At 34.0% G+C, this 72,089-nt stretch overlaps 4 protein-coding genes, 1 non-coding gene and 3 pseudogenes across 15 annotated transcripts; 5 read left to right on the forward strand and 3 right to left on the reverse strand.

Moving 5' to 3' along the window:
* The window catches only part of LOC128193733 (nudix hydrolase 15, mitochondrial-like), a 6,522-nt pseudogene extending 1,742 nt beyond the window's left edge, over nucleotides 1-4,780 (forward strand).
* A 3,970-nt stretch (nucleotides 4,781-8,750) lies between these two features.
* Nucleotides 8,751-8,824, forward strand: TRNAI-AAU (transfer RNA isoleucine (anticodon AAU)). Its single transcript has one exon. It is a non-coding gene; the product is annotated as a tRNA-Ile (tRNA).
* Nucleotides 8,825-19,273: 10,449 nt separating this feature from the next.
* On the reverse strand, nucleotides 19,274-21,812 carry LOC108345060 (DEAD-box ATP-dependent RNA helicase 39). Its single transcript, XM_017583623.2, has 5 exons — nucleotides 21,167-21,812; nucleotides 20,299-20,388; nucleotides 20,007-20,183; nucleotides 19,748-19,888; nucleotides 19,274-19,652 (listed from the first exon to the last, which is right to left on the reverse strand). The coding sequence occupies exons 1-5, from the start codon at nucleotides 21,707-21,709 to the stop codon at nucleotides 19,479-19,481; spliced, it is 1,125 nt and encodes a 374-aa protein (XP_017439112.1). The 5' UTR covers nucleotides 21,710-21,812; the 3' UTR covers nucleotides 19,274-19,478.
* Nucleotides 21,813-22,058: 246 nt separating this feature from the next.
* Nucleotides 22,059-25,793, reverse strand: LOC108344403 (E3 ubiquitin-protein ligase RDUF2-like; annotated as a pseudogene).
* Nucleotides 25,794-26,720: 927 nt separating this feature from the next.
* LOC108343886 (replication factor C subunit 3) lies at nucleotides 26,721-34,922 on the forward strand. Its single transcript, XM_017582317.2, has 11 exons — nucleotides 26,721-26,899; nucleotides 26,985-27,095; nucleotides 27,238-27,270; nucleotides 27,757-27,925; nucleotides 28,610-28,791; nucleotides 31,067-31,203; nucleotides 31,345-31,443; nucleotides 31,629-31,698; nucleotides 34,083-34,157; nucleotides 34,415-34,460; nucleotides 34,673-34,922. The coding sequence occupies exons 1-11, from the start codon at nucleotides 26,816-26,818 to the stop codon at nucleotides 34,729-34,731; spliced, it is 1,065 nt and encodes a 354-aa protein (XP_017437806.1). The 5' UTR covers nucleotides 26,721-26,815; the 3' UTR covers nucleotides 34,732-34,922.
* Nucleotides 32,820-34,034, forward strand: LOC128193636 (uncharacterized). Its single transcript, XM_052867601.1, has 2 exons — nucleotides 32,820-33,195; nucleotides 33,432-34,034. Exons 1-2 carry the CDS (start codon nucleotides 32,820-32,822, stop codon nucleotides 33,467-33,469), a joined length of 414 nt encoding a protein of 137 aa, XP_052723561.1. The 3' UTR covers nucleotides 33,470-34,034.
* Nucleotides 34,923-45,113: 10,191 nt separating the features above from the next.
* Nucleotides 45,114-54,194, reverse strand: LOC108343667 (uncharacterized). 11 transcript variants are annotated; one of them, XM_052867391.1, is made up of 6 exons: nucleotides 53,602-54,194; nucleotides 53,245-53,381; nucleotides 53,032-53,165; nucleotides 52,842-52,881; nucleotides 52,612-52,687; nucleotides 45,114-48,970 (listed from the first exon to the last, which is right to left on the reverse strand). In XM_052867391.1, the coding sequence occupies exon 6, from the start codon at nucleotides 48,367-48,369 to the stop codon at nucleotides 46,348-46,350; it is 2,022 nt and encodes a 673-aa protein (XP_052723351.1). In that variant the 5' UTR covers nucleotides 48,370-48,970; nucleotides 52,612-52,687; nucleotides 52,842-52,881; nucleotides 53,032-53,165; nucleotides 53,245-53,381; nucleotides 53,602-54,194; the 3' UTR covers nucleotides 45,114-46,347. The 11 variants fall into 11 exon arrangements, with proteins under 11 accessions (XP_052723351.1, XP_052723349.1, XP_052723353.1 ...); XM_052867389.1 differs by having other exon boundaries at nucleotides 45,114-50,972; XM_052867393.1 differs by lacking the exon at nucleotides 52,612-52,687.
* A 1,584-nt stretch (nucleotides 54,195-55,778) lies between these two features.
* Nucleotides 55,779-56,716, forward strand: LOC108345267 (ABC transporter I family member 17-like; annotated as a pseudogene).
* The last annotated feature ends 15,373 nt before the right edge of the window (nucleotides 56,717-72,089 follow it).

Genomic DNA, 72,089 nt, shown 5'->3' on the forward strand with positions numbered 1-72,089 from the left:
CTTCCAAAAGTTGCTGATGAAGACTCTATCTCGGTCAAACACAATGGATTTTGGAAATCCATATAATTTGACAATATGTTGAATGAAAGTTTCAGCTACAATTTTGCTATTGAATCCTGTCTTTAATGGAATAAAGTGCGCGAACTTTGAGAGTCTATCAATGACCACCATGATATTGGAATAACCCTGCGAAATTGGTAATCCAACAATGAAATCCATAGCAATGTCTTCCCAAATCAAGTTTGGAATTGGTAGGGGCTGCAGCAGACCAGTAGGTAAAGACTGAATGACTTTAGCTTGCTGGCAAATAGAGCATTCCTTCACAAACATCCTTATATCTTCTCGCATTTTAGGCCAGAAAAATTGAGCACTCAGTCTGGCCATAGTTCTTGTAGTTCTCGCATGACCACCAATTTTTGATCCATGGAATTCTCCTATGATTCGATTTATCAATTCTGCATGATTTGGCAGCATAATTCGTCCTTTCCACGTCAAAATATCTTGTTGTATTGCATAGTCCCCCTTCTTTCCTGAGTTGTTCTTGCATTCCAGAAAAATTTTCATCAATTCCTCATCTTTTCTAGTTGCTTATGCAACTGATTGTAGCCATGTATTACGTGGTTCTGACCAAGCCATTACAAAGCTCCTAGATAAAGCATCAACAGGGATATTCTCTTTCCCTGGGGAGTATTGTATTATGAAATCAAACCCTATAAATTTGGGTAGTCATTGTTGTTGCTCAGGGGTTTGGAGTGTCTGCTCCAATAATTCTTTCAAACTCTTCTGATCTGTTTTAATAATGAACCTGTGGCCAAGTAAATAATGTCTGAGTTTTGACAAAGATTCAGTGATAGGATAGAATTCTCTGGTATATGCCGATTGTTTCTGCATCCTTAACGATAGTTTCTTTGAAAAATAAGCAATAGGGTGCTTATTTTGACTTAATATCGCGCCAATGCTTAACCTAGAAGCATTTGTTTCCAAAAAAAAAAGTTCTTCAAAATTTGGAATTGCTAGAATAGGAGCAGTGGTGAGGGCTAGCTTCAATTCTTGAAAAGCCTTGTCTGTTGCTGCACTCCACTTAAATGAATCTTTCTTTAATAAATCAGTCAATGGTGCAGCTATTTGTGCATAACTTTTGACAAATCTTCTGTAATACCCCGTTAATCCTAAAAAACCTCGTAACTGTTTAAGTTTTGTAGGTTTCGGCCAATTTTTTACTGCCTCCAACTTTTCAGACTCCATAGCAATTCCATTTCCTGCCAATGTGTGACCGAGATACCCGATCTGCTACACTCCAAAGCTGCATTTAGAGAACTTAGCAAATAATTGATTTTGTTGGAGAATCCTCAGCACCACTTCTAGATGGTATAGGTGGTCTTTCCAGCTTGAACTGTAGACCAATATATCATCAAAGAAAACTAGGACAAATCTTCTCTATACACCCTTAAAGATTTGATTCATTAAACTTTGAAATATTGTTGGTGCATTGGACAATCTGAATGGCATAACCAACCATTCGTAGAGTCCTTGATGAGTCCTGAATGCAATTTTATGTCAGTCCTCCGGTTTTAGTAAAATTTGGTGGTATCCAGACCGTAAATCCAGCTTGGAAAAATAACGAGCTCCATACAACTCATCAATAAGTTCATCCACTGTTGGAATTGGGAAACTGTCCTTAATTGTCATAACATTCAAGGCTCTATAGTCTGTGCAAACCCTCCATGTGCCATCTTTCTTCTTGACTAAAATAATTGGAGATGAAAAAGGGTTGTTGTTGGGTTGTACAATGCCCTCTTTTAACATACCTTCCACCAATTTTTCAATTTCTTCCTTTTGACTGTGTGGATATCTATAGGGCTTCACCTTGACTGGATTTGATCCTTCTAACAAAGGAATAGAGTGATCATGACTCCTTGGTGGAGGTAGTCCACACGATTGGCTAAAGACAATGCTGTAATTGTGTAGTAATTTCACCAAGTCTGGCTCCATGTCCTCTGGAAGTTCAAGTAGAGGAAAATTTTGAGTGGCTTGATGGACCATCTGCATACTATATATCTCATCTAGGGCATTAGTGTCCATCATTCTCCTTATGTGATGTAGTTGAGTTGTTTCAGGTAACATGTCTCGGTCTGTAATGTTGTGAAGCGACCATCCTGCAAAAACTTGATTTGCAGCGAATCATAATCTGCTAAGTGGGGACCAATTGTCTTCAACCAATTTGCACCAAGGATGAGATCAGCACCAGAGAATGATAAAAGAAACACAGGTAATGTGAAAACATTGCCCTGTGCTATTAAAGTCAAATTTTGTATTAAGCCCTCAAATTCCATGTAATTCCCATTACCAACCATTACTTTGAATGAAGGAGTCATCACCACGGTAAGTTTCAAAAATTTTGCAACCCTTGGTTGTAAGAAATTATCAGAACTGCCTCCATCAATATATACTTTGACTGACATAGTTCCAATATGTCCTGTGAATCGAATTGTCCCTACTCCGAAACCACCTTTCAAGGCATTCAAAGATAGGTGATGATCTTCGTTTCCAGTTGCTTCCTTGTCTTGGGGTAACTCAGTCTCTAATTCCAGATTATTTGATTCGTCCTCCCCCAATTGCAGGACAAAACATTGCTTGTTTGGACACTTGTGATTAAAAGAGAATTTCTCATCACAGAAATAACATAGACCCTTCTCTCTTCTTAATTGCATTTCTGCTGGGCTTATTCTTTTGACATTGGGGTTTCTTAGTGGTGGTCCTGGTGGGTTAGGTAACAACGGAGGTAAGGAAGATTTGGAAGCTGGTAGGATGGTCCTTGTGGTGTTTTGAACCCCGGACTTAGTTACTTTCGGAGAAGTTGTGTATCGAATGGTGTAATTAGGAGTAGGCTTGGTTCCTGGCATATATTTCTCTTCATACAATTTAGCTAATGCTACTGCTCGTAATAGGTTTGTTGGAGTCAAGGCAATCACATCTCTTCTAATATCAACATTTAAATCACTCATAAAGTAATTTAAAATAGCTTCCTCGGTTAAACCCTCACAGCGATTTGCAAGCGACATAAATTTCATATAGTAATCTGATACCGAGCCTTGCTGTTGGAGCTTAAACAATTCTGCCATTGGACAATCAAAGGGAGAGGGCCTAAATTGAGATTCCAGAGCACGCTTCAACGCTGTCCAGGTTGTGACCACTTCAATCTTCTGCAACATTTGGAACCATGGCACCACGTCGTTCTCAAAATGCATAGAAGCTATTTCAACCCGCTCAGCATCAGGTGTGTTGTGGTAGTTGAAGAACTTATCTGCTTTAAAAATCCATTCTAAAACTGGGGTGGAGCCATCGAAGTGCAGAAAACCGAGAGAAATGTCTTTTACCGGGTTCGTAGAATGTAGCGGATGAACTCTGACTGTGGAATTTGAGTTCGAAGGACTTCCAAATGTCTGAGTGGAATTTTGCAATAGTTGCTGTAAGACGAGTTTGATTTCATCCATCGTCGAGTCTTGATTTCGATTTCTCTCATCTATCGTGCTCTGCAGCTTTTCCACCGTTGCTGTTAGACGACGCAGATCATCAGTCATTGTATTCTCAACCATGGAAGACAATGAAAGCACCAATGTAACAGTGCTGAATGAGGTATGTATAAAAATCGAGCAGAGCAATGGAATTTTATTGAGAAATAAAGTTGTCTCAATACAAGTAATACGTGGCTAACAATGAAAATGACAAATGCAGAAAATAAAATTGTATGAGTCACAGCTGAACCATGATGTGTTCCATTCCTGTAAAAGAATAAAGGAAAGGAACTTAGAGAATTATCCACACTGAAATCAGAGAAGAAGAATATGAAGAAAAAGTGATTGCAAAAAGAGGGACCATACCATCGACTGACTATCCCTGAATGAAATCCCTCCATTTAGTATTTCCGCTCCTCTCACGTTTCCCTCTGCGCACTCCCATGCCTTCATCTTTGTTTGACACGTGGCCACTAGGTGTAACCGTTTCTCCCCTTTAATAATGTCATGCTTTATGCGCATGACACAATGTGATTGTTTTGCTGTGATAACAAAGATCTCGATGTTAGTGTCTTTTAAATTTTTTATGGCATGTTAGAAATCTTTATCCCCTCCCTTCATATTTAGGCTCTGTGAATGAATCAGTAGGGAATGAAATGAGGGTTGTGTGTATTGCATGTTGTTTTGCAAGTGAAGTGGCCTTGCGTGGTGGGAAAACGGAGGAGAGGGACAAAGACGATAAGGACACGCCAAAAAGAGAGGCGATGGAGGAAATTGGGTTGGACCTTGAACTTCTTGATGTTGTTACTGTTCTTGAACCATTTTTCTTTAAGGTATGGACTCTTTTTCACACATCTACTTGTTGGAGTAACTGATATAATATTTGGGGGCTAGTGTCTGAGAAAATTTGAACACTCCAATATGTGTGCCTTTTCTCCAAGTGAAAGTTAACCTCTCTTTTTTTCCTTTTATAGTACCTCATAAGAGTGGTTTCTGTCATTGGCATTCTTCATGACAAAAAGGCCTTCAAAGCTGTTCTGAATCCTGCTGAAGTAGAAGCTGTATTTGATGCACCTTTAGAAATATTTCTCAAGGTTGAGTCTTAGTTTTATTTTTGTGTGATGTATGTTTTACTTTGTATTGATGTAGAAGTTAATGTGAATCAGGATGAAAATAGGAGTGAGGAGAAGATGGAATGGATGGGAAAGAATTATCTGATACATTTGTTTGACTATGAAATGGAGATTAAAAAATATTTGATATGAGAAATGCTATGGAAACAGTCTTACTTAATCGTTAATAGAGTTACTCAGGACTTATGTCTTTTGTTAACGTTTTAATATTGAGAAATGCTAACTACATACTTCTATAAAATTTATTGAAAATATAAAATTTTATACCTTTCACATCTTGTTTAATGATTCTAACCAATGACTTTGTAATTTTTTACGAATTTTAACCGATAATAGAGACCATGTAAGAAAGAGTTTATTAGAAAATGTGTTGCTAAAATTTTTCTTCAATATTTTCACAAATGTTTGCATCAAACACCTTGAACATCAAGTAACAGTTAAAATTCAACTTCCTGGAATGCAATAACTGAATGTCTTGTTTTAAATTTAATTTCTTTAATCTTGATGTATCCTTGTAGTAAATTTAGTTATGTAAATCCATTGTTTCTGGAAAATAAAATTAAATCTAGTTTTCAGGATTTTGTTTTATAGTGTTGTGTTTCCTACCGTTCATGTACTTTGTTGTTGATGTTTACTTTAAAGTGTTGTTGATAGAAAACAATTGAAAACTTTCTATATCTCCTGCTTCTATACCTACTCAAAAATCGGTATAAAAAAGTCTTTTTTAACAGGTATAAAAAATCTTTTTTTGTATAGTGGTAGGCTTATATGATAGTTAATTTGTGAAATTGAATTGTCTGATGAATTATGACCTATTGAATTGAGTTAGGAGTTTTGAATAATCTTTAGTGATCGTATGTTGAAATGTTGATATATTGTATGATTGAGATTACATTTGAGGAGATTTGAATCATTAAATTGTATATAATTTGATGGTTGGTTGATTTGACATCTATAGTTAATGTTAAACAGATTTTGCAGGGTTGGAATAATATAAATTTGCAAAATTATGTTTTGTAGAATTATGTAGATGTTTGCGAGTCTATGCAACCCAAACACAAGCAAGTATATTGAGTAGTTAAGACAATATCTTCTAGAGAATAGATTGTCTAAGGAATTTAAGTTTTAAAGTTTAATAATAAGCATTAAACAAAATATCCTTTCAGAAAGAAAATTGCCTACTTGACCTAAAGTGTTTAAGTGTTTGCTCAATCAAAATAAAAGACATAAGGTCTTGTATGAGAAGCTACACAGATCGTCCAAGTGATAATACAAAGTCTTTTCAAAATAAGAACATATAAAACAATGTTTTCCTGAATTCTATATTGTCTAAACATGTTATTTACAAGAAACGTCTCATCAATAAGAAAATCCTACATGAACCTTTTATGTCAATATGCTTAAGGATATCTATTCATGAAGTGTTGAAAAGAAAAATAGTTTACAAAGGTACAGTTTAAGGAATATGTGCAAAACAATAAAATGTTTCAATCTTTTGAAACATGTATTCTTAAGAATCATAAAAACACTGAAGCTTAATGTCTTACATATAAAAACAATGTTATAAGCTAAAGCATCTTATGAAGAATATTGTCTAATGAAAAGTGTGCCAAATTCTATATCTAAAACAACTTTTCATTCATAAGTGTATAACATTTTACATCATCTACTATAAATGTGTTATACATCGTCTAACATTTCTTGAACTTTATACTTGAATGACGCATTATATTTACTGACAAGATGTATGACAAGATGTTTTGAACAAGTAATATAAATTAACGTCTATAAGCGTTCAAAACATTTAATACCATTTAATGCATATACTGTAAAATGTTATTTTGCTTGTATATTTTGTCCTTGTTATTTGTGCAGCTCGAGGAATACACAAAGGATTGATCAGAACATCTACATAAATTGGATAAAGACATAAAGATAAGTAAAGAACATTTTGGAAATGTTTCGCTTGAAGAGTTCTGCTCTAACAAGTTGTACAAGTTGCTTTTCAATATAAATTTTGATAAAAACATTTTACCTCTGCAGAAAAGACTAAAGTCTGACTTCCCATTTAAAGGATACGTACTCCCCTAGAATCAACTCAATATCCAATGATTATCTCTCAAGAGGGCCTATATAAAAAGATAAACTAAAGAGAATGAGTTGTTGAAGAAGATATGAAAAAGAAGTGAGAAATGAGAAAGAAAAAGGGAGAATATGCTTAAGAAAGGTTATAAAACATCAGCTTTACCCATATATTGTGTAGTGATCTTCAACCCAAAGAAAAATTATGAAAGCAAGGTCAAGAAAATAAAAATATGAAGAAAAAGCTATCATTATATCTCGCTTTCCATCGTATCTCCAAGCCTACAACGTTGGAAGTCTTTAGAATGAATGAAAGATTCGAAGCAGAAAAGAAGATGAAGAAAAAGAAGAGAAGAAAAGAAGAGAAGAGAAAGAAGAAATTAGTGGAAGAAAAAAGAAAGAAGAAAAGAAAAGACAGAAAAAACTACATAAGCCTATATTATCATGCTCAAGTCGCATCATTAGTTTCATCTAATTTATCAATAGATAAATGCACATTGACATAGTTAGTATACATGGATGGGTCAGACGTACTGGTGGCAGCAAAGAGGACATAAGTCATGAATGAGTAAGAGAGAGTAAAAACCTAAAACTTAAAAAAGGCCCAATCAATACAACTAGGCTAGATCCACAGAGAGGAGGTCGCGACAAGTCCAACGAAGGTGGTCGACGTTGAAGACAATGACAGACGTGCAGCCCCGAGCAGCTAGAAAGTATGGTGGAAGCAAATTGTGATCGTGAAAGCATGTCTAGACTCCAATGGTAGCAATCTCGACGATGTTGTGGTCGCTTGGCCAAGACGAGCAAAACCATGGTTGCTAGTTGAAACTATTGTTATATAAAATTTAACGCAAAATTATATAAAATTAATTTATTTTATTATTTTTCTCGAGTTTTACATTCATTAATTTTAAACTATTTTTACTTTTAAAATGTCATTTTTTATATTTTTAGAAAAATAATAAAGTGTAATTCTTTTTTATGAAGATAAATTTATTTGAATGATAAATTTTTTTTATAAAGTTTTAAAGAGTTTAAAATCAGTTATTTCTATTTGAAATTTTAATTTGGATCAATTTAGATATTTAAATGAATGAATTGGTAATAGAAAAATTAAGAATAACATAAATTTGACTATTTTTAATTACGATTTACAGTAAATAAAAATTTAATAAATATTAGAAACGAGAAATACATACAACTTAATTGAATTGTTATAAATAAAGCTTACATAGTCTGAGTAATTTGCTAATTATCTTGACTTTACAAAAAATCAATAAATTAAGTGTTATACATATAACTTTTTATCCTTAAAACAATTACAAGAATCACTTGTTTACAGTGTACAGTTATTTTTGAACCACTAATTTCTCGTAATCGAAAATTATCTACTTACTTTTCGTGCAAACCTTAAAAACAATATTTATTCTTTTTTTAATGATATTTATAATTTTGTGGCTGTTTGACAAATATTTAGTTTATCGAATTCCTAAAAAAAATACAAATTTATTTAACAAATTTCTTCCACACATCAATCAAACTTTAAGTATGGATCTTAATTAGAATATTATATTTAAAATTAATCATCGTTCAAATCCTCCAAACTTGATCCATTGTACTCTTGAGCATAACATAATCCTCATTCAAATAAGAGAAACTTTAATATATATATATATATATATATATATATATATATATATATATATATATATATATATATATATATGATAATTTATCATTTATTGATATTTGTAATTTTTTTCGTTTTTTACCAAATTTTATTCATCAAATTAAAAAAAATAAATGAAATATTTTTTCACAAATTTCTTCACTACATCAATCAAACTTTAATTATTGATATGAATTAGGATATTATTTTAAAATTGAACTTCATTCAAACCTTTAATTGATTACATTCTTGAATATATTCAAATCAAAGAAAATTAATAGATTACTTTCTGATTTTTAGAGTTTGCATGTTTAGAATTTGAAACTTTCATCAAAAAGCTTAAACAAAAGTGGCCTATTAGTTCAGTTGGTTAGAGCGTCGTGCTAATAACGCGAAGGTCGCAGGTTCGAAACCTGCATGGGCCACGTTTTCACATTTTGGTTTTATCCTACCTTTTCAAACTATGTATATATTCACATTTTTGTAATTAAATCATCTCCTTCAAAACTACATTTTCCGGAAATTACAATAAGACAAGGATTTCATCCTTTGAAGAGCTTGTCTAAAAACATTTTATCTCCTTATAAAAAAGCAAACATTTGATACTAATCATGAAATCAAAAGTAAACTTTTTTTTTTATATTTTAGAAAATAAGACAAAAAGTTCATTCTTCTGTAATCTACCCAACCAATTCTATATATTTAATGTGCATCTTTAACATATTTTATTTTGCACTGATACATTATTGGTTTTATCTAATACCCTGTGAAAAAACTTTACAATTCTTGAGGAGTTCCATCCAATTAGTATTGGGTATTATATATTAAGCTATCTTATGTTTCCTAAAACCAGTTATTATATATTTTTCAATTACATAATTCATGGACAATTAATGATTTTCGAATTAATAATGTTAGAAATTATTGAACATTTTATAAAGGTTGTGAACTATAGATTGCACTGTTAACTCATTTTGATGTAAATCATTTAATTATTATATTCTATAATGTTAAAATATATATTATTTTCAATAAAGATTTATATCTTACGCTAAGTTTAACTAAAGTATGACGTGATAATTATTGATCATGTTTAATGTATCTTTGGTATGGTATATTTTGTAATATCCAAATTACATAGTATTAAAATATAAAACACTTATAGCATAATTAATAAAATAAAACCGTTGACAAAATAAGGAATAGAGTTTTCATTATAATTATACAAAACATAACCATAAATTAAACTTTATATATATAACCTAACTATATCAAAAATATATATACATAAATCTAGTCTAAAGAAGACTAAATATTTGTCGTCTCTCCTCCTATCACCTGCTCCACAAATACCTCGTCAACATCTGCTCACATTTACTAGATGGTCATAGTCAAAACATCTAGCACAAGAAAATATCAACAAAACACAAATAAAAAGGTAAGCTAGTATAAATAGAAATAACACATTATAGTTCAATTCTAACATATATCACACTTCAACCCAAGAACTTTACACATGCTAGAATCACACCACAAACATAGACCTGACTCATGTGGATATAATATGAATGTCGAGTTATGTAGTTCATTTGGTAAAACAGCTGACCTACCCCAAGCTGCCACACAAGGTTAGTCCATTAACCAACGCCTTAGGCCAAGGTAAAGCCCATGGACGAGGACCTCCTACTACTCTCATCACATGCCTCACCCCTCTCTACGTGAGAATTGATGATCATTAGAGTGTCAAGATGAACTCAAAGACTGAGCTCCCTGCATTCATACTTAGAATACTTTGATACAACCATTAAGAATCCTTCTTAGGACTCTTACACACCTCATTCCATTTAAACATTAAGTTCTAAACAATTCCATAGATCATACAACAACCAATATATCTTTTAAAAACTATACACATAATTAAAAGGATTCAAAAACACCCAAGAACACAAACCCACTCGCCTAGCTAACAACCTCTGCTTGCCCAGCGAGAGACAAAATAACAAGCCTCCCAAGCTAAAAGAGTTGGCTCGCTCCGTCTCTGCAACTCTCTGCCAAAAACCCCAAATACTCATCCAGCAAGTTCCTCCACTCACCTAGTGAGCTCCAAAACAGCAAGCTTCCCAAGCTAAGCGAGTTGGCTCGCCCAGCCTCTAGAACCCCACTGCTTGAACTCCCATAAACTCGCCCAATTATCTTTTTTTGCTCGCCCAGTCGGACTACATAATTCTGCTATACTAAACCTGCAAAATTAACACTCTTAAACCACTCATTACCTATTTAAATAATTTTTACCAACTTTTAACACTTCTTGATTGGATTATAATATATTTTAGACCTAAACAAAAGTGTATAACTTATCTTAAACTAATAATGAACTGTTTACAACAAGGTTGTCAGAGCGGCTGCAGCGGAATGGTTAGCGTGGAATAACAAACCAAGAGGGTTTTTAATTCAAACGTGTGCCTTTTAATTTCTACTCAATTAAACTTACTTAGCAATTAATATTGACAAATAAAGAGAGTAAGGTTGAGAGAAATTTGCACAGATGATTTTATCCTGGTTCGGATCTTACCAATCCTACGTCCAGTCGCTTATCTCAAAACAAGATAAACAGTTTCACTAACACAAAACAATTACAAACTACAATCACAAAGATACAATTTGTAAGAGTTTAGAAACCACCTCTCTTGATACCACAAGAGATGAAACTACACTTCCTTTGAGTCTTCACAAAGGATGAACACCTCCTCCGAATACTTCACGAAGGATGAACACCTCCTCCGAATACTTCACGAAGGATGATTCTCTTCCGAACACCTCCTTAGACACACCAAGGATGAACCGGCTATTTCCTCTGTCACCGTAGTAGCACTTCACCAGCTCCACAGACAAGAGCTTCACAAGCCGAACAAGAACACACAAGTCTCAAGAATTTCTGAGTATTTTGAGCACAAGGGAAGAGTTTCTGTGTCTCTGGTTGTTTTTCTTGAGAGGAAATGAGAGTCTATTTATAGACTCATCCAAAGGCTCTTCCATTCTTCGAAAATGAGCCATCTGACTGTTTTAATCGATTAAACCAAGTATTAATCGATTAAACTGAGTACAACGGCTAGATTTTCAAATCTGAAACCCCAACGGACTGTTTTAATCGATTAATTTCAGGATTAATCGATTATGTAATCGATTAAAACAAGCTTTAATCGATTATTACAGTGTAACGGCTAGTTTTCAACTCTGAAACCCCCAACGGACTGTTTTAATCGATTAATCTCAGGATTAATCGATTATGTAATCGATTAAAACAAGCTTTAATCGATTAATCCAGAGGCAATTTGGTTTTTCAAGTTGCTACAGTGTTTTGCTACAGTACATTGCTACAGTAATGTGCTACAGTATTTTACAAAACACTTTCTTTTTCTAATCTAAGTCCTATACATATTTCTAAGAGTATTACAAAAGTTTTCCATATCAATACAAGTCTTCATAACATCTTGATTCTTGATTGGTCTTGACTTGATTTGGACATCATCAAAACTTCATCTTCATCATTTTGCTAACAAAGGTATCAACTAAAAAACAACTAAATTCTCAACTTAGAGACCAAAATCGCATTCTACCTATTCTAGCTCACTTTTAAGTAGCTTAAGGACTCTAACAAGATAGAAATGACTTACCAATACTCTATAAACTGACCAATTTAACCCAGAACCTATACTTCAAAATATCACTACTCTCCAAACCCCCAAAAATCAACTTAAGACTAACCAAAACACTACCAACTCATTATTACTCCTTTCTAAATCAGATTCCAATACATTCGTCACTCTAACTAGTTATAAATCACCTCTAAAAAGACCCTAAAACTGAACTTCCTCTTTTTAACCCTTAACTCAAAACTAACTTATGCAAAACCTCTTATTTTGACCACAACCTCTATTACTCATGCTAATTCAATACACCTCCACTTTTAACTAAACTCAACACAACCAACAACATCTCAACAGCTCAAAACATTACAAATTGTAAATTTAGCACAGAGTCATACACATCCAAAATCATCATCTGACAAAACACAATTTCACAACTATAATTCACATTAAACCCCAATTCAAACTTAAGTATTCAACATCCACATATCACACACTCCAAATATTATCAATTCATACTTTATAATTTAACATGAGACAATAACTAGCTTCCCTTACCTCAAAGAACTACTACAACTCTAAGAACGTCCAACCATTATTTCAAACTCAAGAAACTCTATAAACGCCTACAAATCATCAAATTATGATCAGAGTGAGTCCTTAAGACCTAAGATTGACAAAAAACTAGGAAAAGATAAGACAAGACTCATGCGACAAAAGAATCAACATGTACGATTTCAACCTAAGAACAAAAGTAAAAATGAGTCGAAACTTACTTGCTCAATACTAAGAACTAATAGGATAGAAATGAAGATTACTCAACAGTAATCTCCTATAAACTTCCTAATTGTCAAACAGAGGATCGAGGAGTCAAATATCGTAAAGAGAAGTGAGAGAGAATTAAGGAGAAGATTTTTAGAGAGATGATTTGTGTTTTAAGTAATGAGACGGGTTTAAAAAATTTTATTTATATTATTGAATTATTTTAACTTTAAAACACTTGGTCTCATTATTTTAAAACACATATATACTAATACTTTATTTTACTAGTTATTACATATTTTATTTTACATCTTCATCTTCATCAATTAAACAGGAGAATGAAATTAGGTTGATGTTTTAACACATAGACTATGTTTTAACTTCAAGATAATTTGAAAATTTTTAATTAATTTTTTAACATTTTTTTACGATTAATTGAGTACTTAAAAATTTTATATTTTCCAATTCACTTTCTTGTCGTGAATTTTTTCTTTAAAACTATTATTAAAATGAAAACTAAAGAACAAAGACAAATATTCAAAACCCTAAAGCCAAACTCTAAATTTATATCCATGAAATAATAACATGTTAGACTAGGCTATATAAAAATGGGTGAGTGATGTAACATCTTCTAAGTGTTAGTTGAAGTTATAACTTGTTATACCACTTTGTAGTTTTTCCTTAAATATGGATTGAATCTACCAATTTAAAGAAGACTTTAATCTAAAATCAAGTTTTTATATCGTTAAAAAAATTATCAACCAAGTCAAAAGAAAAACATGAACAACATAAATTAAATATATATATATATATATATATATATATATATATATATATATATATATATATATATATATATATATATATATAAAAGGAAAAGAAGGACAACAACAAACTACTTAAAACAATATATAATATATTCGGTAGGGATTTTTAGGATCGAAAAACGTACCTTTTCAGATGTGACTTTCCTACTTTCTGATGCCTGAGTCCCCTGAATCGCTTGCTTGTTGACTACTCTGTTCGGTCGTCGCCTGCTCCGCTCGGTTGTCACCTTCTCCGATCGATTGTACTCTTGACTGGAGGGGGAGGTACCTGCAAAAGACATTCTGATGCTCAAGTTATGAGCCGTTTAATGAACTGTTTAACACAATTTAATATTTAAGTCCTGATCGGACGTAAGTAGAATGTAGTGGAGTTTCAATTGAATGTAAGTGGAACGTACCTGCCTTTCGGCCTTGACCTTATATTTATAAGTGTCTCATGGATCCTAAACCAACATAGATCCAATAAAATAAAAACAGACTTATCTTTAGATTCGGTTGGTTATTGATAAATAGCTTATCAATATCTTTAATCAGTTATCAATATCTTTAATCATTTTATCGTCTGCTGGACTATTAGCCCAATAATAACTTAAACGTTGGCCCAATTATGGGCCAACATTTGGTGTAGCAGTTGGACCGAACAACTTTTAGTGGATGGACCGAACGACCCATATTGCATACCATACATATGTCCCCCAAGTCCGAGTTAATCCGTTCAGCTTTAGCCAAGGTTAACTATAGGACTTATATGAGCCTGAGAGTGATCTTTTCCGTTGTGTTGGACCCTGAGTTTTTCGGATAACGTCTCTGGTTTTGTTTACGAGAGTGAAAGATCGTTGAGAACTTGTATCACTGCTCGGGTTGGACCAGGAGTTTTTCGGATAATGTCCCTGAGTTTTGTTTACGAGAGTGACAGTTCGTTGAGAACTTTTATCATCACTCAGTTTGGACCAGGAGTTTTTCGGATAAAGTCCCCGGGTTTTGTTTATGAGAGTGATAGTTCGTTGAGAACTTTTATCACCGCTCGGTTTAGACCAGGAGTTTTTCGGATAATGTCCCTGGGTTTTGTTTACGAGAGTGACAGTTCGTTGAGAACTTTTATCACCTCTCGGTTTAGACCAGGAGTTTTTCGGATAAAGTCCCTGGGTTTTGTTTACGAGAGTGACAGTTTGTTGAGAACTTTTATCACTGCTCGGTTTGGACTAGGAGTTTTTCAGATAATGTCCCTGGTTTTTGTTTACGAGACTGACAGTTTGTTGAGAACTTTTATCATCACTAGGTTTGGACCAGGAGTTTTTCGGATAACGTCCCTGGGTTTTGTGAGGTGGCCCGAACGGTAAGTTCCTGATTTGCCAAGTAATTCGTGGGCATGATCCTTTCATCTGTACTATTAGGCAGAATGGTCGAATGGTTGAATAGTCAAAGTATTGATACCATAATTGGCTAAAGTATTTGAGGCCTTGTAAGGCCGAGCAGTTGAGGCCGAAGGGCCGAATACCTGTGAGGCCAAATGGCTGAATTGTTGTGAGGTCGAATGACCTAATATTTGAATGGTTGAACACTTGATGCCAAATTTGGCTAAGTGGTGAGTGTGTCATTGGACCCTGAATAAGTCTTGAATAATATTATAATATCGGATTAAGATATTTAAATTAAATCATTCAGCAAGGAAGAATAATTATCAAAATATTTATCTGTAAAGCCGTAGAAGCTTGCTGCGTTGATGGTGAGAGTTTCTTCAATCGGGATCAATATGTAGGGGCCTAGTCGACATGATGATGTTGAGACTGCGTCCTTGTCTGGTTCCTTGTGGTTTCAGCGGGATGCCGCTCGGTCCCACGGTGGGCGCCAAAATGTTTCGGTAGGGATTTGTAGGAACGAGAAACGTACCTTTTCTAACATGACTTTCCTACTTTCTGATGCCTGAGTCGCCTGAACCGCTCGTCTGGATCGCTCGCTTGTTGACTACTCTGTTCGGCCGTCGCCTGCTCCGTTCGATTGTCACCTTCTCCGATCGATTGTACTCTTGACCGGAGGGAGAGGTACCTGCAAAAGGCACTCTGACGCTCAAGATAGGAGCGGTTTAATGAACTATTTAACACAATTTAGTATTTAAGTCCTGATCGGACGTAAGTAGAATGTAGTGGAGTCTCAGTTGAACGTAAGTTTAACGTACCTGGCTTTCGGCCTTGATCTTATATTTATAAGTGTCTCATGGATCTTAAACCAACATAGATCCAATAAAATAAAAACAAACTTACCTTTAGATTCAGTTGGTTACTGATAAACAGCTTATCAATATCTTTAATCAATTATCAATATCTTTAATCATTTTATCGTCTGCTAGACTATTAGCCCAATAATAACTTAAACGTTGGCCCAATTATGGACCAACATTTGTTGTAGCTGTTGGACCGAACGACTTTAAGTGGATGGACCGAACGGTCCATATTGCATACCATACAAGTATCAAATTCTCTGTTATTATTTTGAGTGTTTAATGATGTTTTTCAAATAAACACCATAAAAATTTTCACAATTACTAATAGAATTTTATTGATAGAAATAAATATATTGATAAATATTGTTTTCGGTTATGTAAACAATAAATTATAAACTTTTACATAACAATATAATATAGATTTTAAAGAAATTTTTTCGTCTATAAGATTTTTCTCCTTTTATCTGGCTGCTACTCACACTTTGGCATCTAACACAAGATATCAAGACTTCCTTTCTCAATGGTAATCTTACGAAAGAAATCTTTTCCACATCCACTGCTTTTAATTTGCAAGTTACACAAATCTATACATGGACATGGCCTCAAAAGAAAAAAACTTCACATAGGGATAAAACACCACTTTCATTACTATCCTTGTCTATGTAGATTGCATTATTATTGCTAGTCCAAGCCACAAAGTCATCAACTCTGTCAAATTCATGCTGCAAGACAACTTCAAGTTGAAAGATCTAGAAGACTTGAAGTTTTTCCTTGCTCAACTGTCAAAATCTAAAGCTAGAATTTTCATGTGTCAATGATATTACACTATGTCTATTCTCTAAGATTGCGGCATCCTTGCTTGCTAGCCTTCAACTATACCTTTAGAAAATAATTTGAAGCTGGAACTCCTCTTGTCAATCCCCGACACACACAGAAGACTCGTTTGGAGGCTCTTGTATATAACCATATACGTTGTTCACCAATTGAGCCAGTTTCTATCTAATCCAAATTCTGAACAAATGAATGCTACACATATTCTTCTAAGAGACTTAATAAAGCATATTGTTGGCCAAGGTATTCTATTCAAAGCAAACTCTAACACCAAACTTCATGTCTATGTTGATGCTATTGGTGCTCATATGCATTGATAGTAGAGGATCTACAATATGTTTTTGAATCTTCTTAGGCAATTCCTTAGTATCTTGGAAGGTTAAAAGACAAAAGAACATCAGCAAGTCATTAATTGAAGTTGAATACATATCCCTAGCTTCGGTATTTACAGAAGTTACTTGGATGAGAACCCTGTCAACTGATTTCAACATTAGAACACCCTATTCAGTTGTCTACTGTGACAACAAGACTGTTATTCACATTGCCACCAACCCTTCTCACCTTGAAAGAACCAAACATTTCGAAATTTATCTTCACTACATCAGGGAGCAAGTAGAAAGAGGAACAATCAAGTTGATTCATGTCAGAATGTCTTTACCTCTTAATGTTTTTCTTAGCATCTTTCCAAGCTAGGCATTGAAAACATCGTCTTCCTCCCTTCTTGAAGAAGGTATTGGCTTAGTTATGTTCTGCTGTTAGTAGCTATTAGTTCTCTTTTGTTGTTTGTTTTCCTTCTGTTATATAGCCCTCTCCTAGGTTGTGTTGTAAAACGATCTATGCAGTATCAATAATGTTGTTTTCTTCCTTCTTCCTTGCTAATCCATTCATCCTTGTACACAAATGTAGTCAAAATCTACCAACCAAGATAATCATTGCTCTAGTTTCATCTTTAAATCTCTTTTCCTGTCATTTTTTATCAATGTTTTCCCACTTTCCCCCTTAAGCTATTGACTTTGTGAGTCAAACCATACTCAACAACTTTTAACTGTTTATCTAGCTTCTCTTCATTAGCATTGTTGTGGCCTATGGTTTATTTTGTAGGGAAAACGGAAATCAAAATTCGAGACACAGAAATTAGAATTGTTGTGACATGTGGTTTATTTAGTAGGAGAAAAAAAAATCATAATTTGACACACATAGAAACAGAAACTACTCACTCTACTGTTATCATAATTCTACAGCACGTAGCCAGGTGTACAAAGTGTTTCCAACTTCCACTAATTTTTGAGTATGAGAAAATGAAAATGATAATGAAAATCCATGTCGGTTAACGAGAAAAGGATAAAAAGATGATGCATTCATTATTGCAAAAAAGGCTGTTAACGTATGTTATTTTCGATATTCAACATCTAGTTCATCCGAGGTCTTAATGGAAGAAGTTAATGTGATGTTGGATCTCTTTTCTCGGACGTCAATTTTGATATCGGACCCTACTTAAACCGATGTTCCTTTTGTTTTTTTTTAATAATAATTTGTTTTTGCATTATTACCACACCTGAAATACAGAAAATCATTTTAGCACATCATAAAATTGTATATACTATGAGTTTCAAGCAATGGAGATTGGGCCCTCAATGTCGCCGTTGAGATTCGTAAACTTGCGCACAAAACTGCATCATAAGCCAAAATTAATCGATGCAAACGAAATTTAATTAGTGCAAACTAAAGTTAATGGATGCAAAAAGAAATTAAATTGGAAGAAAATCAATCAAACATACCTTGTAGCATCAATGGCGAACGTGAATGAAGCCAAAACTCAAACAAAAACATGAAAGAAAGTGAGGCTCGAGTTATGAGTTTTTGGGATTTAAAAGGGCATTAGACGTCGGTCCCCCTTCACCATTGACGTCTAATTTCTAAAAGAATTCATTTTGGAGTTACTTTTGATATATTTTCAAAACTTATTGACATTCGGAGAAGGAGATCCGACCTCTAATGTGTATAAGACATCACCCCCCTTTCATATTAACGTCTAAAGGTAATAAAACAGTGACTTTTCAATTCTGTTTGCAAACCATTTGACTTCTGATCCTGAGAAAACCGACATTTATACCTTATTTGTCATTGGAGACCCCTATAACACCTTATTTGCTATAACACCTTATTTGACATTAGACACCCCTATAAGGTTACACATTTAATGTGTATCGAAAAAAAATTCAATCTAAAAAATGATTGCTAACAGTTTTGTAAATAAAACATTACGAAATCCATTTTCCAATTTTTGAAGACAGTTTGGTTTTTCTTCTTTTAGATTTGATGGGAATGGAAATGAACCAATATCGATCACTATTCATATCTTTTTCTTAAAATTCAACAAGTATAAATATAGTTTTTAATCATCAATTTTGAAATTACTGACTTGTTAGTTGATAATGAAATAGAAATATGTCTTGATTAGATGACGTCAATAAATTAATGTGATTATCTTGAAAGAAAATGATAAATTAACTTTTAAGAAAAGACTTCTTCACATAGAGGGTACGTTATAAAACTCGTACACAAAACTCACATCTTGCTTATCACTTTAGAAACATTTAAAACATGATGGTATATAAACATAAAAGGTTAAACTGAAGAATGTGGTATTTGGTGCTTCAGTGTTAGAAGAACATGATAATAACATACAAGGGCACAACCAATTTCATATTTAGTTTCTATAAGAAAGATCATAAAACCTATTTTGACTTTTCTTTTGTTCCGAGTCAGAAATTGTAGATCAAGATGTTAGTTATTCTTGTTGCAAAAGGGAATCCATGGCCTCTGTCACTTTTTTCTGAAGAGCATGAAGAGACGCTGTGAAATGAAAGACTTCTGTTTGTTCCATTTCTATAGACATTGCAGAAATATTTCCTTCATGATGGCACTCAAGATGCTTTACAATAGGAGATTGTTCACCCAAAACCTGACATATGGAAAAGATAAATCATAAAAATGACCAGTATTATGATGGAGGTCTAAGCACATTAAGCACTAAAACAACATAATTTGTCATCATACCTCAGCCATGGTTGAAATGGCCAGAATAGTTTGTAATTTTTTGACAGCAGATTTTGATTCATGATCTTGTAATGGTCTGAGAATTTTATGGATTTCACGACCAAGGCCACTACCAAGCATGCAATCTGCCTCATCCAACACCTGCTCAAGAAGCATGAAAAAGAGTAGTGTGATCAATGATAGGAGCTTCCAAGAACTGGTAACCTGCGAGCTCTACATAGATTATGACAAATATTTTTAAGTGATACTAATTACTAACCAAGTATCTTATTTCAGAAGGAACAATGCTGCCCTCTTCAATATATTGAAGAATCTCACAAGGTGTTCCTATCATTAGGCCAATTGAGGCTTGCGACTGCCCATTATCTGGTGAAGCACAATCCTTTGCAGACTTCAATTTTGTGTTATGGATGATATACTTTGCAGCATTGAAGCACTGAAATGCCAATAAATTTTGAAAGGAACATGATCAGTTCATAAATACCAGGAAGGTACTCTACAGAACTAAATAGACAAGACGGTGAGATAATACATAGTAGAAATTGAGTCACCTGTGCAGCTTTCTCCTCCGTGGCACAAAGCACGATGGCTTGTGGATGTTTTGAATTTGAACCAAGCAACTCTCCATCCCGTCTTAGCAACTGTACAAGTTGACATATTTAATTTACTCCATTTTTTCTGTAAGGAAAATAATAAACATGGCAGGAACAGCAAAAGTAGATAACAGTTATCATCGTTTGTGTTGATGTGATGAAAATGAAGCTAAAAAAACTGTCACTAACTTTATAAGTATTAAATTATTCAACCCGATTAGAGATCTTATATAATCTTGAAATATGATCAAATTATAATATATATATATATATATATATATATAAACATGGGTGCAAACTTGATAGTGCCACCCATTTGTAAAATTGACATAAGAAAACATTTGAAATGGAGATATTTTATAATTCAACTCAATACAATGATTCTAAGATAAATCACTAATTCGATCATAATAAGTTGACTTGGGAAATTTGTTTTCTCTTAGTGCAATTCTCAAGTTAAAAATCAATTTTATATAACAGAGTTCCAATAGATGAGACATACAAGAATCCTTCTATGCCATAACATGGTTGGTTATGAACCAATTTCACTTGGCATCACCTTCCAAGTAACAAAATTCCGGTATTTTCTACAAACTTGAAACCCATACCAATACAAATACCAAACAAATAACGCAACAACAATGGTCATATGAACTAGGTGAAATACCAGATAAATAAAAATAAACAAACTACAAAAATTTAAGCCAGCCTGCAAAGTGAATGCATTCCCAAATTTCAGTATCTAGTATCCACTCAACTCAAGGAATTTGATCCTAAGGCTCAAAAGTCAAAACCTTGGAAGGAAAATGAAGAGAATTAAAGTAACCTGAATAAGGGGCAACAAGAAGGCCAAAGTTCTGTCAGGTTCAGATGGTGAACTCAGCAACACACTCTTCCCTTCCAAGATAGCAGGAATAACCACACACTGTATCTCACTGGGAATAAACCCTCCAATCTCCTCCATTACCTCAACAAGGTCCTCACTCACACCCAACTCCTTGAAACTTCTAACAACCATGGTGGGTTCATCCTCATTCTGCACACCCTTTTGGACCACCTTTTCAGTATAAGCATCTGAACTTAATGGAACTGAAGTTGAACCCACTTGAGGGGTACCCTTGGAGTCTTTTGGGGACCCTTTGAGTTTTCTTTGCTTGAACTGTTCCAAAATCAGTGAATCCCTTTGGGACTTGGAAGATGAAGTCTTTGACTCTTCGATAAGAGGGGTTATGGAGGAGGAAGAAGTTGAGAATGTGATGCTACTTCGTAATAAAGAAGTGAGTGGTGTTGATTTTGATAAAGGATTGTGCTTTACCGGTGAGAGCAGAGAAAAAGACTGGCTAAGAAGCACTCTGCCTCTTCTTGACATGTTTCTCTCTTCTTCTGCGTTCTCTTTTCGTTCTTCGAAATACAGTGTGGGAAATGGGAGTTTTGGGTTTTTATGGCCGTAGGGTATACTCGAGCTTTTGAGCGATTTGTTATGTGAGGTTTTTGTAAGGAATATATTACTTTACTCATTCTTATTTAATATAGAAATTTTAAGGTTTAATAAATTCGGATCTCCTTATTTGGATAAAATCATCTCAAACAGGTTTTCGTATTTTTTTTTATCTCAATTAGGTCCCTATTTATGTAAAATTAAGTCAATTTTAACTTTGTTGTTAATTAAACTGGACGCGTTAAATTTGGTATCTAGTGGCATGCTGAGTTAGCAATTATTAATCACATGGCACAAAAGTCTCATTACACCCGGAGAACCCACCGACTTCCATCGGGAAATGATTACCAGAAAATCGACCCACGGCGAATCCTCCTCCTGGAAGCCTCAAAATAGTTAACCATATCGCCTCCTAGTTGATCTAACTCAGAGCCTTACTTTCCAAATCGGAAAGAAGCTCGTGGCGGTAAATATGTTTGCTGGGTAACTCACGCACCTCCACGTGGAGCTCAAACGCTTCCTTGCACACGGCGTAGTGTGCCTCGGTCTCGACCTGCGCTTCACCGATCTTGACCTTCGGTGTAAGACCCTTGAAAATAGTTGTAATTAAGATACTAGATTTTTTTGAAAAAAAATTAATAATTTTATGTATAATGCTACAGTAAAATACGTATAGTGCTATAGTGAAATATGTACAGTGCTACAGTAAGAATACCTCGTGAATCATGTGTTGCTACAGTACTTCTACAGGAAAAATGTAGTACAAGCTACAGTGAATTGTAGTAAAGCTATAGTACTGCTACAATAAAATGTAGTACAGCTACAGTACTGCTACAGTAACCCTAACTTCATCTATAAATAGGGGTAAGAAATGAAGTTTTGGGGAAGGAGAGTGAAATTGAGCAAGACTTTCGTCGAAAATAAGGAGATATTAGGACTAGAATATGAGTTGTAGAGAAGGTAGCAAGAGCTTCTGAAGAGGTGTTCTTCATCCAGGAAGGAGCAAGAATCAGGTACGGGGACCTAACCTTAAGTCTTGTGTTTTTTGTATGATCTGAAATCATAAATATTTTTAGAATTTTGATTCTCTTAATGGATTTAGAATGATATTTTGCTTCTGTTGCATTTTTCTGGAAGGATAAGAAGTTGTCTAACCGGCTTTGCCAGATTCAACTTCTTGTTTCCCCATAACTTTTATTGTGTTTCTTTTTCTCTTACATTTTTTAGAAGGATAAGAAGTTGTCTAACTGACTTTGCCAGATTCAACTTCTTGTTTCCCCATAACTTTTATTGTGTTTCTTTTTCTCTTGCATTTTCTAGAAGGATAAGAAGTTGTCTAACTGGCTTTGCCAGATTCAACTTCTCGTTTTCCCATAACTTTTATTGTGTTTCTTTTTCTCTTGCATTTTCTTGAAGGATAAGAAGTTGTCTAACCGGCTTTGTCAGAATAAACTTCTTGTTTCCCCATAACTTTTATTGTGTTTCTTTTTCTCTTGCATTTTCTTGAAGGATAAGAAGTTGTCTAACCGGCTTTGTCAGAATAAACTTCTTGTTTCCCCAGAACTTTTATTGTGTTTCTTTTTCTCTTGCATTTTTCTAGAAGGATAAGAAGATGTCTAACCGGTTATGCCAGATTCAACTTCTTAGTTCCCCAAAATGTTTATATTGTGATATTTTATTATTGTTAATTTATTTTGTGATATATTCATTTTGTATGAAATATGTGATGAATACATTTTATTATGTTGAATAAGTAAACTATAAAATTGTTGGAGTAAATATTCAATCAAATTGTGAAATTTAAAATTTTGATCATGTTTTTCCATTTTTCGAAGCTATCTTAGTAAAACTCTAATTACTACTTAGTCTACCATTAGATCAATCTGGAAATTTAATATATAGTTTATAAAACATAGAAATTAACTTTAACTGTCAGGATCTTTAATTTGAGAATTGTACTTTGAGGAGATAATATTATAATTTTGGGTAGAATGACTGTCACTTTATTTCTATCTCTAACTTATATAAAAAAAATCTAAATTCCCCCTTCTTTTGCCAATAGATTAAGTTGGAAATTTTGATAAATGATTCCAGAAATATATTACTATATTTTGACCACTTCAATTTGTAACTGGATGTCTGTACTTGGAGGAATTAATTCCGCAATTTTGATAGAGTCGACAACCTAATTGAATAATGTTTTCGAATTGTATAAATCTCAATTTCTACCTAGTTAACCGTTAGATTAACCTAAAATTTAGATATGTAGTTGCTAAGATATGTTGATGTATTTTGATTGTTCCACTTTTTTTTAAAAACTAAGTGGTGTTTATTAAGGATCTCAATTTTATGTTCCTGAATTACGAATGCAAAATTTCAAATTTCCACTTTATTAATGGTTAGATCGAACTGAAATTTTTATCCAAGATTCTAGTAAATTATGATTCAATTTATTAGTTTAGATACTAAATGTGAAACTTGTACTAAGAACAAATTTTTATGTAACGTCATAAAAAAATAAATAAAATGTGGCCGGTCTATAACCTTTGATTGGTGAAATTATGTTGAGTTTGTACTAGTTATGGAAAATATGAGATTATAAGAAGAGTATGATATCTGGAAATATGTTTATTTTATTTTGGATATTGACACGAAAATGAGTTATTATCAATTTATGATTAGAGAACGAACATGATTGAGTTAGGTCGATGAGAAGATATGATTTGTTGATGTTAAGGAATGTTGGGGTGAATATAAGAAATCATTAATTATGAAATGATGTTTACTATCGGGAGTAGTATATTTGGTTTATACCATGAGACCTTGATATGAGCAGAGTAACACATGAGGTTTATGAAAGTAGACAGAGAGTGGTCTGACCATAAGGCTTTGACATAAACATATGACTCATAAGTCTTATAGAAGCAGGCAGAGAGTGGTTTGATCATAAGGCTTCAGAAAGTAAAACATAGTATATGGGTAAGGCTTAAGGAAGCAGGCAGAGAGCAGTCTGACCATAAGGCTTCGTGAGTAAGCATAGTATACTTGTAAGGTTTATGAAAATGAGAAGGATGATTGTGAAGAAGTTAAGGAAAAATGAATTAATGACATCGGGATAATTGTGTTACTACATGATTGAATTATATATTATAAATAAGTTTAATGATTGTATGTTATGGTTAGCTTACTCTTATTTGTTTGTGCTATGATCATATAACTCATGTTATATGTGAGCAGATAATGTTGCAGATGTAGTTGAAAAAACTTAGAGATGATGAGAGACATGCTGGGAAAAACTTTCAGGGATTTTTGTAAAAAGAATAAATTTGTATTGGAAAAATATGTTGTGTAAGACTTGTAAGTTAAATTTCGAATTTATGTTAACTGGTGAAGACTATATTGATTAAAGTTTGTAAGTTTGGAACCGTACTTTGGTTGAATTGAAATAAAGTTTGGTTGTTTATATGAGATATCGAATTAATTTAGTTTTATTACTAGTAATACCCTTAAATTATTTGGGTGTTACAGTCGGCATGGACTCGATCGCCGCCTTGGACGCCGGCAGGTTCTCTGGGCGACCGGAGTTGTTCATCTCCATCTATGCAAATTGCTCGAGTAAGCGGTCAAAGCCTGAGCCGAGGAAGAACTCTGACATGGTGGGCGGGAACAGAGAGAGGCCAATGCCATCGTCGTCATCGTAAAAGAGCTCAAAGGTGCTAGAGCTTTCGTGTTCGACGATAGAGTTATCGCCAGATCCCTGGAGAACAATGACGGGGTTAAAGGGGGAGCAACTGCCAGCAGCATCGCGACGACGATGGCGGTAGCGGAATCCCTGTCAGCAGAGCGAAAGATGGTCGTCGGGGAAATGCTAAGATGGGGAAAGGGCGCAGATCTCTTCGACGAAGCCACTCTGGCAGTGGGGGCAGGCAATGGTGGCTTGCGATGAGAGGTGAACAAAGCGGGTACAACTGTAGCACCAATACGACGATGTTCCATGTTGCGTGTCGGAATTCATGTTTTTGACCAAAATAAATTAATTCTATGTAACGATTCACTATGCCACGTGATTAATAATTGCTAGCTCAGCCACCAAACACCAAATTTAACGCCGTCCAATTCACGACAAGGTTAAAATTGACTCTATTTTACAAAAATAGAAACCTAATTGGGATAAAAAAATACGATTTTACATAAATAAGGACCTCCAAAATGATTAAACCTATCATTAACTCTATTAATATAAATTTTTTAATATTTTATATTTATTTTTGAATAAATGTTTTATAATTAGTTTATTTCAAATGTAAAATATCTTTACTTGTACAATGTAATTATTCATGAATTTTCTTGTAAGTATTACAAATAATTCAAAACAACATCTTTATTATATAGTTCTATTTATTTTTTAAATTTATTAATATATAACGAATAAAAAAATTAAATATTTTACGAAATAACATTTTATCATATAATTTTGATTATCTTATTAATGTCTAACAAAATAAGATAATAAATAATTTGTAATTTCAAATATAATTAGAAAATAAGACACTTTTCTCATATAAATGACTTATTTTATAAAATATGATTTTAACAACAACATAATGAAATATTCTATATAATATTTAAATGTAATATAAAAAAATAAGATGTCTGTAAATATATATAATATTAAAAATAATTAAATAGTTAATGATGCTTAAATATAATAACACCCAATATATTATAAAATAGATAAAACAAATAACAACTTCAAAAGATAAGAAATTTATAGTGTCCATAATATAAATTTCAAACCTAAAATCCTTGAAAAACTGAAAATTATATCACTCAGAAGTTAGGGTGTTACACTTGACATTGTGAAGAAAGATAAATGTAATTTATTGAAAATTGGAAAAAGTAAATAAAGATGGGGCTAGGTATATAAATATAACCTCCTTTTCTTCCCGCCACTTCAAAGTCTGCATTATTTGTGCCCTCGCTATATCAGATATCAGTAGAAGAACACACAAGTACCACGACCAACCCTTACCCAAGATGTTGTGGGTAGACAAATATCGTCCCAAAACCCTCGACCATGTTATGGTCCACACCGATATCGCTCACAATCTCAAGAAATTGGTACCATGTCCTTCATTTTCCACCTAATTAAGCATTTTATCCTCGTTTTCAATTTTGTGTCGATTTTGTTATTCTTTTATTGCAGGTGAAGGAACAAGATTGCCCCCATTTACTCTTCTATGGCCCTTCTGGCTCTGGCAAGAAAACCCTAATCATGGCCGTTCTCCGCCAAATGTTTGGATCTGGTGCTGAAAAGGTTTTCCTTTTCTATTCTTTGCTTTACTTGTCACTAGAAAAAAGGACAATTTTTTTTTAGTATTTTAGTTTATTTTGGTGTATTTTATTTTCTTCTGGATACCCTCATTCGAAACTGAAATCTGGCTTTGTTAACCTTGCAGGTGAAGGTGGAAAATAGGACGTGGAAAGTGGATGTAAGCTTCTTCCATCTTTTATGTTGTGGTTTTAAAACTCAATGCTCTAATGTTGTTATTGTTCAGGAATTTTGTATGATTTTAATGTTACCCTCTGTGGTTAGTGGCTGCCAATACCTAAAAATTTTCCATATCAGCACAAAAGAAGGCTTTATGTTTTTACAAGGTTTTTTATTTTTATTAAGAGAGAGAAGCTTTTTGTTGTGAAAAGTATTCTGACGGAGGAGCTGTGTTTTATTTACTGGAAAATGGTAGATGTCTCTTTGATGAACAACAAACAAACATTCTTTAGATTCTTTTCGTTTAGACATATCATGTGTGCAACATATATGGATCATTCATTTGCAACTTTATGCTGGTGTCATTTTCATATAAGTTTGAATTGTATTCCTATTGTTTTGTTATGCATGGTGAAACTGAATAATTAGTTTTTTCTTTTTTGTTGTTGCTTGTTTCTATTTTGAATTGTTTGTGAATTGGTTTCAGGCTGGGAGTAGATCTCTTGATATAGAGTTGACAACATTGTCAAGTGCCAACCACATTGAAATAAGTCCGAGTGATGCAGGATTTCAAGACAGATATGTTGTTCAAGAGGTAATCAAAGAAATGGCTAAGAATAGACCCATTGATACTAAGGGGAAGAAAGGATTTAAAGGTAACTGAAAGTCTTTGTTTTCATCATTACTCTAGTGTTGTTTTAGGTAAATATAAAAGTGCACCTGAATCCTGATAGACAGAGGAATAAGGATAGGGATTGGAAAGTATATTATAGAAAGAAATTTAAGTATAATCGTGGTTAGCTGTGACAGTTAGCGGTTATGGGGCTGAGACTTTTGGAAAGTTTGTATATAATCTTTTTCCTTGGGGATGGGAGGTTAGGAAGAATTGTAGTATTGTAAATAGGGAATGCCCTGTCAAAGGAAAATTAGTTCCTTTGTAAACAATTGTTGAGAAATAATAACTGAGGTATATTCAGTGGAAAAGGGTCTACCTACGCTCATCTGGGAATTATTCTGATTTTTGATCAAGGTGTGTAATAGCACCTTTGCATGGTTAACATATATTTTAGTTTCGTTTTCACTTTTGATTCTTTTGCAATTCATGTAAGACTATCTTGCAATTTTGATTTATGTTGTAAAACATCTTCTCTTTGATTGTTGACCTTGTAGCGTGGGTTGATAGTGGTTAATTTACTTTTGTAATGTGGTCTTCTAATATCTTAGTTGTCCTTTTCCTTTTGTGTATGTCAATTTAGCAACTTGTCCCACCTTGGTATAAATGTCAGGACTACATTTGTTTACCTTTAACTTTTTCTGTGTTTGATTTCATTCTCTATCAGTACTCGTGCTCAATGATGTTGACAAACTCTCTAGAGAGGCTCAACATTCTCTTCGGAGAACAATGGAAAAATACAGTGCTTATTGCAGACTAATTCTATGCTGCAATAGTTCTTCTAGAGTCACAGAAGCAATCCGCTCTAGATGTCTCAATGTAAGGATAAACGCACCAAGTGAAGAACAGGTAATTATTTTTAATATATACAATGGTGGCAAAGGAAAGTTAGGAATTTGGTTTTTTTGTGTTGTTTTGCTTGAGACATTTCGAGTAGATTAATGATGTGTTTCCGTTGTGAGCATGTTATTGTTTATTCTTATTTCTATTATTGTTAGGCATTATTCATTTTCAAGATCTGTGATATGCTGTTATGACTCACTCTCAGAGATACCCAAATTCAAGCTTGAAAAACAAATACTCCTCCCTTTCTCAAGAACAGATAACTGTAATACCTCTTTATCCAAGTATCAAGCATTAAAGATGATAAACAAGTTTATCCCTGAAAGAAGCACTCTCCTTTTCTACACTGGAATTTCTAGTTTACACAGTCAACATTTCCTAGCCTCATCCGGGTTTAACCAGAATACTTTATTAAGGGAAATTTATTTCTTTGACAACTGGAACAAATACATATAGAACTCTGACTAACAATTGCAAATATAACAAACTATAAGTCCTTTATTTATTCCTTTCTTTCTCTTATTATAAACCTGATATGAAAGTTGGAGAGGATGATTGTGTTTTATGTTATAGAATATATAAATGTAAATTTACAATTTTCTAAATGTCAAACAATGCTAAAATTTTCTTTCATAATCAATTAATCATTATACTTAGGCCTGATCTTTTCTTGAATATGAAAAAACTATTGGATTAGTTATCATCAGTAATGTTGTGAAACTCTAGGATAGTTAGAGGATTGGAAGAGGTGAAAAGATTGTAACTCAAGCAACATAAGATTCTTTGGAAAATGCAAAATTATATATACATACTTGCACATAAAATACTAAATATAAAAAATTTTAGACTGTTGGAACCGAACGATAGTGGACTAACGGATCCGAACGTGAGCGAACTGCCAGAACCGAACGATAACAGACTGTTGGATCTGAACGTGAAAGAACGGATGGAACCTACAGAGAGAGGACTTATCGAGCCAAACGGGAGGAGACGGCCAGAACCGAACGTGAGAAAACTACCTGAACCAAACGGTCTAGTATTGGAAGGAAGAATGAAGGCTTTGGAAGGAAGGGCAGATGGAAGAATCAATACCCTGGAGAGAACAATGGAGTCTGTGAAGAGATGGGCCGACAAAAAGAACAGGGAGCTTGCAGTGTTTGGTACACTGGCAGAAGGAAGAGAGCGACGTGAAGTACTGAAAGACATTGAAAACCATTCCCTTAGGGCTTATGATTCAGGAGAAGTGGTAACCAGAATGCTGGACGAAGAATGGAAGACATTAGAGAAGGTTTTACCACCACCCAAACCTCCAGACATGAATTGATGAGGAGCCATGAGATCAAGCTCCCCGTTTCCAACCTTGAGGACAAGGTTGTTTTGCAACGGGGTGTAACCTTACGATATAAGGTAGGGGTAATAATAAGGGTTGGAAAGTATATGAGCAGAGAGAATATTTAGTATAAGTTAATTAGAGTAAATAAATATAGTATAAGTTAATTAGAGTAAATAAATATATATTTAGGGAAATATTCAATATAAGATATTTATAATTAAGGATATATGCTAGGATAATATACAGAGAGATATTTATATTAAATATAGGGATATTTATATTAAATATTAAATATAAGGATATTTATATTAAATGCAGATATATTCTAGAGAAATATTTAATAAGAGATGGGAGGGAAATAATTAGTATAAATAAAGTTAGAGTCTAGGGTTAAAGACATGCTTTTTATTATTGAGTTTTGTGACAGACATTATTGTCTTGTGAGGGAGGTTATGCTCTCAAAGTAATTGAAGGAGGTTATGTTCCCAATTATTGTTTACCCTTGTTTATTCAGATATTACCATCAATAAAAGAGATTCATTTATCCAATATCATTCGTTTATTGTTCTGTTACGTGTGAGAGAGTGTAAAAGGTTGTATTTGGTTAGTTTACGCACGTAACATATAATGAGGACAGAAAAGAATACAAAAGGTCATATCTAGAAACTAGGTACAACACAAAGCAGCCTTTCAGGAAAGTCTATTTAAGATGACCTATTTTAATAGTCTCTAAATCTATTTTTTTTGTGCCTTGTTTCTTTAAAGGGTATGCCAAAGGCATTTTGATGGCATCCAAGGTTTTTCATATAGTATGTAACAGATTGACATTCAACAAAATGTACTATTTCAATGGACATTATAAGTATAAAATACAGTGATCTTATTTAGCTTACCCATTCTCTGAATTTAATATTTATCTTTATTGAATTTTGGAAATCCATATGGCAGATTCTTGAAGTTTTAGAGCTCATTGGTAGGAAAGAAGAGCTGCAACTTCCTGCTGGTTTTGCTGCTCGCATTGCAGAGAAATCAAATCGGAATTTAAGGAGGGCAATATTGACATTTGAGACTTGTCGTGTGCAACAGTAAGTTTCGGATGCTTCCTATTATTAGTGGATTATAACTTCAAATGTTCAATTCCTTTTCAAAGCTTTGCTCTTAAGGGGGTAACTAGTTAACTACTGATAGCCATCTCTTTCACATATTGTCACATGTTATGCTTGCAGGTATCCTTTCACTAACAAACAAACAATTCCTCCAATGGACTGGGAAGAACATATTTCTGAAATTGCATCTGACATAATGAAAGAACAGAGCCCCAAAAGGTTTGATTTCAGAGCGACATACTTTGTTCTTTCCTGATAAATTGAATGTTCAATTCACATTGTAACTTGTCAGGTTCGTGGATCACCTATTGAAATTGTGTTGTAAACAAATATGTTTAGTTAGTTATTGTAGTGACTTTAGTGGTGTGCAATGCCCATTTCATCTTTTGTCTCATCTACCTTAGGTTGTTTCTAGTTCGAGGGAAGATTTATGACTTGCTAATAAATTGTATTCCTCCGGAGATGGTTTTGAAGGTAAACATGTTCCTTTATATTGTCACTGTTTAGTTTTTTATGTTTCTACATTTATTTTACTTGAGATCTAAAACAGTAAAAAATAGTTCTAAAAGGGCTTGAAAGACTCTTCTCAGTTCTATTATTTATATAGATAAAAATATGATACAATAGATAGATGGAAGATGAAGAGATTGTCCTAGACTGCTAGGAACAATCATTATAGATAACCCAACACACAACTACCTACTTTTAGGCCCTGCTCTACTAATCATAGGTAGACTTAATAATTATTCTAACACTCCCCCTCAAGCTGGAGCATACAAATTGTATGTACCAAGCTTGGAACAAATAAACTCAATCCGAGGTCCCCTTAACGACTTAGTCAACACATCTGCGAGTTGGTCATTTGATCCAACAAACTCAGTACATATTTCTTTTGACAATAATTTTTCCCGAACAAAATGACAATCAATTTCTATATGTTTGGTTCTCTCGTGAAACACTGGATTTGATGCAATGTGAAGAGCAGCTTGGTTATCACAATACATCTTCATACTTTGGATGCCACAGAAGTTAAGCTCTTGAAGGAACTGCTTCACCCATATAAGTTCACATGTTAATGAAGCCATTGCCCTGTATTCAGCCTCAGCTGTTGATCGAGCCACTACATTTTGTTTCTTACTTTTCCATGAGATAATGTTTCCTCCAAGGAAAACACAATATCCCGTAGTAGATCGTCTATCAATAGGAGAACCTGCCCAATCAGCATCACAATATCCTGATACCTGAAGGCTTCCTTTTTCTTCATATAACAGCCCTTGCCCGGGAGCCTTTTTCACATACCTTAGAATGCGAATGATAGCATTCCAATGGCCAACACATGGAGCTTGCATAAACTGACTAACCACTCCAACTGCAAAAGATAGATCCGGCCTTGTAATAGTGAGATAGATTAGTTTTCCAACTAGCCTCCTATATCTCTCCGGGTCGGAGAATAATTCACCTTCTTCTGTTGTTAATTTTTGATTTGGATCCATAGGGCTATCAACCGGTCTACAATCAATCATGCCTGTTTCTTGCAAAATATCCAGAGCATACTTCCTTTGGGAGATTACAACTCAAGAACAAACTCAAAAGCCATGGCAAACACTAATAACTTCTTAACCCAATTCTTAAACTGCACTTCAAAAAAGCCAAATACTTTAATCACCAACCTCTACTTCTGCACCTTCGCCACCTTCCTCTTCACCCTCTGTTACTTCCTTGGTCTATGGCACAACTACCCCACCACCACCGTCACCACTGCCACCGTAGCCACCGCCTCCAACCTCTGCTTCAATCCCACCACCAACTCCAAGTTCACTGAGGAAGAGTATCAAGAGTATCTGCGATTAAAGTCTAACAGTTTGGCGCAATCATCTCAGTCCCCAAGTACGTCCACAGCTTGCATTTCTCAATCCATGGAAGGTCTAAATTCATGGGTAATTGACTCGGGTGCTTCTGATCACATTTCTGGTAATACCTAATTGTTCTCAACCCTTTCCCTCCAAGAAAAACCCCATTTCATTACCCTTGCAAATGGCTCTAAAACTTGTTCAAAGGGAGTCGGTCAAGTCTCCCTGTCTCCCTCTCTAACTCTGAAATCTGTTCTTTTTGTCCCTCACTGTCCATTCAATTTAATTTCCCTAAGTCAGTTAACCAAAATGTTACCTTGTTCAATAACTTTCGATTCAAAATCTTTTGTTATACAGGAGCGTGGCTCGGGGAGACAGATTGGAGAAGGATATGAAGCTGGAGGTTTATACCATTTTGGATCTCGTCCACGGGTATCTTGTGTTGCAGCTCTTCCCCCTAAAGTGTTACATGATCGGTTTGGCCATCCTCACTTGTCAAAGTTAAAAAAGATGTGTCTTGAACTTAGTGGTCTTCAGACTTTAGAATGTGAGTCATGTCAACTAGGAAAACATGTTAGATCTGTCTTTCCTAAACGGTCTCAATCAATGTGTACTTCTAGTTTCTCTATTATTCATTCTGATGTCTGGGGACCTAGTCGCGTCTCTTCTTTTGGTTTTAGGTATTTTGTTACTTTTATTGATGAGTATTCTAGATGTACTTGGGTTTATCTAATGAAAGATCGCTCTGATACCAACTTGAGATCTAAAACAGTAAAAAATAGTTCTAAAAGGGCTTGAAAGACCCTTCTCAGTTCTATTATTTATATAGATAAAAATATGATACAATAGATAGATGGAAGATGAAGAGATTGTCCTAGACTGCTAGGAATAATCATTATAGATAACCCAACACACAACTACCTACTTTTAGGCCCTGCTCTACTAATCATAGGTAGACTTAATAATTATTCTAACAATTTTGATGCTATATTATATTTGTTGGTTCAGAGGCTTCTTCATGAGCTGTTGAGGAAGCTGGATGCAGAGCTAAAGCATGAAGTATGTCATTGGGCTGCATATTATGTAAGTGCTTTAGGAATATTGTTTTTCGTATGAGCTTATGGAATTGGTATTGTAATGTCTCCTACAAGAGTTCAAGCTACATTTTTTTTCCTATTTAACTGATACTCTTTTGTGCTTCTAATGTACTTTGGTACAATAACTCATCTGTGTTTTCTCCGCATCGTATGTTTCTCATCATTAGTCATTAACATGGAATTAGTTATATTAGTATATTATATTTTAAGAAGTGGTTCCTGATTTTCCCTTCATTGAATCAGGAACATCGGATGCGTCTTGGACAAAAGGCAATCTTTCACATCGAAGGTATTTTGACTGATAGATTGTGGTAGTCAGATTGACAGTTGCATCTTATGGTTGACGATTGTGAATTCTTTTATAGGCCTGTTTATATTTATTTTGTGGACTCTATATCTACTTGTTAAAGCAATGCCTTTGTACAATTACAAAGTGAATATAGGCCTTTTAAAATTTCTTACTAACCGACCACCTTGTTTTTATTTTGTTTACATTGGCAGCATTTGTGGCCAAGTTCATGAGCATTTATAAATCCTTCCTTATTGCAACTTTCGGCTGAAGGTGAAGAGGATGGTATACTTTAAAGTGATTCAACATGTTAAATGAATTGTGTACGGTAAACAACTTACAAAATGGAATTTTATCATCCTGTATGCCGCAATTGTTACAGAATGATGTTTTGATTTGCAAAGGTGCTAATGTTTTACTAAATTGCGTGGACTGTGCATGAAGCTAGACACTCCTGCTTAACCCAGCGTCAAATATTTATCAATTTAGTTTTGGAATGCCTGCCGGTATTAATACTACTGGCTTCATAATTTGACACTATTATAAATATCTTGGGTCCTTGATCTAATGTAAGTTAAATTTTAGGTGTTAAAAGCGTCAATTTTATGTGTCGTGAATTTGTTCATTTATTTTAATTGCATATAAAAAATTTAATCGGTTTTGGTGAAATAAATATAGTTGAACATTAACAATCTGTGGGCTTTTATCTAAAAAATATGCGATTTGACAAATGATCTAAAAAGTGTGTTTTTTCTTAGAATGTGAAATATTGCGAGACTAGCTGTTAAGAAAGGTGAACATCCTTCCAGCTATATACTCAGGAAGCATTATAAGGAGATTTATTTGTATGAGTTAAAAGATCAAAGTGATAATATTGTGTATTAGAAATGCTACAGTACTCCTTTTGGTGAAATCGTACATAGGCTTTTGGGTTATTATGATATCTTTAGTTGTTTATGTGTATATAATTGTGTAATTATTTGCAATTCATCGATTTTAGTTTTGTTTTTAAACTACCCAGCTGTTTTTATCTTGATATCTTTCGAGGTAGTTGGAAAGCTCCTCAAGCTTAATGTATTCAAGTCTAATAACATAATTTCGTTGAGTGTATAATCATGAGTCTATGAATAACCCTTATGAAATATACTAACAAACAGTCGTTTTGTGAATCTCGGAACAACACAATTTTAGCTGGTTACGGTTTGTGTTTTAAGACACTATTAAAAACATGACATTTTTGAAAACAAGCGATATTTCATGCCAATGTGAATTAATGTTTCCTTATGTAAGGTTGTTTTACCCTTTATTTTGCTTACGAGGAAGTAATTGAGAGCCGTTCCTCACTTCATTTAAAGTAGGTATGTAATCTTTTCCTTGATATCTTCCTCTAGTAGTTTATCCAACTCCTCATGGTGGGAATCTCGTTGTAGAGAGTGTTGCTGACATTTTAGACAACTCATCTCTAATAGTTACATTCAAATTTCATTTTTAATTTTTTTTTTTTACTTTGCATTACAACCAAGAGGGAGAAATTTAAGATCCATTTGCCTTGCCATGTATCCGCTTCCTTACTCTGTTTTCCTCTCTAAGGTTTTTGAGTATTACAATGTTGGTTTAAAGGATGAAACTTTCAAACTTGTAACTTCATCATCTCAGAACACTCAAAATGCCCATTATGATAGGGATGAAGCAAATGAAGAAGCATATGACGTAAGAACCAAAGAAAATAGAATACTTCTGCTATCTTGAATTTTACAATTCAAGTATTAAACAAACCTAGTTCTATGGACAGAAGAAATCTACACAAGTATACTAATATATTATAGTTACATTCCTTTCACAGGATAAAGTATTTCAAAACACATAACATTACTAAAATCCTTCAAAATACAAAATACAGTTAATAATTTACACTATATTATATATTTATATACATCACTTCCAAAAGAAACTCTTTTCACTGTACTGAATCTACTGGTTAATATCATCACCGCCTACAATATCCTTTATTCACGTCACAGAAGTACTGAAGGGCTTGTGTAAAAGAGACATAACCACAACTAAACAAAGGCGTGCAATGGAAACTAATGATAATTTTGAGTAAACATAACATTCAAATAAATTCTAAAATAAGACATCTATCAATACTAACTATGATATCCATCTAACATACATCCCACCATGAATCACATCCATAAGAGATATACGTTCGTAGTGCACTTACTATGATTTAAATAAAGATTAATCCATATTTTATTATTAAAAACGTTAAAAATCTTAATGGCTCAATCGCAATTAAGAGGAGTTAAATTTATTGTAAGGTTTAATTAGTCGTTTTATTCTAATTTTAGTTGAAATTTTGAAACAGATTACTTTGTTTTTCAATTAAGTTTAACTTTTGAAAAATTGATTCAATTATGTTTTTTCCAGTGTACCAATGACTTTAACTCAGTGTTTGCTTGAACATATTTTATTGTTCAGAGGCGAATGCGAGCGATGAAATGAAGCGAACGTGGTGTTCACTTTCGCCAATTTGCAACGACGGAATTGAGAGGATTTGCGGGATACATGCTTTTTGTATCACTCGCATATATGAGATAATTTGTAGAGAATTGAAAGCAAATCTCATCTTTGCCCTTAGTAAATATCATGATATCAGTTGAGAAAAAGAAAGATGTATTCAGTTATGAGGTGCGTATTCGGTTACGCTATAGAGTGAGAAGAAAGCTGGGTGCTGTATTCGATTCTGCTTCGTTGCATTTGGTTCCAGGTGCTGGTGTGTGAAAGTTGGGCGCATATGGAGGCCATTTCCGAGCAATAAACTCGATCTGAGGTGGCTGTTGTTGTGTGTGAACCTGAAACGGTTGGGGAAGAGGTGGACCGGTCTACACCGGTTGGTTCTTCTTCTTCTACATTGCATAACGAGAGGTTGGGGAGTGAGACGAAGTCTTCATTTGTTTCTCCGGTGAGTCGGATAGTGTTGTTGAAGATAATTCTGAGTAGAGAGAAAAAGGAAAGCGTTTTGGAATGTGTGGTGGGAGGGTGCAGCTCCACAACCACCGAGTTAGATGTAGAATGGGAAGAGTGTGAGTTGGGAAGTTATTCATGAGGATAAATTAGAGGTGATGTGGTGGTGCTGGATTTTGAATTGCAGACTGGGAGGAATCCTCATGTCATTTACCACTTATATGAAGAAATTGGGAGTTTAATAATTATTTTTAATTATTTACTTTTTACAATTAAATATAACATTAACAAATCATTAAATAATGATTAAATATAAAATTAAAAGAATAATAATAATAATTAATGTTAATTTTTTATTTTTTATAAACATTTTTACAATTAAATATAAATTAAAATTTATCATTTTATATTACTTTAATAATCAAGAACATTTTGGTAATCTTTAATTTATACCAATTAAACAATTTTTTTTATCTTTCACATCAATCAAATATACTTCTAAATCTACTCTCAATTACTTCCAAATTCACTCAACCAAACAACAAAAAATTTACCCTCAAATTCTCTCAAATCCATTCAATTATTCTCTCCAAATCATCTCCCACAAATTCTCACATGTCAACAAAGCCTAAAACATGATATATGATATATGTCAATTTCTAGTTTTTTTGTTATTTTTTAATTTTTTTTCTAAATATTTTTGTCAATATCTCAAGTTCATGACGTGACATGTAATAATAATGTAATAATAGTGTCATGTGACAATCACAATGATATGTGTTAGTTTCATATGTCACTATCAATATCAAATTGTCTATTGTATTGAACTTAATTTTTATATTTATTAAAATTGACTTTTTTTTATTAAGTATTTATAAAATTATTTTTATTAAAGATATAAAATAGTTTAAATTATTAATATCCACAAACTAAATTTTAGTTATTGTTATTATTGTTATAACATTAAAGTAATTTAATATGTAACTATTTTAATTTATTTAATCAAAGATATTAATTAGTTTATTAAAGACTTAAAAAATAAAATATTAATATGATTAAAGATTATATATATATATATATATATATATATATATATATATATATATATATATATATATATATATATATATATATATATATATATATATATATATAAACACAAACACTATTATGTCTGTGTCACATATTTTTTAATATCTATAATATTATATTAGTAGGTGATTACGTTATAATGTTATTAAATTAATATATGAAGTAAATTTATATTTATTAAGTTATGTTTATACAGAATTTATGTATTTTTATAGATGATTAGTTAAATTTTAAAAGTAATAATTAAAAGAGTAGAATTAAAAGAAAAAAAAACAAAAAGTGTATATAGTTATAAATATAACTATAAATAAAATAAATTTTAATTATTAAAATAAATAATATTGTTTAAATAACAATATAATAAACTTTTTAGTTACTAAGCCCACCATCCTTTCCATCAGATTATTTACGATACAGAACAAAATGGATCAATACTCTATGCCAAAGATTCTTACATTATGTGTATGTATTAAAATAACTAAAATTATGATTATAAATCCACTTTTCTCTCTCTATATATACATATTAAAAACATAAGGAAAATTTTCCATTTCATGTACATATTATTTATGTTTTTATTATGTTTTTAGTTATATTTTAAACTTTAACATTTTAGATATCAGCATAAAATAAAAGTAAAAGGGTTGAAGAAAAACTATCATTTTACCATATTTATTGTGTAAAAATAAGAAAAATAAAGAAAAAAATAATAGAAAAGAACCTACTACTCCTTGAAAACTAAGTGTACATGGATTGTTTATAATACAAATTAGGTTTCTTTATTTTTCTCTTACATATTTATTATAATATTTGTAAATCTATATTGTTTCTTCAACGTTGTCTTCAAATAATAACCTATATATATATATATATATATATATATATATATATATATATTAAATATAATATTAAAATAAATACATAAAAATAAAACTAATATAAATATTATACGGTAACTTATTAAATACAACAATATAGCAAAAAAAAGTATTATTTTCACTCGTATATATAAGAGATAATACATTGTTTTGTTTTATTGTAATCACTTTACACATTTTATTCAGGACAAAATGAATTATACTGAATTTTAGTTAAAAATACTAATTAACCAAAAATTAGTTTATTAAACTGAACTTCAATTTAGTTCATTTAAATGAATTGAACTGAAGTATTTTTTGTTCTATCAAATTGTATTGTACTGAATTATAATATAAATTGAACTATAATATGAACTAAACTACTATGTAAACCTTCGAAATTTGGTTAAATTCAATGGGGACGCACACAGTCAAAACTTAGTCAGATAAGTCTCAACCTAAAATTGATCGGCCATAGACGAAACTCGCTCAATATTCAATCCTAATAAGAAGTTGCCCGAATTTGGCTGAATATGCCTTGATCGAAAATTTGCTAATTCGACTGAAATGGCCATGACCAAAACTTAGTCGAGTTGGTTGTGGTAAAAATTAACGAAATTCAATTAAGTCGACATTGTTGAAAATCAACAAAATCGGTTGGAACAACCACAAATGTCTTTATTTTAAATTTTGATATATTTTGGTCTCCAAACTTAATAAGTAAATTTTTTAAACCAATAATGTTAGGTTCTTTTACATGTTAAACAAATGTTCTGACATTTGAACTTAACATGTCAAAGGTGTAAATAACTTAAATGAAATATGAAACACCATTTAACATGAAGACAGAATTTAACACAGTTGAATTAAAATAATCGAATTTATTTAATTTTAAAGTTTAAAAACCAAATTGTATTAAAATTTGGGACAATGATAAATTTTAATTTTATATCTAAATTTATAATTGAAAACATGATTAACCCTTATTATTATTAGTTTTTATATTTAAAAGAAATAGAGGCAATGTCTTCTCTATATAAAGGATGTGTTCAATAATCAATCTCTTCATTGTTTCTTGAGCCAAAGAACTTCTCTTTGCCAAACATCAAGAAGTCATGTATACCTTCTTAGGTCTCAAAACCCCTTTCTCTCTTTTTCTCATGTTCTTACTCAGTTTATTAGCAGAAAGTGAGAGTGTCCTTGCAAAGACCAAATTTTGTGATCAAGGAGCAAAAATATAGCCAAAAAAGAGCTTTTGAGACGTCAACAAATTTAGGTTATTTGTCCTTAAGAAAAGGTGTTGTCCCACCTTCAGCACCAAGCCACCAGCACAATGTTATTGGTGCACGCTTGTGATTTAAAATCATAAACAATCAAAACAAATGAAGTTGAAGAGCTCAGAAACTTTTGTGATTTCCAAATAACTGGAGAAAAATATGTTGTCTCCTCAGTGTTTCACTTCCAATAATATTTAATATATATTTTTTCCTCTGGCATTTATTGTGAATTGTGGTTATCGAAATGGTGAACCTCAATTAAATTTTACGCCTGCAAATTTTAACCATTTCCAACGTGTAGGTATCACGATCTGACACTTCATGATTCAGTCTCATACCATCTTTTTGTTATGCATTTTAAGAAATAATGCTTTTGAACGAAACCAACAAACTGTATAAATTTCTAATAAATTTCTAATGAAGATGCTTTTTATATTTTAGCTTTAAAATCAAGTGTTCACACACCGATGACAATGTTGATTCGGTCTCCTCACATTCTTGTATAATATTTGGTTTCCGGATTTACAGGCATTTAGTGCGTAAAAAGCAAATTGGGTTTGACATTCTTTCATAATATTTTGGTTCCGAATTTACAGGGTTCAAGTTTAAGAATTTTATTTTTATTTAATTAAGTTAATAAATAATAATAAATTTTATAAATTTATTTTTTAAAATAACTGTACAGTATGTATCGGTTGGCACATGAGAAGTCTATGATTCGTTATGAACAACCGACTAGCTCATGATGGAAGGAACCAGTAGATCGTTATGCGGCAACACAGTTAGCAGGTAAGGTGAAAAGTATTAATGACTAATTAATGGTCATATCAAGTACGAATATACAATATTAATGAGTAATTAACATATTATATTATCCAAAAATATATTGTGTTAATTATTAATCAATGTGTTTGGCTTCCATAAGCCCTATAAATATACTATTTATGTCTAGGTAAAATAACTGTGATCCTAATAAAATAAAGATCTCTTTGAAAAAGATATCTGAATTGAGCGTAAGAGTGTCTTATCTAGGTCAATAACCCATCAGAGTGGATTGCGTTCTCGGAGAGGATTGGACGATCGAAAGAGAGTAGAACAAGAAAGGACGACCGACCCTCAGACCAATTCAACCGAAACATGTGGCGCCCACTGTGGGGCCGAGCGGCATCCCCTTTAAACCATGAGGAACCAGATGCGGTTCGGTCTCGACATTGCTCCTTAGGATTAATACTAGGTTTTGCAACAAAAGCATAAAATTTCTTAATAATTTCTAAAGGCACGTTTTTGTTTTGAGAACTTTAAGGTAACCATTAGAGGTTTACGAGGCAAAAAATTAAACGCCTCCACAAAAAAAGAAAATTATAAAATATTGAAGTGTTTACTTTATTCTATTTATCGCGTATTTGTGTGAGTAAAAATATCCTGCACAGGAAGGTTCAATTTGGACCACTAACGTTCAACCTTGTCAGGTTCCAATGACTCTTCATTATAAAAGAAGATTATAAAATATTAAATATTTTGTTTAATCCATATATATTTTTGTGAGTAAAAATATCCTGCACACGAAGGTTCAATCCCTTACCGCTCACTCAGTTGGACCACCAACTTTCAATCTTGTCAAGTTCTAATGACTCTTCATTATAAAGGAAGATTATAAAATATTAAATATTTTATTTAACCCATATATATTTTTGTGAGTAAAAATATTCTGCACAGGAAGGTTCAATCCCTTATCGCTCACTAAGTTGAACCACCAACGTTCAACCTTGTCAGGTTCCAGTGACTCTTCATTATAAAAGAAGATTATAAAATATTAAATATTTTATATTTTTGTGAGTAAAAATATCCTGCACAGGAAGGATCAATCCCTTATCGCTTGGTTAGTTGAACCACTAAAAGTTCAACCTTGCTAGGTTCTAATGGCTTCTCATTATAAAAATAAAATATTCAATATTTTGTTTAACATATATTTTTGTGAGTGAAATATCTTGCAGAGGAAAAATTTCCAAAGAGAACCCCCAGCATCCTTTGCTCAACATAGGAAAGAGTTCTAGAAAAAGAACTCTTACTAGCCACCGCTCGGCCTATAGAAAAGGTTCTGGAAAAAGAACTTCTAGCGCCTTTTCTCAACGTAGGAAAGAGTTCTGGAAAAAGGAACTCCTACCAGCTAGCGCTCGACCTAGAGAAAAGGTTCTAGAAAAAGAACTTTTAGCACCTTCGCTCAACATAGGAAAGAGTTCTGGAAAAAGAACTCCTACCAGCCAGCGCTCGGCCTAGAGAAAAAGTTCTGGAAAAAGAACTTCTAGTGCCTTCGCTCAACATAGGAAAAAGTTATGGAAAAAGAACTCCTACCACGTACCGCTCAACCTAGAGAAAAAGTTTTGGAAAAAGAACTTCTAATGCCTTCACTCAACATAGGAAAAAGTTCTAAAAAAAGAACTCCGATCAATCGCAACTCGGCCTAGAGAAAAAGTTCTGGAAAAAGAACTTCTAGCGGCTTCGCTCGACATAGGAAAAAGTTCTAAAAAAGAACTCTTATCAGTTGCTGCTCAGCCTAAATAAAAAGTTCAAAAAAGAACTTCTAGTGCCTTCTCTCAACATTGGAAAAAGTTATAAAAAAAAAGAACTCCTATTAGTTGCCGCTCGACATATATATAAAACCCCTTCGCATCTGTACTCAATTGCTTGGGGCTTGAGGGGCTTATGTATTGTACAATATTTATCGGTCGGCGCATGAAAATTTCATGATTCGTTATGAACAACCGACGAGCTCATGATGGAAGTAACTTGCCGATCAGTTATGCAGCAACACAATTAGCAGGTAAGGTGGAAAGCATTAAGGGCTAATTAATGGCCATATCAAGTACGAATATGCGATACTAATGAGTAATTAACAAGTTATATCGCCCAAAAATATACTCTGTTAATGGTTAATCAATGTGCTTGACTGCCCCAAGCCCTATAAATATACGATTGATGTCCAAATAAAATAACCTTTATTTATCCTAATAAAATAAAGACCTCTTTTAAAAAGATATCTAACTTGAGCGTAGCCTAAAGAAAAAGTTCGAAAACAAACTTCTAGTGCCTTCTCTCAATTGGAAAAAGTTCTAAAAAAAAGAACTCTTATCAGTTGCCGCTCGGCATATATATAAAACCCATTCGCATTTGTACTCAGTTGCATGGGGCTTGGGGGGCTTATGTATTGTACACTATGTACCGGTCAACGCATGAGAAGTTCATGATTTGTTATGAACAACCGACCAACTCATGATGGAAGCAACTAGCCGATCGGTTATGCGGCAACATAGTTAGCAGGTAAGGTGGAAAGCATTAATGGCTAATTAATGGCCATATCAAGTATAAGTATACGATATTAATGAGTAATTAACATGTTATATCGCCCAAAAATATATCATCAATGTGTTTGACTGCCCCAAGTCCTATAAATATACAATTGATGTCTATGTAAAATAATCTTGATTTATCCTAATAAAGTAAAGACCTCTTTGAAAAAGATATCTGACTTGAGAGTCGGGGTGTCTTATGCAGGTCAACAACTTATCGGAGTGGATTATGTTCTCGGAGAGGATTGGATGATCGATAGATAGCAGAACAAGGAATAACAACCAACCCTTAGACCAATTCAACCAAAACAATAACTAATATTTATGATATTATAATTTATAATTTTTAAGTATAAGTTTTCTAAAAGAACTAACTTTGAGATAGAGTCAAACATAAGAATAAATATGAATGAAGAAATTAGACTCGGCTCAAATGTTGAATAGATTAAAGAAAAAAGTGAATGGCAAGATTTTGAAACGTACCAAGTGTTGTTTTATAATTGTGGGATTTGAAAATTTAAGTAATTTGAATTATGTGAGTTAATGCGTTATTAATCTCTGCGGGTTGTATGTAGAACGGATCTAAGCTTAGTAAATTAAAATACTCTGGTACCTTTTATTATGATTTATAGATTAAACTGTCATGAATTGTCATTCCTAATTCCTAAATTCTAATTTGATAATCTTAAAAAATATAATATGTATGCTTTACACTACAAGAAAAATAACTATTACATACCGCCAAAATCCGTATATAACATCAAAAATCCGTATATAAAATGATTTTACATACGAATTATATACGGACAAAAATCCGTATATAAAAAAGGCGTAGCTAAATTACATACGGAAAAATCCGTATATAAATTACATACGGATAAATCCGTATGTAATTTACATACGGATATTACATACGGATAAATCCGTATGTAATTACAGATGCATATGTATCTATTGTTTATAACATATTTAATTAGATTGGTTTTTTCTAATAATTATATAATTAATATTAAAATTTTTACACGTTAAAACTTCTCATAAAATTTTAAATAATTACTACCAGATTATAAATGTTAAGAATTTATAATATATAATTGTGTTGAAAATCAAATAATTAAAACATGAAAATTTTATTTGAATACTCTATAAAGAGAGTTCAAAGCAATAAATACAAAAATTACTACCACCACTTCTCTCTCCTAATCATTAACTCCATGTCTTGCCAAACAACATTCACGTGTCTTTGTTTCTTGTGAAAAAAAGATAAAATAACTTTCAACTTTTTGCTTGGAGTTGGTTCTCCACTAACCACTGCTCCTCTTTATCCACACCCCTACTACCAGCAAAATGCTAATGCTCTGAAAGAAAAACAAAGTTCTAGCTGCTGTTGCTGCTCATCATAAAGACCACATTCGGACGCTTCATGCTTCACAAGTTTGGGATGTACAAGCTGGAAATTCCTTCAATTGATGGTGTGAAATGTGCAGAAGATTCTGTAGTTGTGTCTTCATGCCAAGTAAGCTTAATAGGTAGTTCATCCTCTGCTTGCAATGTTCCTGGCTACAGAACCACTTCTAATGTGATTGCAATCAAAGCAAGAAAAGCTAACATGATAGCGTCCTCCTCGAGCTAGGTTGGGCCAAAGCACGAAGATGAAGCTATGGAGGTGGAATTTGTGCGGAAGCGATGGATATGGTGGTGGGCTCACAATTTTGGTGAGGCTTTTGGTGAGTATTTGTGGTAGGATGGAGGTGTTTGATGGATCTCCGGAGAGGTTGGGCCAACTCTAGAGAAGGGTGGTTAGAGGGACCTCATGGGATGCTCTAGCCTTGACTTGAGACAAGATATGTTTGCACACATTTTGGCATAATAACATTCAAATTCATCAAGTGATTTTACAAGGAAGGAGACCCTTCTATTTATAGAGAAAGGTGTCTCCAAAGTAGACAAGAAACCCTAAAAACTATCCACTCTTAAAGAGACATGTGGCAATCCTCTTTTACAAAGTTTCTCCATTCTTAGAAAGTGACACATGGCCACTTCCTTTTTAAGAAGTGTCTTCACTAAGAGCTTGCCATGTGGCCATCATGTCCCATGGTGGGACACACTCTTTTAAGCTAATATTACAAACCATACAATACTTGGCCCATTATACAAGGCCTAAAAATATACCCTATACTACTTGACCCTTAATACAAGGTCTAAAATACACACAATTTTACCATGGCTAGGGCATATGCCATCATACCCTCCCTCTTAAAAAGGATTTGTCCTCAAATCTTTAAGTTTCTTCAAAAACCCTCTTCTTCATATTGATCAACTTATGTATCAACAAAACCCTCCGGGGTCAAATAACTTTCTGCAAAAAACAAGAGATAAAGTAAGTATTATTAGAATAATCAACCCAATTATGTATTTTCCCTTTAAGTCCCGGCTTATCTTGTGTTGAATGCATATGCATTTGGAGTGACTTCCTTTTTTTACCACCAAGTCTCATTTGGTCTTGTCTTTCCAATCTACTAAAGGAAGATGGAAAGAATACCCCTTTTGAATCTTCACACAAGCTTGTGGCCTTTAACATGAAGGCTCTTTTGTTGGGACATTCATTGGACATGTGTGTATTGCTTTGACACTCTGAACATTTGATTTTGTATATGTTAGTGTCATCTCTTTCCTTTTCTCTCTTATTTTTCATTTGTACTTGGTCTGTTTCAACTTGAGATGGTGTGAGAGGATGAAGTACAAACTTTCTATCTTTATGGTTGAAGGTTATCTCATTGGTACGACCATGATGTATGGTTTCCTTTTCAAAAAGCCAAGACCTTCCTAACAAGATGTGACAAACTTCCATAGGTACTATGTCACATAGCACACTATCTTCATAATTCCCTATGGAAAACTTAACCTTCACTTGTTGATTAACTATCATGTCTTCACCATCATTAAGCCATTGAAGTTTGTAAGGTTGGGGGTGAGGCAATATAGTTAAGGCTAACTTTTCAACCAACCTAGTGCTACAACAATTGCAACATGAGCCACTATCCACAATAAGAGAACACGTGTTTTCTAAAACTTGACATCTTGTATGAAAGATGTTCTCTCTTTGGGTTTGGACTTGGGGACTAGGTTGATTCTTCAAAACTCTTCTCATCATGAGGAGATCTCCCTCGCATGGGTAGGAATCTTCCCCTTTACTCTCATCCTTACTTGTGCCTTTCTCCTCCTCCTCTTCACTACTATATGAGTCAACATCCCTCAAGATTATGGTCCTTTTAGTGGGGCATTGTGATGCCATATGACCTCTACCTTGACATTTAAAACATTTAATTTCACTAGTACGAGTGTGTAATGATGTTCCCTCCCTTGATCTATCTTTTTCTTTCTCCTTCCACAGATTCCTAGAGGGTTCCTCTTCCATCACTTGCTTACCTTCCTTCCTATAGTCTTTCTTAACACTAGAGTTAGAGTGGTCAATTTTCAAACCTTTTCTCAAATGTTGTTGCTCTACCTTTATGCAAATTTGTACCAAATCATTAAGATCTTGATAGGGCAACAATTCCACTCTATCTCTAATATCAAGATTAAGACCACTTAGAAATCTAGAAATTGTGGTTGCTTCTTCTTCCCTAATTCCCGCCCTCATCATGTAGAGTTCCATCTTTTGCCTATACTCTTCCACACTCATGGTTCTTTGTTGGAGCCTTTGGAGTTTATCCATAAGCTCTCTATGGTAGTAGGAAGGTATGTGTCTTCTTCTTAGAGCACTCTTCAAGTCATTCCAATATTGGACTTGAGGGGAATTGGAGAGTCTTCTTTCTCTCACTAGGGCAGTCCACCAATACATGGCATTCCCTTGAAAGCTTAAGGTGGCTAGGGAAACTTTCCTTTCCTCTATTATTTGATGACACTCAAAAAGTTGTTCTACTTTCATTTCCCAATCTAGGTATGCCTCAACATCTTCTTTCCCATGGAAATGAGGAAGGTCTATCCTAATCTCTCTTGGTGGTTGTTCACTCTCCCTTCTATACCTTCTAGGTGGAGGATGTTGGTAGAATTGTGCAGCAGTCCTACTATCTTGTTCAGGGTATGTGTTTTCTGTGGGAATTTTTGAACTTTTCCTTGAGTGACTCCTACTTCTACTTTTCTTTATCTCTTCTTGGACCTTTTCTTGTTTTTGGGCTAGAACTCTAAGTTCTTCTTCTAAGGTTTCAAGATATTGTTCTCTTTCAACTCTCTCTTTTTCTTTCAAAATGGATTCTTGCTTTTGCCAAAGTTTTAGTGATTTTAGTTCCTTGGCCATTTGTTCTAAATTTGGTTGGGCCTCTTCACTATAATCACTATCAATTTGGTAAGAAGGTTCCTTAAACATTCTTAAAAAAATTCAAAATATGTAATGCACACACAAACTTGTATTTCAAAAGTAAATTCCTTTAGAGATTTAAGGAGGCAAAATAATCTCAAGTTCACTTCCAGGAAAGAGAGGAGAATCACTAAGGATCACTTAAAATCCAAGCCTTTCCTAGCCAAAGTTTACCTCAAGTTCTCTTGCACCAAACTTCTCAAATGGAATTAGGTTTGATACACAAGTAGACACACAATAAATTATAAGCAGATAAAGACAACAATTAAACTAGACTATGCGGCCTAATGGTAAAGTTAGAAGGCACTTTGGAACCTTCAAACTTTAACCAACTAAAAACGTTTTCAATATGGTTTACAAGTCTTTGTTAGGATATGGGATTGAGTATCACAGACTACCCCAAGATACCTAACAAGGTTATGAGTTACAAATCCAAAAGCAATACAATTTTACAACTCAAAAATGCGTAATACAAATAAATAATGTGTGTTCCTCTCTAAAGTGTTTCACTCCTTTTCTTCTTGTCTCTTCCTCAAGGTTTCAAGGTCCATAGAGGTCTCCGATCACCCAATATACTATGTCCAATTTCGTTTTTCCTCCAAAGAATATCCTACACCAAATATCAAACCAAATCCGAAAGGTAGGAATCCAAAGAGAATGCAAATCAAGGGCCAATTTGAACAATAGCTCTTCAAAAGGAGTTATGTTGAGACAAAACAAAGAGTAATGAACAAGACAATCAAGAAAATAAAGCTTAAAAACAAAGGCTAGGCACTCAAAAGAATTACCTAAAGAAAGGCACTAGAATAGATGAATAAAACCAAAAACAATTAGAATAGAGAATTATTACTTCTTATCTTTACAAACACTTAGCTAATGGTGCAATGTAGGCAGAAACAATATTTTGCCAAAAGTGTCATGTCCAAGTCTCATATCCAAGGGTCATGTCCAAGTGTCATGTCAAGGTATTATGTCCAAGTATCATCTCCAAGTGTCATGGTAAAGTCTCATGTCAAAGTCTCAAGTCAAAGTAACTTTTTTTTTTCACTTTTGCTTTTACTTGTACTTTTACTTTTTTTTTATCTTTTTTTTTTTTTTACTTTGACTTTTTACTTTTGTCTACACTTTTGTTTTTCAACACAAATTAGATCTGGACAATTTGTTTGTGTAACTCAAAGTTCATGACTCAAAGAAAAAAAATGGAAGAAATCTTACTAGAATCAAAAATAGAGCATGAAACTCAAAGAAACACAAGAGAAACTTAACTCTAAGAACTTGACAATGATCTAATGACAAGCATGAACTCAAATATGAAATAGAAAATCACTCAAATGGATGTATATACTGTAATTTCGAAATCCCAATGGGACATATTTTTTTATGATTTTTGCAAAGCCCGAACTAAGAGAAAATGACATAAAAATGACTACACATGACTCTAGACAACATGGATGGAATTAAAAATAAAAAATAACCCAAAAATGACATTAAAACAGAACCAAATATATGAAGAAAGACTCAAAAAAAATATAAAAGCATGCCACAACACATGTATATGGAAACTTAGTGGTAAAAACCGAATGGTTCCGCAAAAGAACAAACTAGAACCATAAAAATAACATATATGGATGTAAACAATGGAAGACAATAAAGAACAACACAATAACAACAAGAAATACACAAAGATAGGTAAAGGACCAAGATACTTAGCTCTTGTAGACCCAAAGCTCTTGATACCAAATGATAGCGTCCTCCTCGAGCTAGGTTGGGCCAAAGCACGAAGATGAAGCTATGGAGGTGGAATTTGTGCGGAAGCGATGGATATGGTGGTGGGCTCACAATTTTGGTGAGGCTTTTGGTGAGTATTTGTGGTTGGATGTAGGTGTTTGATGGATCTCCGGAGAGGTTGGGCCAACTCTAGAGAAGGGTGGTTAGAGGGACCTCATGGGATGCTCTAGCCTTGACTTGAGACAAGATATGTTTGCACACATTTTGGCATAATAACATTCAAATTCATCAAGTGATTTTACAAGGAAGGAGACCCTTCTATTTATAGAGAAAGGTGTCTCCAAAGTAGACAAGAAACCCTAAAAACTATCCACTCTTAAAGAGACATGTGGCAATCCTCTTTTACAAAGTTTCTCCATTCTTAGAAAGTGACACATGGCCACTTCCTTTTTAAGAAGTGTCTTCACTAAGAGCTTGCCATGTGGCCATCATGTCCCATGGTGGGACACACTCTTTTAAGCTAATATTACAAACCATACAATACTTGGCCCATTATACAAGGCCTAAAAATATACCCTATACTACTTGACCCTTAATACAAGGTCTAAAATACACACAATTTTACCATGGCTAGGGCATATGCCATCATAACATCTGCATATACAACTTCAATGCTTTGACTTTCAGACCATCCAAGAGGGACATCACCCTCTGTGGTAATTAAAAGAAGAAGCTTACACAAGTAGGGCTAGAGCTTGGTCACTTGTGTATACATACGAATTTCAAGAAAATAAATGAAAAAAAAAACTCATATGTTCTCTTTTTGAAGCCCATTATGGGCACAGATCTCTTGTCTCTCTCTCTTCATTGTTTTACTGCATTATCTGAAAAAAAGTGAACATTTCTTGGTTTGGTTTGTAGACCAAAAGTTCTCTATTTACTAACAAATTTCTCCCCACTAAAGCTTCCAAGTTACCTCTAAAATAGACCAATTGGTTTATTTCAAAACTTACAACGATCACAGCAACAATTTTCAAGAATCAATTTTGTATTTTCTTCTTCCTCAAAAACTGATTTAGGGAGAGAGTTTTTTTTATGTCAAATTTTCAATGATCAAAGCAACGAAAGTAACAATTTTCAAAGAATCAAATATTGTTTATTTTCTTCTTTCTCAAAACCGGATGGGTGGTTGAAATATAAACATAAATCTCTGTTAATAACAACATTCTATGAAAATATCCAAAAATGCCACACAACTGAAGTGGTGGTAGTACAACTGACGGCACATGAAGAAAGAATGATGTAAAGAATAAAGAATGAAGAAATAAGAAGCTTCAAATGGAGAAGTGGGGCATGGAGAATGCATGTTCGAATTTTAATTTGGAGATGGAATGCAGCTGCCACATTTTCTAACACACACGACCACCACCAAAAAAAGCACTAGCATTAAAAATGATTTTGGAAGCTCACATGGGTTGTACGGAAAGTGAGAAAGAATATGGATTGTGCAGCAAGCACACGACACTTCATATGACTCAATAAAAAATATATATAGAAGTGGAGGTGCATCACGTGAATGATGGGCATTCATTTGTTTTTTTAATTCAAAAGTGCACATGGGAGGAGACAAAAACACACGGCTGAAAACAATAAGTGGAGGACCCTTTGTGACATGGAAAGCACTATATTATTGGAGAAATGAGAGACTTGATACGTGAAAGAAGAAGGGGGCAGTGTGGAATTAATGGAAAGGAAATGACCTATTTTCTTGGCTGAAATAAAATACATGATGACAAGGAAGCCATCCATATATAGGACAGACCAAGGAAGAAAGTGGAGAACACATAGTTAATTGGCAGGCAGCTCCACCCCACATTCACACGCACAAAAATGTTGGATGGTCTGAAGAGTTCACGACCCCTTGTCCAACCACTTTTGAACACATACACCTTCCATTTTGAAGAAGCACACAACCCAATAGCTCACACGATTCAACATCCACACAAAAGAAAGGGAGAAGCCGTAAGACAGCAGCATCCAGCACATAGACAAGTAATGTTTTGCTTCAAATGTTACAGGGAAATTAGAAGAAAGATAACATCTTCTTTTAAGCATGTAAGTTTCTTTGTTTTGCTCCACCCCACATATTACTCATGCGTAACTTGGATAGAGATGCAGGAGCAATGAAAAATCTTATTCTCTGGTTTTTATTTCATTTCATTACAGGTATATTACAAGATATTAACTAAAATTAGTCATGAAAGAATATCAGATGCAAACATTAATGCAATCATAACTAATAAGTGGTTATAATAAAAAACTTAACAGGACCATTAAGCATTGATGCAAACAGAGCAACCCAATTATCAGATGATTCATGCACTTACAATATTCAAAAGCAATCTGAAAAAGCATAAATTAAATTTAAAGTAATCTTCAAAAGCTTTATTCTTGAAATTTTTCACTACTTATAAGAGAATATGGTCTTAGAAATCCTCTGACAGCACCAATTGCTTGAAATACCTGATAGAGCAACTAGATCAATTAGGGTTAGTCCATGTGATGCAAACATTTGGTTCATTTAAACGGCCCTTTTATCCTACGCAAGATATGAATGGGATGAAGCTATTAGAAATAGCATTAACAACAACCTTGAGTTTGAAGTAAGAAAAGTAATGCAAGAATTACTGCCATGGCCTAGAACTATTCAAAGAGATGATCTGTCAAAAATAACATGTTAGACAAGTCCATACCACATCATAGCAACCCAGTCTGATAACAGCTCTCCACAACCTGCAGCCAGTTGAAAAGTAAGGGATCCACTATCAGAACAATGTAATAACACATTCAAATATCAAGGAGGTCAGGCCAACTTAAACCAGCCTTTAGAATGCTTATGAGAAAGGGGTTACACCCTTGCGTCACAAGGGATATTATACATACTTAAGGTAATTTAGAGGCTCTCCGTAAAACATAGGAGGCTTAAATTCCAAGGACCGCTGTCAGTAGAAATTCTCAAGCTCTTTCATAAATGTTTCACGGTCCAGAGGTGTGCCATACTCATCATACTCAGTCATCTGTGCATGAAAGGTAAGATAAATAGAATGTACAAAAGAGAAATAACAAAAACTCTGCCATCTTACTGGAAGTAGGTACCCATAATCTCCACTAAGTTGTACATGATCAAGTTGTAGGAGTCTTAGTCTCTTCATTTTCTTGAAAGAACGAGCTTCCAAGCAATCTCTAATGCTGGAATGCAATTTCAGGGACAATCCTTCGATAACTCTTATCCCCTGTGATGAATATAGGAAAGATAAATAGTTGTTGATTATTGATGCTTAACGTTTAGTTTAACAAGTTAACAACACATGCATTACACTCAGAAAGAAAACACTTTCAAAAGAAGTTTCAAAATTATATAAATAATGTTCTTACAGTATTCTCTTCCACAACCTTAACTTATGCTTCATTCACTCTCAAACCAAAGAAAGTACGAAGGACCCATTTGTTTACCTGAAATCTTTGTCATCCCAACCAGTGATACCTGCAGTTGCGGCGAAAGCATGGCTCCAGCTGGATAACGCATCTTTCAGTTGTTCTCCTGAATAGCATTTGTGTGCAATTTCTTCCAAACCCTGAGAATCCAGGAATACTCCAAAAACAGAGAGGATAAGACGCGAAGAACCCTAAAACCCTAGGTTGATGAAGGAAACCTAAAATGGATCGATTAATCGGTGCAAATGCAAGATTGATCGGTGTAAATGATGCTAATCGAAGAATCAATCGGTGGAAAGGCTTTTAATCGATAGAAAAGAGGATTTAATCGGTTGAAAATGAAGAAAATGGTGAAAAGAGGTTGGAGCCCTAACTAGAGATGTAGATCGACTAATGAATCGGTAGAACAAACGTTCGATGGTTGCAAAAGCCACACGCACGCACTGATGAAAACGAAGAAAAAGCTCGAAGGAGGGCCCAAGAAGTTCACGTCTTATTGAAGGAGAAGCATGAAGAGGAGTAAAGATGGGGAAGAAGCTTAGAGAATAGAGAAAAGTGAAGAAGGTTAAGGAAAGACGGTTCGAGGAAAGAGTCTGAAACTTTGATTTTTTTTAAATAATGATTTTCCAAAATCCGTATGTAATATTTGAATTACATACAGATTACAATCCGTATATAAATATTTGTATGTAAATGTAATATTTCTTGTAGTGTTACAAAATTATAATATGATAGTCTTAAATTATATTTATAATTTGTTATTTGAAAAAAAAATGTTAAACATTTTACATGGTGAATTGAAAGAAGTAAAAAAAGTGAATTAATTTTGTCTTTAATTAAATTTATAATTTATTGAGAATAACAAATTCTTGACCTAATTTCTTGTAATCCATCAATCGTGAAGTATTTAATATATTTATTCCTGTTTCGGCCGGATTTAGAACCATAATCCAAAACATTCAAAGTTGTCTGTTTCGATGTCCAGTTGAGCTGTCTTCTCTCTTTTCCTTGTCCGCGGGGGGGGGGGGGGGGGGGGGGGGGGGGGGTGCCTGCAAAAGACACTCCGACGCCTCAAGTAAGTGACAGTAATCTTGTAATCAAGATTAGTTATCAGAGCTTTAAGTTCATTTAAAAGTTTACTGTCTTCCTTTGCCAGACAAATATTTATAAATTATAATGAGCTTAACGTTAGGTCTGACTCATTAACCACCAATGAATGATAATATTAATTGTCAATAAATGACAATTATTTTCATTAACTCTCCGACAGTTATTATTATTAATTACCTTAACGACTTATTTAACCGATCGGTTCATTGATCTGAGAGGTATCATCGGTCGGGCTGATTTTACCGAACGATTCATTAACCTGAAAGATATCATCGGTCGAACAACTCTTCTACACCTTTAACGTTCGGTCGGCTATGAGCCCAAAGTAACAATTCCTAATATGTTATTGTCGATAAAGTATAAATATAATTTAAGCCTGTATTATAATTTTATATAATATACCTATTCCTACAGGAATCCGTCAAGAGTCTTCGGGACGAGGTGAAATATTTAATATCTTTAATCCAAATTAGTTATTGTCAATAAATTATAAATATAATTTAAGAGCATTATATTATAACAGATGAAGGTGAGGTGAAATGATAGTAATCAAAACCAGTTTCTTTGAAAGACAAAACCTATTAGAAGGGAGGTTTCGACAACTATGTTGATCATATTGGTGTTCATTTTTGCTTTGTTTGTTTTCAAGTATATTATTGTTAACGTTAATTTATGAAGACATATTTCGAGTTTATTTTATGTTCGTTTAGAAAGATTCGCGAGCAATTGAAAGTGAAGATTTGCGTGATAAACTATTTTTCCAATCACTGGTCCTCACACATTTGAGATGATTTATCATCAAATGTGTGAATGCATTCCATTATAACTGTGTGAATGTATTCCATCTTCAATCAAGTAAACATAAATAATAATAGACTTAAATGCTTACTTGGTCTCTAAATTAATTAATTTTTTTTAATTTAGTATCTGATTTTAAAAGTGCATACATTGGATTCCAAAATTGTAAAAATTGTATGAATAAGTCCCTTATGTTAAATGGATAGAAACGAAGTTAATTCCTAGATGATGTGCCGAAGGAATCTTCACTTTTTATTCTCTTTCCGGTGCTTTTCCTTTAATGCCCCAACTTTTTCTCTCTTTTCTATATCTTTCGTGTTCTTTAATCTTCCATCTTCAATCTTCAATCTTCAACCTTGAAGCTCATTCACATGTCTTCTCTCCTAGGTAAGCCTCGCACGATTCAATCTTCTTACAGTCAAATCGATGCTGTTTTCGGCTCTTTTGGACTCAAAACTCTGACAGATGATTCCAGGGAACACTTATTGGAAATGGATGCAAATGCCAAACCTAAATTCCAGATAAAAAATCTGACCAGAGTTTCCGATGGTGGGGTTTCAATCCTCAAAGGCATCAACCTTGACATCCCAAAGGTGTCATCGTTGGGGTCATAGGCCCCAATGACAACAGCAAGTCAACGTTCTTAAGAGCCTTGAACCGCCTCTGGGAACTGCCCTCCGCCTCCGTCTTCCTCGACTACCAAGACATTTCCCATCTCGACGTTCTTTCCCTCCGCTGGAAAGTTGGCATGCTCTTTCAACTCCCCGCCCTCTTTCAAGGTCACAACCTCTCTTCCTTTAAACTTCCCAAATTAATCACTATATTCATTTGCTAGTTTACTGGTTCTTTTTGTGTTGAAAGAAAGATTAGTTTTTCGTGGTTGATTTAAGTTGAACCTTCTGATAATGTTGGAGGGTATCTATTCTATAGGCACAGTTGATGACAATGTGATGTAAGGACCACGACTTAGAGAGAGAAAGCTAACCGATGATGAGGTGCGCAAGTTGCTTGACAATGATGGACTTGGATGCTTCTCTCATGGATAAGTCCGAGGATGAATTCTCTGTGGGTCAAGCACAAAGGTTGCACTTGCTAGGACTTTGGCTAATTCACCGGAGGCAACATAAAACTATTTTTTTGTCTCTTAACTTTATTTTTTGTCTGTATTTCTGCTTGTGATGTTCGTTTTATTTGGTATTTTTGAATTGAAGGTTTTGTTGTTAGATGAGCCACTATGAATGTACTTGCTGATTATTGACAGTGTACTGGAAAGGAAATAAGAGAGTTTGAGGAAGTGGAGGATGAGTTTGGTTAAAAAAGGGAGAGAGAGAAAAAAAAGTATTTCCTAAAGATACCGAAAAGAGAAAAAAAGTTGGGGCATTGCAGGAAAAACAAATAAGAGAGAAGAAAAAGCGCAGTTTTCTTCTCCACATCAGTTGAGAGTTAACTCTGTTTCTGTCAATTTAACAGAAGGAACTTGATTCATACAATTTTTACAACTTTGAAACCCAATGTATGCACTTTTAAAATTGGGTACTAAACTGAAAAAAATCACTTAACTTGGGGACCAAAAAAACATTTAAGCCATAATAATAATAATAATTATTGTAATAATAATAATTAATAATAATAATAACTATTATAATAATAATAATAATTGTAAAAACCTAGAAAAAGAGTATTAGAATTGGTAGATATTTTAAAATAATGAGATCGAGTATTTCATTTTAAAATAATTTCATAATATAAATAGTATTTTTAAACTCGTTTTATTATTAAAACACAAACCATCTCTCTAAAACTCTTCCTTCAAGTTCTCTTTCCTTCTCTTTAAGAAAAATAACTCCTCGATCATCACGATAGGAAGTTTCTAGGAGATCACAGTTGAGTAATCTTCATTCTCTATCGATAAGATGTTCTTTTAGAACACGCAAGTTTTGACTCCTTTTTCTCTTTCGTTCTTAGTTTGAGATCATGTATAAGGATCTTTTTTGTCACATGTGTTTTATGATCTCTCCTTCTAGTTCTTTGTTAATATGAGGTTCTAAGGACTCATTCTGATTCCAATTTGTTGTTTCGTAGGTATTTCTACAGTTCCTTGTGATTGAAGCAACATGTGTGCGTTCTTAGAGCTCAGTAGCTTCAATCTAAGGTAAGGGAAGCTAGTTGTCTAATTTTAAATGATGTTTGTTGTGTAAGTTTGGTGGTTGTGTGTATGTTAAGTTGATTTAATTATGATTACAATAATTATGTTCATGTTAGTTCATTTGAATGAGTGTAATTGGCTATTTGATGATGGATTTCTGGTGTCATATAAATTTTGATGCTATTGTTGTCATAAACTATATGTTATGGAGTTGTATTGATGTTTGAAAATGACTGAAAGGTTTAAGGAGTAGTGAGTTGATAAAGACAACTTTTGTGGTTAAAAATGAAGGTTTTGATAAGAAAGTTTGGGGGATAGTATTTGAATTGAGAAATCTGGTATTTCAAGTATGGTTATATGTTATTTGAGACTTGTTAGTACCTTGAGTTGATAAAAAAATCTGATAGGAAATATGTATGAGTCAATGGGGTGGTTTTAGAAGGTTTTAGGTTCAATTTGGGGTTTTGACAGTTGAGATTTTGATATAATGGTTAGAAGAGGAAATCAGAAGTTTAAGGTCATTTCTTAGTGTAAGAAAAGTAATGCCTCATATCTCAAGCCAAGAAGGGGGGAGTTTTTTTAGCCCTTTTTAAAATGTTCTTTTCAAAATCTTTATGAGTTCTTTGGCTTTCTTGAAATCAATAAACAAAAAGTAATGAATCAACAATAAGAAAGAAAGGATAGAGAAAGATCAACACAAACAATGTATACTAGTTCGGCTAATCCCTAGCCTACATCCAGTCCTCTTTCAACAATCTTAATTGAAGGGATTCCACTATAATTGATTGAGTTTACAGGAATGCAAAGATACCCCTCTCAATGCACCCCTCTCCACACTTAAAATCAATATAACAATACAAGAGATGAATAACCTCACTCTCTTACACAACCGAGAACAATCACAACTCTTAACCCCTTACAATCCCACACAAATATACAATCACATATTGTTTATGATGAATCTGATCTCAAAGTCGTACTCCTCTAGTGTAGATCAAATCAGAACAACTTTAACACAATTTCTTGAAAGAATTTCGATTGGTAATCAACCAATGAAGCCTTGATTGTCCAAGATCACTTCTTGAACGCTCCAAGGATAAATAATGGGCCGGATTACAAGGAGCAGGCATACACAATATGTTTTAATTTAATTTGTTATTGTAGCATGACTTGCTATGATTTTATTATGGATCCCGTTATTTTGAAAACACTCCATTGCCAACTTTTTTACAACGCCACGTGGTGGCACATGATTGGTGCTTTTATAATTAAATTGTAATGTTAAATTATGACGTGGAAAAGGGCTTCCAGTTCAGAAATATTTGCTTCCAAAAATACCCCTTGCCCTGTTTCATCTCTCTTTGTTCTCTCATATTCCTCTCGTCCTCTCTCTCTTCAGTTTTCGTTCTCCCTCCATTTTCGCGTCGAAAATTTGTTGAAGGTCCTGTTTTTTGTTGTCAGTTTTCTGAGCAATGGCAATGTCCGATACCATGGTCCTTCGAGTAAGGGAAATGGGTTGATCCATTTTGTTGATTGTGTTTTCGATTTGTATTTGGGTTTTCGTCGTTGTGTTGAAATTAATGTTGTTTTCGTTTTTGTGATTTGCCCTTTTCTTATTTTGTTTTCGTTGATTGGTAGTTGTGTGTTCGTCATTATTTTTCAACAAAGTATATTTGCACTTTGAACGAAAGATTGACAGAGGAGCAAGGTTACTTATACCGAATATGCCATTTTGGTGGTTTTTAGATTTGAGTGCTAATGTTAAACTTGGTAGGAATATTTTAAGTGAGTTATTGGTTAAGGGGGTCGATTCCAGTGGTGGGTTTATTTTTGGTGATAAAGTTGTTCAATTGAATGAAAGGGATTTTTGTTTCATATTGAGGTTGAGTTCAGATGGTGAAAATATTAACTTGAAGGAGGAAATGGGAGGTAGTACATGTGTCAAATACATAGGTAAAGGAACACAAGATTTGAATTTGATATACAAATTTTTTGTGAGAAAACATAAAAAAATATACCTTGTTCTCATTTTTGTAGCTTGTACATATTGGTAGGGATATGTGAGGTATTATTTCCAAAACATAGTGGAAAAGTGTTTCCAATAATGTTTGAAATTGTTGACAATTTAAGTGGTCTGGTTAATTATTGTTGGGGTAGTCTAGTTTATCGTTATTTGTTACGTAGTTTATGCAAAGCTTCTTTAGCTTTGAAGAAAGGAAAGGTACAAGGAACGTCTACGTGGACAGAGTACGCCTTGTGCAGAACCAGACATGGACAATGGCTTTGTTTCCCCGGGTGGTATGTACACCAACCAACCTCCTATGCAAAAGCTTGTAAGGGTCGGATTATAAAAGCGTTACAAAAGTAGAGCGCTTACCACTCCGTACACTCGAACTATAATGCTTAGAATCCGAAATGAGTGATTTTTGTATTGATTTGTTATATAAAGTCATACAACATTGTACGTAGATGACCAAATAAGTGTAATGTACTCAATTTTGTTGAATGTTATAAAAGATGCATCTTTGCTTCCATTAATTATTGTTAATGTTAATTGAATTGTTATTCCCTTCGTTATTGTGATTGTCATGTTTGTGAGATGACCGACTTAGGTGAAGTCCTGAATGTTGTGCAAGCAAAAACACACTGGTAATCGTTTACAAATGGGACGTAAACGATTACGCGTGAAAAAACTGCATTTTGTACAGAAAGTTGTACTGCAGTAGCCAGCTGTTTAAACCTGGGTGACCAAGGTCAATACTTTTAACTTTTTGAAAAATATCCAATAGTTTTTAGTAGATTTTGATGTTCAAGGGTCAGTAAAGGGTGAGAGGTCATCTATGGTCACTCCATCATAAAGGAAAGAAACAAGTTTTGTGAGATGACCAACTTAGGTTAAGTATTGAAACTTGTGCAGGCAAAAATAGACTGATAATCGATTACAAGAGCCTCGTAAATGATTACGCCAGAAAAAACTGGGTTTTGTATAGAAAGTTGTACTGTAGGAGCCAACTGTTTTAACATGGGTGACCGTGGTTAGTACTTTTAACATTTTGAGAAATATCCAATGGTTTTTAGTAGATTTTGATGTTCAAGGGTCATTACAGGGTGGGAGGTCATGTATGAGCACGCCATCATGGAGGAAAAAAACAAGTTTTGTGAGATGACGAACTTAGATTAAGTCCTGAAACTTGTGCAGGAAAAAACACAATGGTAATCAATTACAAGAGGCTCATAAACGATTATGCGAGAAAAAAACTAGGTTTTGTACAGAAAGTTGTACTCCATGAGCCAACTGTTTTAACCTGAGTGACCACGGTCAATACTTTTAACTTTTTGACAAATATCCTATAGTTTTTAGTAGATTTTGATGTTCAATGATCAGTATAGGGTGGGAGGTCATGTATGGGCACTCCATCACGGAGGAAAGAAACAAGTTTTGTGACATGACCAACTTAGGTTAAGTCCTGGAACTTGTGGAGGCAAAAAGACATTGGTAATCGTTTACAGGAGGCTCGTAAACGATTACACGTGAGAAAACTGTGTTTTGTACAGAATGTTGTATTGCAGGTGCCAATTGTTTTAACCTGGGTGACCATGGTCAATACTTTTAACTTTTTTACAAATATCTAATAGGTTTTAGTAGATTTTGATGTTCAAGGGTGAGTAGAGGGTGGGAGGTCATATTTGGGCACTCCATGATGGAGGAAAGAAACAATGTTGGTTAGAAGACCAACTTAGGTGAAGTCCTAAAACTTGTGCAAGCAAAAACACACTTGTAATCGATTACAAGAGGCTCGTAAACGATTACGCGAGAAAAAACTGGGTTTTGTATAGGATGTTGTAAAGCAAAAACCAGTTGTGGTAACCTAGGTGACCATGCTCAATAGTTTTAACGTTTTGACAAATATCAAGTGGTTGTTAGTAGATTTTTATGTTCAAGTGTCAGTACAAGGTGGGACGTCTTGTATGGGCACTCCATCATGGAGGAAAGAAACAAGTTTTGTGAGATGACCAACTTAGGTTAAGTCTTGAATCCTATGCAGGCAAAAACACAGTGGTAATCGTTTACAAGAGACTCCTAAACTATTACGCGAGTTAAAAATGGGTTTTGTACAGATTGTTGTAATGTAGGAGCCAACTACAGTAACCTGGGTGACCACAATCAATATTTTTAACTTTTTGACAAATATCCAATAGTTTTTAGTAGACTTTTGATGTTCAAGGGTCAGCATAGGGTGAGAGGTCATGTTTGGGCCCTCCATGATAGAGGAAAGAAACAATGTTAGTGAGATGACCAACTTAGGTTAAGTCCTGAAACTTGTGGAGGAAAAAACACACTGGTAATCAATTACAAGAGGCTCGTAAACGATGACGCAAGAAAAAAGTAGGTTTTGTACAGAAAGTTGTAAAGCAAGAGCCAGTTGTGGTAACTTGGTGACCATGGTCAATATTTTTAACTTTTTGACAAATATCCAATGGTTGTTAGTAGATTTTGATTTTCAAGTGTCAGAAGAGGGTGGGAGGTTATGTGTGAGCACTCCATCATTGAGGAAAGAAACAAGTTTTGTGAGATGACCAACTTAGGTTAAGTCCTGAAACCCGTGTAGGCAAAAACACATTGGTAATAATTTACAAGAGGCTTGTAAACGATTACGCAAGTGAAAAATGAGTTTTGTACAAATTATTGTACTGTAGGAGCGAGCTTCCTTAACCTGGGTGACTACGGTCAATACTTTTAACTTTTTGACAAATATCCAATGATTTTCACTAGATTTTAGGCAACCTATCATGAAGGAAAGAAACAATGTATGGCAAAAAAGAATCTCAAACATTGAATTCAATTTGCATTGCGGTGAATAAGAGCATTACAATCATAACATAACATCACATTTTTAAATATTAAATTAAGTGATCCTTAACAACATCATGAAGTCTAGGATATTAATACTACAATAATCTGACAAATTGTTTTAGTGGTGGTCATAAAATAATATTATAGTCATCCGTAGAAGTCATAATTTCGCCTGTATTACGAAATACTTATCAAATAAGTTCATAATAAAACTATTTCTTCTGTGGTTCTTTGGATGATGATGGTTCATGAGATAGAGGAACGAATTTGCGTAGGATGACATCCACATTGTTTTCTGCCTAGAGAGGTAGTCGAATAATAGGTTTTGGGGTTTCCTTTACTAGGTCGTTTGTGGGGGGACATATTTCAGCTAGAAAAACCTTGACTACGTTGCGATGCATGATATTTAGGTAGTGGATTCTTCCAAGTGCCCTAAAGGAATGTACCTAAATGAACATACATAATTAATATGAAATTTACAATCAAAGGTAAATAAAACTTAATTTAATATAAGTAGTCAATGGATGAGTTACAAGATTGAGTAAAAAAATGGAGCCAACTCCAATATTTTGTCCAAATTAAGGATCTTTAAGAACTTTCTTGTGCAAGGAAGCCTTCATTGTTGCTATTGGGTCCTGCTCACATGTAACCATCCATTAGTTTACATAAACAATAAATGTTGTAGTTTGGAACAAATGATACCTTGATAGTCAAGTGCATGTCTCTCAAACCATTGGGCTTACACTCTTTGACAATGCAAGCAACAAATGGTAGGATTTGTAATGATTTTGCATCATTAAGGGGATTCACATTCTCGAATTTTCCATCAGTGACGAGATTTGCAATTGTCAATGACATGTGAAGAAGAAATCATATTGTCTCACTTAACATTTACATTTTAATGATTGTAACAAATATTCTACCATGGTGTTGAATGAACATTTGTGCCCATTTCCATGCATTTGAGTTGAAATCTCATTCATGTGTTGCCTGAGCAACCTCACGAGCAAATTCTTGAGTCGATTTTGGTTTTTCTGTTGTTTTCCTATTCAGGAAATCCGCTTGAACATTACCTGTCGGACCAGGTATAGGCGATGATGAAGCATCACATTTTTAAAAAAAATGATTCAAGGATGTCATCATCAAAAGCAAGGCCTTCCCATGCATCCATAATTATCCTTTAATAATCTGCAAGAATTTGAATTTAAGGTTAACGTCACTACAACAATGTATGTGAAGATAAAACTACTTCACAACAATTCAAAAAATTTGAAATGACTTACAAATATAGTGAAGAACTTGATTACACAACGATGGGTGTGTGTGCATTATATAAAGACTTCTAGACCAAGTAATTAGATTTTAATTTTAATTAATATAACTTGGTTGATTAACGTGCCAGTTAGTGTCGTCAAAATCAAATTAATTAAATTAATTATTCAAATCCTATTATTTTTTTATTGAAATCAAATTAATTAAATTAATTATTCAAAACGCACAACCTTTATTTAGCAATAGAGCCTTTCGTGTTGTTGTCTTTCCAAAAGTTCCCCTTTGCCAATAAAACCCTAAGATTTTAGATTGGATAATATTATAGATGGAGATAAAGAAGAAGACGCTTCAAGAGAGCATAATACTGTGAATTTATCCATTTAAGACTCCAATTTAATAGATGGATAGTATTATAGATTGGATAATTCAAGAATATATCATTTGGTTTATCTTGTTTTTAGACCTATCTACAAGCATGACAATTTTATCTTGTGCTATATATTTTTGTTAACGACTATATGTAGTTTCTTAGTCAAACGGTTGTGTCTGTTTCATTAAACTAAATTGGCAAAATTTTATGCTTGATAGCTTAGAATATATATAACAATATATTTCTTTTGTTTCATTTTCTTTTATATCAATTGGTCCAATTATTACTGTTTCAATTTGATCGATCAAAGTAACATGTTATAAGAATCTCAGGAGAGAGGGTGAAAAAAAGTTAATTAAGTGAGCCAATGAGTCAACTCGTTTAACCCACCAACCCGTGGTGGGTCGGGTCGGGCTTGAATTTTTTCGGCTCGCTAATAAATGAGTCGGGTTGGGTTAGCTCACTAAATGGTCAACTCGTGGTGGGTCGGGTTGGGTCAGGTCAGGCTGGGTTACCCGTTTTGACAACTCTAGTGCTAGTTACTTTTTGTCACAATCTCATGAAAGAGAAGATCTTTTTTCTTGCTTGAATAAAGTTGCATTAAATGTGGGGAATGAAAAGTGACTTGCATTAAATGTGGGGAATGAAAGAGGAAAAACTTTTTTGTTAGCAAATTTAATGCATTCTTCTTTATCCAATGCATTGTTTGGTGAACGTAGCTTGTTTTCCTCTTAGTGAGGCTCTTTCGTCCAAACAAACTTCATCCTTCAAACTTCAACGTCAACTTTCCAGCTTCCAACATCCTTCTTCATTAAACACACGTTGAACAATCCCGTTGTGCAGTTTGGTGAGGACGACACTACCTTCATTTAAGAGCGAAGTAAATCCTTCAGAGGAGGTTGGTGAGGAACAATCAAGCTTCATTTAAGGGCGCACTGACGACTACTGTGTAGGTAGCTGTACTTGTTCTTTATTTCCATTGGTCATTTAAATGAATGTATTTGATGCTGTTCATTATTTTAATATTGACCACGATATATGTTGATTTCTATTATTGGTGAACATAGTTTTTCATTATTGATTTGTATTAAAGGTTTTTGGAATAAAGTTTTTGTTCACATTGTGCTATATGTTGATACCCATTTTCGTATGAAGTATTAGCTCATAAAGAATCTTTATCATTAGTAAAAAGTATTACTTTTAGTACATTAATCATCACTGTTTATTTTTTCAATCCATTATGATCAGGTTGGGTATAGGTTCTACTGATGGCTAACAACACAAGTAATGTGGCTGAACTGGCTGAGTGTAATTCCAATCTTAGTGACCATAATGACAGTTTTTTGGAGTTGGAGCCAACCTTGCATATGTGTTTTCAGACAATAGACGAAGCAATTTTTTTTTACACAAACTACCCCGTTAGATGTGGATTTGTTGTATGTACAAGAACTTCTTAAAAAGATGACAACAACAATGTCTATTACTTGAAATTGGTTTGCTCAAGGGAAGGGAAGTATGTGTCTTCCATCAGACCCGAGAAAACACTTCCTAGTCAAACTAAGCAATGTCCAGCTGGGATAACCATTGCAAGGAAGGATCATAAATTGTTTATAAAGACAGTTGTGCTAGAGCACAACCATGATCTTTACCCTAATACCTCCAGGCTAATTCCTGGCAATAGAAAATTAAGCATGCATGGGTAATAAGAGTTTCCTTAGCGTCGTCGGCGAAGCAGATGGATTTGAAAACATGGACTTCGTGAAGCGAGATGCACGAAACTACATTGGTCAACATAGAAGACCATTATGTAACGATGATGATGGTCAAGCCCTCCTACGACACTTTTCATCAATGAAAGATTTAAATAACGAGTTCTTCTATGACATTGAATTGGATGAAGGAAATATAATTTGTAGTGTATTTTGGGCGGATGCAAGAAGTCAAGCCGCATGTGAAGAATTTGGTGATGTCGTGTCTTTCGACACCACGTACTTAACAAACAAGTACGACATTCCATTTTACTTGGTTGTGGATTACTCTTGTCAGAGGACACTTCCTCATTTGTATGATTGTTCGAATCTTGGCTTAGATGCATGGGTAAGAAGGCCCCTCATGGTATTATAATCGAGATGGTGTTTATGGCACATTATGAAGAAGTTGCTTGAAAAATTTCAAGGCTATATTATGTGGCTATCAAAATCGATCTCAAAGCGCTTGTGTATAACTCTGGTTGTTCAACGGACTTTGAGAATGGTTGGGAACAACTACTCACCAAACATGGCTTGTAGGACAATGAATGGTTATGTAGTTTGTATGAGGAGAGAAAAATATGGGTACCTTGTTACTTGAAAAATCATTTTTGGGTGGGTATGTCCACTACTCAAAGAAGTGAGGGAATGAACGCTTTTTTTTATGGATTTATCAATTATAGTACCACACTTAACCAATTTGTGGTTCAATACGACAAATGCCCTTATAGTCAAGGCCCAAAAAGAAATACAAGTTGACTTCTCCTCCCTCAACACCACGGTTGCATGTGGCTCTCAATCACCGATCGAGAGACAATTTCAAGAAGAGTACACACATGCAAAGTATGACAAAGTGCAAACAGAGTTTCGGTCTATGATGAATTGTTTCATCAAAGAAACCTTAAAAGAAAACTTATTCAACACTTACACAATAAAAGAGGAGCGCATGTGGCAGGGTAAATGTGCGAAAATTTTTTATCAAGTGCAATTAGATCCACTAACACAAAATACCATTTGTTTGTGCCTATTATTTGAATTTAGAGGCATTATTTGTCGTCATTCCATATTGGTATTCGGTTAGGAAGATGTGTACAGTGTGTCCTCCAAATACGTTCTATGGCGGTGGAGAATAAATATCTGTATAAGGCACACACTCATTAGATCGGCGTATAGTACTTCCAATCATGAACGACGATGCAAAGATACCAATTGTTGTGCAAAAAATTCTATGAACTAGCCGAGGTAGCTTGTGAATCGAAAGTTGCTTCTAATGAGTTGGAAAAAGAACTTCATTTCCTTGCTAAAACGTTTGGGTCCAGTTCATCCATGACAAATAACATCATTAGTGCGGGAGGTTGACTACGGTATGACAATCCGGTCAGCGATACTGCATACGACACTGCAAGTGGAAGTCCTGATGAACTTTTTCGCAGCCCTTTAGCTGTGAAGCGAAAAGGCCGACCGCGCGCCAACATGTTGAAGTCAACAGTTGAGAAAATAACAAAAAAAAGGAAAAACGCTTAATCCAAAAAAAATTCAACACAATTGGTACAACAAGTTGTGAGTAATTAAATTGGTTGTGTCTTTCATTTATTACGTAAAATGGTTAAATGTATTTTAATTGTAATTGTGTTGATTCAGGAGACAAGAAGGACTGATGTCACAAAGTGTTGAGGTCCTTGAATTTTGATCCCGTCCTTACCAAGTATCACAACTATCCGAAGTACCTCCTTCTGGGTTTATGTATTTGTTGTCGGCGTACATAACAATTTAGATAACAACCTTCTTTGATGTATATAACTTCCATCTTGTATCTATATTATATGTACGTTAGTTTGACATTGTTGTGTAAATCAATACATGAAATTTTTTATAATCCATTTCAGTCACAAGCACATGAACATGGGGACAAGATTTGATGCCCTAGAATCAAGAGTTGGGATCATTCAGGAACAACTGCATTACTTGCGCAGCCGCTTTGCGAAGAACCTTGTAGTTAGAATTGGTTGTTTACTGTTATTTACTTTCATTAGCAACATTCAACGATTATTGTGTTGCTTCTTAAATATTGTACTGTTTTTAATACTCAAGTGCTTTAAGGATATTTAAAATTCTTTTGCATCAATGTTTACATCAAGCCTTTGCAAATTATTTATGATAAATAGTTAAATCAATCTACCAAATTAGATAACCTCCTGCGTAATGGAGTGCCCACACATGATCTCCCACCCTATGCTGACCCTTGAACATCAAAATGTAGTTAAAACCATTGGATATTTGTCAAAAAGTTAAAATTATTGACCGTGGTCACCTAGGTTTCCACAATAGGCTCCTGCAGTACAAGTTTCTGTACAAAATCCAATTTTCACTCATATAATCGTTTACGAGACAACTCTAAACAATTACCAATATGATTTTGCGTGCACAACTTCCAGGACTTCAACTAAGTTCGTCATCTCACCAAACTTGTTTCTTTCCTCTATGATGGAGTGCCCATGACCTTCCACTCTGTACTGACACTTGAACATTGAAATCTACTAACAACTATTGAATATTTTTCAAAAGGTTAAAAGTATTGACCATGGTCACCCAGGTTAAAACAGCTGGCTCCTGCAATACAACTTTCTGTACAATACCCAGTTTTTTCATGCGTAATCGTTTACAAGCCTCTTGTAATCGATTACAAGTGTATTTTTTCCTGCACAAGTTTCAGGACATCACCTAACTTGGTCATGTTAGCAACATTGTTTCTTTCCTCTAGTATGGAGTGCCCAAACATGAGCTCTCATCCTCTACTGACCCTTGAACATCAAAATCTACTAAAAACTATTGGATATTTGTAAAATGGTTTAAAGTATTAACCATAGTCACCTAGGTTAAAATAGTTGGCTCCAGTACTACAACATTCTATAAAAAACCCAGTTTTCTCTCGCGTAATCGTTTACGAGCCTCCTACAAATGATCGCCAATGTCTTTTTACCTCCACAAGTTTCAGGACTTAATCTAAGTTGGTCATCTCACAAAACTTGTTTCTTTCCTCCATGATGGAAAGCCCATACATAACCTCTCACCCTTTATTGACACTTGAACATCGAAGTCTACTAACAACCATTGTATATTTGTCAAAAAGTTAAAAAAAATTGACATTGGTCATCCAGGTTACCACAACTAGATCCTACAATACAACATTTTGTACAAATCATAGTTTTTACTCGCGTAATCGTTTACGACGTTTCTGTAAACGATTACCAATGTCTTTTTGCCTCCACAAGTTCTAGGACTTAACCTAAGTTGGTCATCTCACAAAACTTGTTTCTTTCGTCCAAGATGGAGTGTCCAAAAATGAGCTCCCACCCTATACTGACACTTGAACATCAAAATCTAATAAAAACTATTGGATATTTGTTAAAAAGTTAAAAGTATTGACCATGGTCACCCAGGTTAAAACAATTGGCTCCTATAGTACAATTTTCTGTACAATACCCAATTTTTTCTCGTGTAAACGTTTACGAGCCTCTTGTAATTGATTACTAGTGTGTTTTTGCCTGCACAAGTTTCAGGACTTAACCTAAGTTGGTCACCTCACAAAACTTGTTTATTTCCTCCATGATGGAGTGCCAATACATGACCTCTCACCTGTACTAACCCTTGAACATCAAAATCTACTAAAAACCATTGGATATTTGTCAAAAAGTTAAAAGTATTGACTATGGTCACCAAGGATAGAATAGCTGGCTCCTGTAGTACACCATTATGTACAAAACCTAGTTTTCTCTCACGTAATCATTTACGAGCCTCCTATAAACGATTACCAAAGTCTTTTTGCCTCCACAAGTTTCAGGACTTAACGTAAGTTGGTCATCTCACAAAAATTCTTTCTTTCCTACATGATGGAGTGCCCATACATGACCTCCTACCCTATACTCACACTTGAACATCAAAATCTACTAAAAACCATTGAACATTTGTCAAAAAGTTAAAAGTATTGACCATGGTCACCCATGTTACCATAACTCATCTTGCTTTACAACTTTTTGACCAAAACCGAGACTTTGTCGTGTAATCGTTTACAAGCCATTTGTAAATGATTACTAGTTTGTTTTTGCGTACACAAGTTTCAGGACTTAACTTAAGTTGGTCATCGCACAAAACTTGTTTCATTCGTCCATGATGGTGTGCCCCTCATTACCTCCCATCCTATACTGACACTTGAACATCAAAATCTACTAACAACCATGGGATATATGTCAAAAAGTTAAAAATATTGACCATGGTTACCCAAGTTACCACAGCTGGCTCCTGCTTTAAAACTTTTGGTACAAAACCCAAAATTTTCTCACGTAACCGTTTACGAACCAACTGTAAACGATTACCAGTGTGTTTTTGCTTGCACAAGTTTCAGGACTTCACCTAAGTTGGTCATCTCACCAACATTGTTTCTTTCCTCCAGCATGGAGTGCCCAAACATGACCTCGCACCCTATGCTGACCCTTGAACATCAAAATCTAATAAAAACTATTGGATATTTGTCAAAAATTTCAAAGTATTAATAATAGTCACCTAGGTTAAAATAACTAGTTCCAACAGTACAACATTCTATAAAAACCCTATTTTCTCTCGCGTAATTGTTTATTAGCCTCCTATAAACGATTACCGATGTCTTTTTGCCTCCACAAGTTTCAGGACTTAATCTAAGTTGGTCATCTCACAAAACTTGTTTCTTTTCTCCTTGATGGAATTCCCATACATGACCTCCCACCCTTTACTTACACTTGAACATCAAAATCTACTAACAACCACTGGATATTTGTCAAAAAGTTAAAAAAATTGACATTGGTCACTCAGGTTACCAAAACTTGCTCCTGTAGTACAACATTATGTGCAAAACACAGTTTTTTCTGGTGTAATCGTTTACGAGTTTTCTGTAAACGATTACCAATGTCTTTTTGCCTCCATAAGTTCCAAGACTTAACCGAAGTTTGTCATCTCACAAAACTTGTTTCTTTCCTCCATGATGGAGTGCTTATACATGACCTCCCACCCTGTACTGACACTTGAACATCAAAGTCTACTAAAAACTATTCGATACATGTAAAAAAGTTAAAACTATGGACCATAGTCACCCAGGTTACCACAGCTGGCTCATACAGTACAAGTTTCTATACAAAACCTAAGTTTCACTCGTGCAGTCGTGTAGGAGAAAACTTTAAAAAATTACCAATGTGCTTTTGCCTGCACAAGTTCCAGGACTTCAACTAAGTTTGTCATCTTAAAAAAATTGTTTCTTTCCTCCATGATGGAGTGCCCATACATGACCTCCAACCCTGTACTGACACTTGAACATCAAAATCTACTAACAACCATGGGATATAATTCAAAAAGTTAAAAATAATTACCATGGTCACCCAAGTTACCACAACTGGCTCCTGCTTTAAAACTTTCGGTACAAAACACAAAGTTTTCTCGCATAATCATTTACGAGCCATCTAAACGATTACCAGTGTGTTTTTTCTTGCACAAGTTTCTGGACTTAACCTAAGTTGGTCATCTCACAAAACTTATTTCTTTTCTCCATGAATCTACTATAAACTATTGGATACATGTAAAAAAGTTAAAACTATTGACCATGGTACCCCAGGTTATCACAACTAGCTCCTACAGTATAAGTTTCTGTACAAAACCCAATATTCACTCGTGTAATCGTTTACGAGACAATTGTAAACAATTACCTATGTGTTTTTCCCGGCACAACTTCCAGGACTTCAATTAAGTTCGTTATGTCACAAAACTTGTTTCTTTCTGCCATGATGGAGTGGTCATACATGACCTCCAACCCTGTACTGATACTTGGACATCAAAATCTACTAACAACCATGGGTTATATGTCAAAAAGTTAAAAATATTGACCATGGTCACCCAAGTTACCACAGCTGGCTCTTGCTTTACAACTTTCAGTACAAAACTCACATTTTTCTCTCATAATCATTTACAAGCCACCTGTTAACGATTTTCAGTGCGTTTTTGCCTGCACAAGTTTCAGGACTTAACCTAAGTTGACCATCTCACAAAACTTGTTTCTTTCCTCCATGATGGAGTGCCCATACATGACCTCCCACCCTATACTGACACTTGAACATCAAAATCTAATAAAAACTATTTGATACATGTAAAAAAGTTAAAACTATTGACCATGGTCACCCAGGTTAC

The sequence above is a fragment of the Vigna angularis genome, chromosome 8 (assembly GCF_016808095.1).
Source record: "Vigna angularis cultivar LongXiaoDou No.4 chromosome 8, ASM1680809v1, whole genome shotgun sequence".
Lineage (NCBI taxonomy): Eukaryota > Viridiplantae > Streptophyta > Magnoliopsida > Fabales > Fabaceae > Vigna > Vigna angularis.

What these genes read in the sequence shown, in the direction of transcription:
- LOC108345060 (XM_017583623.2), bottom strand. Translation starts at nt 21,709, where the DNA reads ATGTCAAGAAGAGGCAGAGTGCTTCTTAGCCAGTCTTTTTCTCTGCTC. An exon ending in TCTTGTTGCCCCTTATTCAG is followed by an intron (nt 20,389 to 21,166) that starts GTTACTTTAATT and finishes CAACTTGTACAG; the next exon opens with TTGCTAAGACGGGATGGAGA. An exon ending in CGGAGGAGAAAGCTGCACAG is followed by an intron (nt 20,184 to 20,298) that starts GTGACTCAATTT and finishes TTGGCATTTCAG; the next exon opens with TGCTTCAATGCTGCAAAGTA.
- LOC108343886 (XM_017582317.2), top strand. Translation starts at nt 26,816, where the DNA reads ATGTTGTGGGTAGACAAATATCGTCCCAAAACCCTCGACCATGTTATG. An exon ending in ATAGGACGTGGAAAGTGGAT is followed by an intron (nt 27,271 to 27,756) that starts GTAAGCTTCTTC and finishes AATTGGTTTCAG; the next exon opens with GCTGGGAGTAGATCTCTTGA. An exon ending in GGCAATCTTTCACATCGAAG is followed by an intron (nt 34,461 to 34,672) that starts GTATTTTGACTG and finishes TTACATTGGCAG; the next exon opens with CATTTGTGGCCAAGTTCATG.
- LOC128193636 (XM_052867601.1), top strand. Translation starts at nt 32,820, where the DNA reads ATGGCAAACACTAATAACTTCTTAACCCAATTCTTAAACTGCACTTCA. An exon ending in TGCTTCTGATCACATTTCTG is followed by an intron (nt 33,196 to 33,431) that starts GTAATACCTAAT and finishes TTTGTTATACAG; the next exon opens with GAGCGTGGCTCGGGGAGACA.
- LOC108343667 (XM_052867393.1), bottom strand. Translation starts at nt 48,369, where the DNA reads ATGTTTAAGGAACCTTCTTACCAAATTGATAGTGATTATAGTGAAGAG.